We start from the raw sequence: 69749 nt of genomic DNA, 5'->3' as shown, positions 1-69749 counted from the left end.
AGCCTGTTTGAGTCCTTGGCAGGTGGACACGGTGCTGTGAACTCAGCCTCCCTGTGACGTGGGCACTGCTTGGTCTCAGCAGGCCGAAGAGGAACCCGGGCCCAGGCTGCGCCCCACCCGCCTGCACGGGCACAGGGGCCATAAGAGGGGCTCGACCCCGCTCCTGTGCTCACTGGTCACCTGTGCCTTCTCTGGGAGGACGGGGGCCCGATGTGGATGGGCCCTCCCTGGCGGCCCTTCCCTGCCCTCCGTCCCCTCCCTGCAGGGGCCAAGCTGACCATGGCTACCGGCCCCTGAGGGTCCCACCCACAGCACCCACCCGTGCTGGGTGACCATACGTCCCCGCCACAGGCAGGCGCGGGGCCAGGGCCTTGGGACCAGCAGCCCCTTGCAGCTGTGGTGGGAATGTGGAGGGAGACCACAGACTGACCGCCTGTCCGGACACTGTGGGAGATGCTCGCTGCCCTTGTCCCCGGTCGTGGGGCGAGCAGATGGGCAGAGAGCCGGGATGTGGGACAGTTAAGTCTGAAGACAGTTGGGGGGGGGGTGCCTGGGGCCCAGCCCTAAGGTGAAGGTGTGGGGGCGGCCAGGCTGGGGTCCTTCCTGGATGTTTCCCACAGCAGCTGCCTGGGAGGGCTCCCATCCTCGCCACTGAGACTGACTCCCTTCCCAGGGTCCTCATTTGGGCTCCCTGTGTGTCCGTCGCCTCCCCGACAAGAGCCAAGCTAGGTGGACAGGAGGCCTGAACCGGCTCCAGCAGCCCAGCCCCAGCGAGCTGCCTGGCAGGAAACATGGGGACGGCACCCTTGAGCCAGCCTGACCTGAGGCTGCCCGGGGCCGGGAGGTGCTCTGCACAACGTGAAGCCAGCTCTTCCCCAGACCACCGGCAGCCCGAGCCCCCCGGGAACTCGGCCCACCCTGCCCAGGGGCTGCCCCGTCCACACCTGCTGGAGCTGCCAGAATTAGGTGGCGTGTCCTCAGCCTTGAGGGGGAGCAGCTCCTCCAACACTGATAGGAAGTGTCTCCTCTCTGCCTGATCCCAGGGGCTAATTGCTCCCAAGCTGGACCGGGCAGTGACTTTCATCTGCTAAATGCAGCCACAGGGAGCTGTGACTTCCACCCAGGAGACACAGGGACTCTTGTGACACTGAGCCAGGAGGCCATACCTGTCTCCACCCCGCCATTAGGTCACTGCCACAGAAGGGTGGGGAGTGGGGAGGCTGAGTCCGTGTGAATTCGCTTGGGATCTGACATCAACCCAGAGACACATGCTGTTATGCCTGGACAGTGGGGCTCTGGGGACAACCCGGGGAGGAGAGTGCGCGTGTGTGGGAGGGTGCATACACGTGTGTGCACACGGGTCTGCAGTGTGGTCCTGTGCACTCCTGGGCTCTGGTCCATAAAATTGTAGGTAGAGTGGGGGGCCCCAGACTGGGGCAGGGGGAGCCCCTTCTGATCGTCCTGCCAGTGACTGCCACCGGGGCTCCTCCCTGTTGGCTTTGGGGCTGTGCCCTCAGACGCTGACCTCCCAGCCAATGCCCTGGAACCCCCCCCACCCCACATCCCTCCGCCTCCGGGAGGTGACTGCCACCGAAAGTCCCAGGACAGGGAAGGCTCCTGGAAGGGCCGGGGAAGGGCGCAGGAGGGCCCTCTGCCGAGCAAGTTCATTTGCTTGTGTGACGCCGGGCAGCCCTGAGCGCTGAGCTCTGAGGAGGCTAAGGAGGTCCGTGAGGAAGGCCCTATTGATTTTAATTACCCACAAACAGCCCACAGGGACAAAGGACTTTGGCTGTTTATGTAGCTGGCTGTGCTGCGCTATTGTGGAAGGAGAGATCAAATCAGCTGCCCTCATTATTACTATAATAATAAGGCCAAAACGCTGCTCAGGGCTGAGGGCATTTTTTTTAAAGCAATAACCTCACTGCTCCGCCCCCCACCGCCCCTCCTAGGCAGGCTTGAGCAACAAGGAGCAATTACATGCTGTCGATATTAATTCAATTAAATCCAGGTTATTTATTGGGTATTATGGAAAAGGATTCGCTAGTCTTCCAGAGACGGGGCATGACTGAGGGACTGAGCGGGGTACAGAAGCCTCCAGCCGGAAACGGGTGGGGCCGAGGGGGTGGGGCCGGCGTGGGGGCTGCTTAGGCGGCACTTCTCTTGGGTGGGACTAAGATCAAGTCCTGCTGGAAGGTGATTCAGTGTTGGAGTCCTGGGCCTCCCACAGACTGGTGGAGTGGCCTTGGGCAAGTCGTCCAGCCTCTTCGACCTTTGACTTTATAGCTGAAAATTGATTCTGGATGATGATGGTGATGGGGATGATGTTGACAACGGTGGTGGTGATGGCGGTTGGTGAATACAGGCAGCGATGTTCGCGTGATAAGGAGAATTAGACTTCCTTGCTGACTTCACACTGTTGCCATTACGTTAAATCGGATACTGGGTTTTCAACAACTTGGTAGAGCACACAGGTCAAGAGGCTGCTTAGCGATGGGAGCCAAACATTGTCTGGAAGGCCCTGGGTGAGCGTCAGTGCCTGTGGCCGGGGGGCAACGAATGACTGACGTTTGTGGCCAGGCTGCGGTGGGTGGGGGGGGGCAGGCACACGTACTGGTGGCCCTTCCCACTACAGGCTGAGGCTCAAGGTTCTGGAGGAGGGCCCTGCATGGCTGCCAACCCCAAGGAGCCTAGAGGAGTGTCTGCTGAGCACTCACTTGGAGGGAAGGGCTGTGCCTTGAGAGCTTGATGGAGCCACTGGGTGGGGCAGGGTGGGGACCATAGGAGATAGGCTGGTCCCCATTCGAAGGCTTGGTTGGGATTGACATCGGCTGCTGAAGGTTCTGGGTGAATTCTGAGGGTGGCCATGCCAGGAGGCAGGTGTAGATGGGGCCCCGGGGCAGCAGGGTACAGGTGAGGGAGGTGAGAGACCACAGGAGGAATGGGAGCCTTGGGAGGGGAGGTGGAGGGAGGGAGTCGGGAGCCGGGGGCCTGGAGGCGGGGTTTTCACCAACATACTTTGTCTCTCGGGGCGGCCTCAACAAACACCACAAGCCGGTGGGTAAAGGCATTTGGTCTCCCCAAGTCTGGACGTCTGGAGGCCAGGTGTCTGCCCCCAGGCTGGGCAGGGCTGCGCTCCCTCCCGAGGCTGGGGAAAGGGTCTCTCCTGCCTCTTCCAGCTCCCGGGCGATCCTCGCTTTCCCTTCCAGCCTCTGCCTGGGCCTTCCCCTGGCCGCTTCCCTGGCATATGTTGCTTCCCTCCTCTAACCCCCGTGCCGGCCTAGTGCGGGCCGCCCACCTCCAGCCTGAGCTGGCCCGAACTAATTGGGGTGGTGGTGGTGGAGACCCTGCACGCACAAGTGAGCCCACCCGGGCTGGAAGGACCCGCAGACCTGCCGGGAAGCCTGGTGGTCGGATGCTGGTGACCTTTCTGGAGGCCACTGCCCTCGTAGGCACGCCTGCCCGTGGCCTGCACTCTGAGACGGTGTTCTCTGACCTGGCCTTGACCCACAGTCAAGCCAGCAAGAGCGAGGAGCTGGAGGCCTCGGCCAGCCCCCCACCTCCCCCTGCCCCGGGTCCGGCGTGCCGCCTCTGGCTTCCAGGGTGGGCCGCGTGCGGCCTGGCGTCGGACACCGTGTCTAACCGGCCGAGATTGACCTGTTTGGGGCTCACTGCAGCTGAGCGATTTGATCTGAGCCCCAGACGGCGGTCGGGGCAGTAATTGGATGTTATGAGATCGGAGGGCCACTCTCTGAGGAGGGGGAGGAGGAGGGGGCTGCGTCTGGCCGGCGGGGGTGGGGCAGCTACTGTCCGCCGGAGATAAGCCCCTTCCTCGGCCCCCTAATCCCCTGGCCGGGGTCGCGGGCAGAGCCGGAGGCGAGATGGAATGGACGAGGGCTGTCCGGCTGCCTGGGCCGGCTGCCCTGAGGCTGCTATACAATTAGTTTTAAATATCAATTTCATGGCTGCTCAGGGTGGGAGAGAAGCAGGCAGGTGGTGACCACTGCCAAGCACGTTTCTTGCCGGCTTGGACTTTGTAAGAAAGAGGAGGCCGCCACTGATGCGTCCAGCTGAGCAGAGGCCAGCCTGCCTCCTGCGGGCCCTCTAAGATGGGCACCGAGGTCCTGGGGTCCCATCCTGACCACAGGGAGGTCAGCGCCTCCCTCCCACCCTCAGTCCCCACTTGGGACTTCTGTACCTCGTCCGTGCCAGTCCCTCCTGCTCCTTCCTCAGGCTGACCGAGAAGCACCCCCTCCAGAAAGCCCTCAGGAGAGCTCCTTCTCACACCATTGGCCTGGTTTTGTCCAGGGCTCCAGACCAGGGCTTCTGTCTTCAGGAGCCTGGGTCTGTCCGTGTCCCGCCAGTCCCTTGGGCCCTCCAGGTCTCTCCCCCAGGCCCCTGCTGTACTTGAAGCAACTCTAGCCAGCCAGGTGTTGATGAGAAGTAGGGGTGGGGGGAGGTGTCCGGGAGCATTTGCGGAATGGGGCGGGGCACTGGGCGGGGGCCAATGCTGGGTGGGAGAGGTCAGAGGGGACACTGGGAGGGGGGGCAGACGCTGGCCCCAAAACAGAGGAGGGACAGCAAGGCTGGGGTGGCACTGGAGGTCAGACGGTGAGTGATGGGGTTCAGGAGGGGTACCATGAGAAGGGTCTTTGACCCTGACCTTGAGATAAGGGCACAGATAGCCTGGTGGACAGGTAGGAAAGTGGCACCCTTGGTGGGGACAGGGACAGGGTCACCGAAAGCCTGATGAAGTTTCCCAGGAAGCAGCCCGCTGTGCTCCTCCTGCGGGCCTCTGACCCCGCTTGACCCGGCCCCCAGCCCTGGAGGTGGCCGAGGCGTCCTGGGGGCTGCAGACCCGGGTGAGGGCCTGGGCCGGGAGCCTGCCAACCCGCCCAGAGCGCGGTGACGCACCGGGAGGGGGCCGGCCGGATGTCACCGCGGAAGGCCGGCGGGGGCGACCGCTGTCCGCGCGCTCTCACCCGGCGGCGCCGCAGCCCAGGCAATTTATCTCCGTCTCCCCTCTCTTAAAACACTTTTATCAAAATTGGCGGTCACACCGCGCTGAACCGTGGTGGCCTCAATCTTAAACGCCGCGCTGCAGATTTTAATTTGGGGAAGATTAATGCGCTCGCGGCGTCAGAGCCGCCGCACCCGTTATCGGGCCTGACGGGTGTCAGCGGTGCCCGCGCGCGTGTCCCCGTGTCCCCAAGTCCCGCCGGGGGGCCGCCGCACGCCGTGTGCTGCGGGGAGGGGTGGAAGGGGGGGAAGTGCTGGAGGGGGTGGGTCCTACGGGGGGGGAGGGGCCGCTGGCCAGGGGGCGGGGCCTGCGGGGGGGGCGCTGGCTAGAGGGATGGGGCACGGGGTCTCCGCCTCCGAACCCCCCCCCACCCGGGACCCCCTGCGCTGGGAAGCAGGACCCCTCCCCCAGGCCCCTCTTGACCTCCGGATGTCAGGGCTCCCCTGCAGTGCCCGGACCCCCTCCTTTGCCTCAGGACCTCACACCCCCCTCTGAGCCCAGGACTGGCAGGGCCCCTCCTTGAACTCCAGTGGCTGGGAGCTCCCTGACCCCGCGTCCTGGGACACCTCTACTCCACAGAGCCTTAGCTGGCTCCTGGCTTCACCCCTCATCACCCCCAACAAGCCCCCCCTCCCCCCTCCCCCCCCCCCCCCCCCCCCCCCCGCGCCAGTCATACCCCGCCCACCTCTGTTGGCGGTAGCCCCTGGAGGCTCCTCCTCCAGAACCTCTCCAGAGCTGCCTCCCCACACCGTCCAGACAAGACCCCTGCTCTCTGGGCTGTGGCCTGTTGTGACCCCCTCTTTGCCCTTGACCCCATATTCTGTGTTCTGCATAGAAGCCAGAGGCTTGGTGGTCTCCCACCCTCTTCTGCTGAGCGCTGGCGGACTCCCCGCTCCTGGAGCTGGGCCCCTCCCCCCTCCCCTCCCCCTCCCTCCTGCCTCCAGACCCCCTGGTGCCGCCCTGGCACCTGTTCCTGTGACCATCCCCAGGCATCCCAGCTCCTTTCCTCTAAGCCCTTCCTCCTCTCTGGGCAAGGAGGCCTCCCCACCCCTGTTTATACATGGGGCCCTCCCGCACCAGCACCCTCTGCCCCCAGCAGCCACTGATGTGCCCGTGGAGGGGGTCCTTCACTAACCCCCCGCCCCAGACCCAAGGCCCTGTCTGTTTTGGTCCTAGCTACCAGAGCTGTGTCAGCACATAGTAGGTGCTCCGTGAACACTGAATCGAGTTCAGATTGTGCCCCTGGGTCCCCCCGCCCCCACCCAGGAACACCAGCCCTGTGAGACAGAGACTGACCCAGAGATCCCAGACCCCAGGCCAGCCCAGAAGAAGGCCAGCAGGAGGGCTTGGGAGAGAGCAGCTAAAAGGCTCGGGTCGCGGAGGAGGCCCTCGGACCCAAACACTGCGCTGGGGATTCTGGGCCCAGCCTCAAGGGGCTCCCGGGCAGGGCTAGGGTAGAATACCGGTCTGTCAACGGCTGGCTGCTGGGGGGGCCCTGGACTCTGTGCTCCCTGACGTGCTTCCCCAGCTCCGCAGCCCCTCTCACCCTCAGCCTGAATTGACCGGCCCCAGCCATTGCCCAGAGCGAGGCAGGGCCCCTGAGGCCCCCTTTCAGGGCCTGGCCCTTCCTCACCGGCTCAGCGGCGCCCGGGGCACAAGCAGGCAGGACAGGGCCAGTGGCCAGCACAGCACGGGCTCAGCTGGTGAGGCTGAGCCACTCTGTGCGGCGGGTCCCCGAGGCCGAGTGCCCACGTTTGCTGCCACTGCAGGGTCGGCTCCAGCGGGTCTGAGAATACGTGGTTACCTTTTGCCCTTGTTAGGAATTAGTGGCCCCCAAACCCAGGAAGCTGTGGCCTCAGTGACGAGCTGCGGCACTGACATCCGCGGGACCTTTGGCTCACTCGGTGGCGCTGTGAATTCTGGCCGTCAGTGCTGCGGGGGCCCCGGCCCGGCCTGGGAGCCCCATGCCATCGTGCGCGGGAAGCAGCATGGCACAGAGGGCGCTGTGTGTGCCAACGCTTGGTGGCAGGAGGGTTCCGAAGGGGAGGGGCTGGGGAGAGGCCGGACCACAGAGCCGTGGGAGGGGAGGCCAGGGGGGACGGGGACAGTGACGGTGGCAGCAGGGGGACTGCGGGAAGGCTTTTCAGCCATCCAAGGCAGAGCTGGGGGCCAGGCAGGGTGTGTAGGTCACAGGGTTGTTTGGCAAGATGGCTGTGACACTGGCCATGGAGGGTGGGGCTGAGGATGACGGAGGGGTCCAGGAGGACCCCTGGCCTGTGGCCCGAGCACCAGGAGCACGGGAGGTGTTTGTGGGAACGGAAAGGCAGGCGTTCGGGTCTGAGCACGTGGAGAGTAGGGGGCAGGCAGAGGGGGCAGAGCGTCTGAGGAGCAGAAACGGGTCCCCTGGGACCAGGCACGGAGCCTCGGGCCTGTATCCAGCGGGGAGGAGGGGCAGGGTTTCTCACCTGGGTGAGCACACACCGGACCTGTGCTCACCGGCTTGGAGGTCTCCTAACTCTGCCCAAGGGCTCAGGGAGGGCTTCCTGGGGGTCGAGACCCACGAGGGGAAGGCCTGGGAGACGGTGGGTGTCTGGGGCCAGGACGGATGAGGGTAGGAGGGGAGCCGGACAGCAGTGGTGGGGCGCAGGATGTGGGAGACAAGGCAGGGGCTGCTGGGGCCTCAGGGGCCATGCTGACGGTAACAGGAGCTGTTTCGGGGGTCAGGCAGGGTAACCGGTCACATTGATTGTTTAGGATCCCCTAGTGTTGGGGGGGGTGAAGGGTTGAGGGGCCCAGCCAGGCGTGCCCCTGCTGCACAGAGATTCCTACACCTCAGCCCACCCCCGCTTCCTCTGTCCTTTGCTCAATTGCTGTTTCCTGGGGAGCTCTCCTGCCTCCTACCAACCCCCAGCAACCCCCCTTCCTTGTACAATGTTTTACCTCACGTGTATCAGCAGAACATTCTATGTTTTCCAAACTTATTGTTTATTATCTGTCTTGTCTGCTAATCACACCTAAGGTGAAAAATCTGAAGGCTCAAACAGTCTTGCCCAAACTGTCCCTGCCTGTTCTGTGCCCAAGGCTGACCCTTGGCAGACCCTCAGTGCACCTAAGTGGGTAGCGGGTGGATGGATGGATGGATGGGGTGTTGGATGGACGGATGGATGGGGGGTGGTTGGATGGATATGGATGGGGGGTGGATGGAGCGATGGGGGGTGGATGGAGGGATGAATGGGGGAAATGGATGGGTGGTGGGGCAATGGATGGATGGATGGATGGATGGATGGGGTGGATGGATGGATGGATAGATGGTGGATGGATGTGGGTGGGGATGGATGGAATGATGGATGGTGCATGGATGGGTGGATGGGTGGATGTGGGTGGGGATGGACAAATGAATGGATGGATGGGTGGGTGGATGGATGGATGGGAGGTGGTTGGGTGGATATGGATGGGAGGTGGATGGATAGATGGGGGATGGATGAAGGGATGGATGGGGGAAATGGATGGGGGTGGGGCAACGGATAGATGGATGGGGTGTTGGATGGATCGATGGATGGATGGATGGGGGAAATGGATGGGTGGTGGGGCAGTGGATGGAGGGATGGGGTGGATGGATGGGGGGTGGTTGGATGGATATGGATGAGGGGGTGGATGGATGAATGGGGTGCTGGATGGATGGATGGATGGATGGATGGATGAGGTGTTGGATGGATGGATGGATGGATGAGTGGATGGATGGATGGATGGGGAAATGGGTGGTGGGGCAATGGATGGAGGGATGGGGTGTTGGATGGGTGGATGGAGGGATGGGGGGTGGATGGATGGATGGGTGGGTGGATGGAGGGATGGATGGATGGAGGGATGGGGGAAATGGATGGGTGGTGGGGCAATGGGTGGAGGGATGGGGTGTTGGATGGGTGAACAGATGAGTAGATGGAGATGCTTCTACGCTTAGATTCCCTGAGCCCTGAGCAGGTGCCAATGGTCATCCTTCCTTCCCCACCCAATTGGGAGCCAAGTTTTCCTCAATGAACAGGAAGGGCGATGGCAGCTGATCCCTCCCTGGACACGCTACAGCCTGGCCTCAGGGAAGAGGTGACGGTGAGGTGGGACACTCCTGCCTAAGTCGGATTCAGAGCGCTCAACATTGTCACCACTGCCCTGTCCAGAGCTTCGGGGGGGTGGGGGGGAGCGGGGGGCCATGGAACTGAGACCCCGAGCCAGGTCCCCCACCCAGGCCTTAGCCTGCCCCTCTATAGACCAGACCATGACCAGGTCAGTAGGATTCCTGGTCAGAAACCATGGAAACTGACTCCAGCTCACCTTAGCAGCGGGCAGTGTGTGGGCCTGGACGGTCTGGAGCCTGTGGCACTGCTGCCCAGCTGCTCGTGCCTGGGACCCGTGTGGTCCCCGTTTCAAGATGGCACACGGGCCTGGGGTCCTGGATTGGCTGAACCAGGGTGCTGCCGGGATATAGCTGGGGTGGGGTTTCAGGGCCTGTCCCCAAGGCCTTCTGGAGTCACCCTCACCCAGCACGGGCGAAGAGCTTTCCGAGGGACCCTGGGGATTTCTGGGAAGGTGACCACCTGTGCCAGGTCTGAGAGCAATCTGGACCTGACGTCGACGCCTTATTCCAAGGTCTGGAAACTGGCATTCAGAGGGAGGCCCCCTCCCCACTGCCCAGGGCCAACAGGACGTACAGGCTGGGAAAACTGTGTCCAGCATGCACTGTGGGAGTCACTCGTGGACTTCATTTGGTGGAGAAAGCCCATTTGAGTTTCCCAAGATGATTCATGAAATCCCCATGTACAATTCGGGAGCCTAACAACTCATCGGTAATTCATTAAATAATAGACTCACAAGCATCACGAAAGCCCTTGGGGGCTCTGCTCTCCTAGCCGCGCCAGGACCGAGGGGCGGGCAGAGACAGCCCCCCCCCTCCACTGGAGGGCAAGGCCGCCTGGAGAAGAGGGAGTCACCAAGTGTGGCAGGATTGAATTCGGCCTCTTTCCGGGCACAAAATCATTGAGCTTGCAGACAAACTCTAACAGCCTGACAGAAATATGCAGGTGGAGGTACAATTAATTTTAATTACTCGACTCTACACTGTTGGTTGCACAGCCATGAGTAAAATTAAAATGGCAATCACAATTAGAAAGTTGCAACCTGATTGTGCAGCAAATTAGTCACAAATTAAAAGTGCGGGACCATGCTGCCTCTCATCGCTTCACGACATTCCTGCTCCGGGCCTTTGTTCTCCCGGCCGGGCGGGGGACGTACCCGCCGCCTCCTCCAGAAAGTCCTGGGGTACCTGGGGGCAGGAGGGCTGTGCTGGGGAGCCAGGCAGGGAGAGGGACACCCGCTCGGGTTACCCGCCTCGGGGAGCCCGACTTGGCCCCAGGTCCGCAGAAGGGCCTGGCTCCACGAGTCTCGGATTTCCTGCCCGAACTAGGGACACAGCCGTCAGCCCTGTGGAGGGGGACAGGGGGCATTCAGGGATGTCCTCACCATCCTCCCTGGGCTTGGGGATGCCACCCGCAAGTGCACGGGGGCGCCTTCCCTGGGAGAACTCAGACCCGCCAGTGGACTCACCCCCGGCCCAGACCCCACAATCCACTTAGTGCTTGTATCTGGGGTCTCTAGACACCCCCAACTACGTCTTCCGACAGTCCTTTCTCTTCCGGGGCACCGGACTCAGGCACGGGTCTAATATCCACGTCCTGGAGAAGGTATATATCTGTCCACATTCAGCGCCTCTGGAATTTCTCAGCCATGTTTTCTATTTTTCACTGTACAGGTACAGCATGTACTTTGTCAGATTCATCCCTCTGTGTTTTATATTTTTATGGCATTGCATGCCGTTTAAAACTTTTAATTTCCAATTGTTTGTTACTGGTATCCAGAAATACAACGGACCCTGGTAATTTTTTTTAGTGTGTATTTTTGAGAGAGAGAGAGAGAGAGAGAGAGCACAAGCAGGGAAGGGCAGAGAGAGAGGAAGACACAGAATCCCAAGCAGGCTCCAGGCTTTGAGCTGTCAGCACAGAGCCCGACATGGTGCTCGAACCCACGAACCGTGAGATCATGACCTGAGCCAAAATCAAGAGTGGGATGCTTAACTGACTGAACCACCCAGGCGCCCCACAACTGAGTCTTGGAGACTGATCTTCTAGCATGCCCCCTTCCTAAACTTGCTGAAGTATCAGTTCTATTAGCCTTTTTGTGAATTCCGTAAGATTTTCTGTGTAGACACTCATAGTAAGAATAAAGTATTACTTCTTTCTTTCCAATCTGGCTGCTTTTAATTTTTGCTTTACTGAACTGGCTGCAACGCCAGTGCGATGTTGAATATAAGGGTTGGGAACAGATTCCCGGTGACTTTTTCCTAATCTCAAGGGCAAAGCATTCAGCCTTCTACCATTAGTTGTGATGTTTTGCAGAGATTCCTTTGATCAAGTTGAGAAAGTTATTTTCTATTTTACTGAGGGCTTTTATCAGAAACAATTGTTGCATTTTGTCAAATGAGTTTTCTTTATCTATTTAAGTAGTCATAAGATTTTTATTTTCTAGTCTGTTAATATGGTAAGTTCCATTTATTATTATTTAGTTAGTTAGTTAAAAAGTTTTTTTAATGCTTATTTGTTTTTGAGAGGGAGAGGGAAAGAGGGAGGGGCAGAGAGAGGGAGACACAGAATGCGAAGCTGTCAGCATAGAGCCCAGTGAGGAGCTTGTGAGATCATGACCTGAGCCGAGATCAGACACCTAACCGACTGAGCCACCCCGGCGCCCCAGGTTCCACTTTCTATTTTGGAAAGTTAAACCAAACTCGCATTCCTTCGATAAATCACTTGGTCATAATCCTTTTAAAATATTGTTGGATTCTACTTGCTAGATGTGAAGAATTTTCTCATTTATGTTCATAATGGATATTGGTCTGTGGCTGTCTTTTCTTTAATTTCATTGCCGGGTTTTGGTGTCAGGGTGATGTTTGTCTCACAGGATGGGGTGGAAAGCATCCCTTCTCTTCGACTTTCTGGGGGATTCATGTAGACTTGTTTGGGTTCTTTTGGCTTTGAGTTTTCTTTTTGAGGAGGTTTTTAACTACAAATAGAATCTTTAATAGCTATAGGACTATTCTGATTTTCTATTTCTTCTTGAATGGGTTTTGGTAGTTTGTGTCTTTCGAGAAAGTTGTGCATCTTGTATAAGATGTCCAATTCATGAGGGGCCCCCAAGTGGCTCAGTTGGTTAAGCATCCGACTTCAGTTCAGGTCATGATCTCACAGTTTGTGGGTTCGAGCCCCACATCGGGCTCTGTGCTGGCAGCTTACAGCCTGGAGCCTGCTTCAGATTCTGTGTCTCCCTCTGTCTCTCTGCCCCTCCCCTGCTCATGTTCTGTCTCTCTCTGTCTCAGAAATAAATACAAACATTAAAAAAAAGTTTGAAGATATCCAGTTCATGAGCATAAAATGTATGCAGTCCCTTATTGTCCTTCCAGTATCTGTAGAATCTGTAATGATGTCACCTTTCCTGTTATTAGAATGGGTAATTTGTATCTTCTTTCTCTCACTTTTTTTTTCCTGGTTGGTGTGGCTTCTCGATCTTACTGATCTTCTCAAAGAATCAGCTTTTGGTTTCATTGATTTTCTCTATTGTTTGTCTGTTTTCTAGTTCATCAGTTTTCACTCTGATGCTTTTTATTTTTTTTTTCTTTTGTTTACCGCCTGTTTTATTTGTTCTCTTTTCCTAGTCTCTTAAGGTGGAAGTTGAGGCCAAAGGTCTAAGATCTTCGTTTTTCCCCAACGCAGATGCTTCGTGCTGTGATTTCCCTCCCAGGACTGCTCTGCTCTACCCGCATCTCAAATGTTTGCGTATGTCGTGTTTTCATTTTCATCCGATTCAAAATACTATCTCATTCCACTTTGGATTCCTTCTTTGATGCACAGGTTATTTGGAGGTGTGCTTTTAGCTCCAAATACTTAGGGATTTCCCATCTATCTTTCTGTCACTGATTTCTAGTTTAATGTGGTCAGAGAACATACTTTGTACGACTCAAACACTTTCAGATTCAGTGAGACCTGTTTTCTGGCCCAGTATATGCACTTTTTCCATAGTGTTCTTTGTGTACTTGAGAAGAATCTGAAATATGCTGTTCTGGGCAGAGTGTTTTTTTTTTTTAATTTTTTAATGTTTATGTATCTTCGAGAGACCAAGAGAGGCAGAGTGCAGGTTGGGGAGCGCAGAAAGACAGGGAGACACAGAATCTGAAGCAGGCTCCAGGCTCTGAGCTGTCAGCACAGAGCCCGATGCGGGGCTCGAACTCATGGACCATGAGATCATGACCTGAGCTAAAGTTGGACGCTCAACTGACTGAGCCACCCAGGTGCCCTGACAGAATTTTAATTCATGGAGAGTATTATTTACATACTGGGATTGCTCAGTGGTTTGAGCTCAAAGTTCTGGGAGCTCAGGAGATAGACTCATTTCATTTAGGTCAGCTTTTCTCTGAGAGTTTTTCATGCAGGCTCCTAAGAAAGCATTGGGGTGTCAAAGAAGTTTGGGAACGACTCTGATGAAGGTCAACCAGGCAAAGTTGTGGCTAAAATAAGAAGGGCCGGGGTGCCTGGTTGGCTCAGTGGGTTAAACATCCGGCTTTGGCTCAGGTCATGATCTTGCTGTTTGTTGGTTGGAGCCCCGCATTGGGCTCGGTGTGGACAGCTCGGAGCCCGGAGCCTGCTTCGGATTCTGTGTCTCCCTCCCTCTCTGCCCCTCCCCTGCTTGTGCTCTCTCTCTCTCTCTCAAGAATAAATAAACGCTAAAAAATGTTAAAAAAACAAGAAGGGTCAAATGCTGGTATTTGTGGAAGCTGGTGATAGACATAGAGAGCTTCGTCGTCCTGTTTACTAGATGTATCTTTGAAATCTGCCGTTAGGAAATGTTTAGATACTAAAAGGGAAAAAAAGGACTTTCTTGTGCCGGACTTACTGGTAACTGTCCTTGTTTGGATTGCTAACCTCCAGGAGTGTGCGGTGTTTTCTGAACTGACCACGGAACTCCCTTTTCCAGAGCTTTTCCCGGGCCTAGGATTTCTGGGAAACACTTTTTGAAATGTGTTACTTGGAGGTAAGGGTAGTCAGTTGAAAGTATCTCGGAGACTGTATTTGATCCAGCTACTTAAAGCCATACAGAGATTTTTTAAGAAACAATTTTTAAAACATTTTTAAACGTTTATTTATTTAGAAAGAGAGAGAGAGAGAGAGAGAGAAAGACAGCACAAGCAGGGGCAGGGCAGAGAGAGAGGGAGAGAGAGTCCCAAGCAGACTCCACAGCATCAGCACGGAGCTCCCACCAACCGCGAGATCAAGACCTGAGCCAAAACCAGAGTTGGACGCTTAACCAACGGAGCCGCCGGGCGCCCGGGTCTCGATGCTTTCATCCAGTCCGACAACCTCTGCCTTTTGGTGGCACATCTGGGCAGCCGCAGGGACTGTAACGCGAATGTGTCAGGTTTACTTCTGACATCTTTTTGTCCCGTGTCCTCTTTCCCCACCTTTTCTATGTTCTTTGTATTATTCCTTAGGACTATCTCCTCTGTTGGCTTATGCGCTATAATTTTTCTTTTTGTTATTTCAGGGGCTGCCTTTGCTTTATAGCTCGTATCTTTAATTTGTCTCCGCCTACAGGCGGGTGACGCAGTCCCCCGGGGACGACGGGGACGACAGGGGACGAAGGGGGACGAAGGGGGATGGGGTGGGCCCTCCCCCCGCGTCTCCTCTCCGGGTCTTTGCGCTGCTGTCCTCACGCATCTTACTTCTACACGTGTTATAAATGTCAGGACACGAGATGTTTTATTTTTTTTGCTCGAGACGATTACCGTGGTCACCGTTTCCGCTGGCCCTCGTTCTGTTATGTAGGCCCAGGTTTCCGTCTGGCGTCACTTTCCTTCTGCTGGAAGAATGTCCTTCAACAGTTCCTGCCCCGTGGTTCTCCTGCTGATGAATTCTTTCAGCTTTTTTTTTTGTAATGCCTGAAAAAAGTCTTTATTCTTTTTTGCATTTGAGAGGCACTGTCAGGGCGCGAGGACTTCCGGCTGGTGGTCGCATCCCCTCCTTCACAGACTCGCTGCGACTCCGGCTCACACCTTCTCCAGCAGGAAATCTGCGGTCTCCCCGCGGTTGGGTCCTTGGCGCGCACTGTGCCCTCTTCCTCTGGCCGCCTGCAGACTCTCCCTTATCTCGACTTTTAATGAATCGTGCTTGGGGTTTGTTGGGCTTCTCGGACTGCGGCTCTAGAGTTTTCACCAAATTTGGAAAAGGTTCAGTCATTGTCGAAATATTCTTCCGGTCTTCCCCTCCCCGTTGGAGAAATCCAGGGCCGCGCGGTGGCCCGATGCCCGCGCGGTGGCCCGACGCAGCGCGTGGCGCTCGGTGCACTGCTCCCCCGCCCCCCGCCACCCCCGCACCAGGGCCTGGAAGCTTCGAAGGCAGCAAAGCGGGGCGACGCAGGGCTCACCTCATTTGTGCCCTGCGTCTCCAGTGTCCCTGTCTGTCCTCACCCGGTGTCGTCAAGGCTGTGGTGCCGTGCATGCTGTCTAGGTTTCTAGTTGTTTCGGGTGGGAGGTCTTAGTCCGTCTTGGCCATAAGTGGAGCTCCCCCGTTCTTTTTCAGTCTACTCAGTCAGCTTTGTGCCCCCTCGCTGTGCTGGGCTTGCGCTCATTAGGGCCACCAGGGGGCTCCACGTGTTAAAACCGAGTGGACTCTTGCCGCCCTCCCCCATACGCCCCGCCCCCTCACGCGCCCCGCCCCCCGCATGCGCCCCGCCCTCCCTCGTGCGCCCCGCCCTACCTCATACGCCGCGCCCTCCTTCATATGCCCCGCCCTCCCCCATGCGCCCCTCCCCTCCCCTCATACACCCCGCCCTCCCTAATACACCCCACCCTCCCTCATGCGCCCCGCCCTCCCTCGTGCGCCCCACCCTCCCTCATGCGCCCCTCTCCTCCCCTCATATGCCCCGCCCCCATCCTGAGGAGTCTTTCCTCCTGGGCTTCCAGACGATTCCCGCCTGGCCTCCCTCCAGTGTCTCTAGGTGTCTCTTGTCCGTCCCCTCTGCTGCCTCTCCTCCCCTCCGATCCCTAACGGCGGCATGCCTGGGGCTCAGGCTGGACTCCCCCTTCTCTGACACTGTCACGCTGAGTCCCGTGCCCATCTGTCCACGTGACACCCAGGCTCCACCTCCAGACCAGAGCTCACACCCAGCTTGACGTCCGCAAACCTGGCCACTGCTCGGCATGTCCACTTGGGCAGACGCCAGCCTCAACGTGTCCAGCGCCAGCCCGTCCTGCCGCCACCTCAGGTCTGCCCTTCGAGAGCCCCTCAGGGCGTCCCTACAAACACGCAGCATATCCTCTCTTTCACCTCTAAGAACCTTCTCGTACCTTCCTTCCCCTGTGGGCGACTTAAAGCCCTTCTGCGGTCTTCAGACCCTGCGCGTGCTGCTGCCCGTGACTTCTTGGGCCTCACCCCTTCCACCCTCCAGCCTCCTTGCTGTCCTGAGCAGGTCAGGCAGGTCTGGCCTCAGGGCCTTTGCAGTGGCTCTCCCATGTGCTGGGGGTACTGTTCCCTCCCTCACCTCCTTCAAGCCACTGTCACCCCGGCCACCCTGTTGAACATAGCAAGCCCGCCTCCACTCCTCCCCCGGGCCTCTCACCCAGGCTTCCACGCCTACAGCCGCTGTCATCTGTAGCCTCAGACCCGCCGACATGTCATGTTTGCTGACGGTCTCTGTCCCCGGGGCGGGGTCCTCATCTCTTGGCGCCCTGCCGCGTCTTCGGTGCCCAGCCTGGCGTGCAGTGGTCGCTCCGTGAATGTCCACTGGGTACGAAGGGACGAAACGGAGGCAGAGCCGACCGCCTGGGCGCTGGCCTGGGCGACCTCACCTTGGCCGAGTCTGCTCTCGCGCAGTGGGGGACGCCAACCTGAATCGGGCTTGTGATTAAAGTTTCCAACCAGACTCAGTTTTACAGCCAAACGCGTCCAGAAACTTGAGGTGTGCTCCAGAGTCATTAAGGGACCATTTTTTGGAAGCGACCAGAAAAAGCAACTCGCCTCATGTACCCCCCCCCCCCCGCCCCCCGCCAACGCACCGCCTTTCCTTTGCCACGCTGACCTCGGGGCTGCAGCGGCTGGGACTGTGGCCACTCGGGCCCCACATCGTTGCCTCTGAACCTGGGACTTGGCCGTGGACGCTCGGCACCTTCCCGGCCTGGGCACTGGGCAGCCTCCGAGAACGGAAGCTCCTGGGGCGCGGGGGCCCCATGGGAGGCCAGGACCCCTAGTTCCCCTGCTCTCCGTGCGGCCTTGGCCAGAGCTGGCGGTCGGCCGTGGGTCACGCAGTGCCAGCCGCAGTGACAACAGAGACCCCAGGGCTGGGGGGAGGGGGGCTTGGCCGTGGTGCCAGGCGGGATGGCTGTGCCCCGGGGGCCTGGGGTCCTCGGGTCCCAGCATCTGTGGGGCGCTGGCCTCCTCCACGCCCGTGGCTGTGCCGCGGACACACGCTGGGCCACCTCCCCGGCGGAGGGCTGTGCGGCGTCCTCGGAAAGGCTCTGGTGGCACGAGGAGCGTGCTCTATAAAGGCGAAATGAAAGACGGGCGGGGCCCTCTGACCCTTCATCTCCCTTCTGTCGGAGCGCATTTGCAGATACGCACCGAGAAACACGGCGGGAAGTAACCTTCGGGGGCGTCCACACGTCCGCAATGAGCCTCCCCTCCTCCAGAGCGGTCCCCAGGAGCTGAGCGGGGCTGGCCGGCCCACAGGGCATCCCTGGGGGCGTCCCACCCCTGTCCCCGGTCCCAGGGCCACGGCAATCCACTCAGAGGGTCCTGGGAGGCCCTCTCTGAGGGTCCGTGGCGGGGTCCCCCTCCTCTGCCTCCCACCCCCCTGGCATTCTGGGGGTCCCGGACCCCAGGCCGTGGGTGGATGTGGCCTCCATTCTGGCTCAGTGGGCAAGGCGCCAGCCCCGGTCTCCTAACTGAGGAACTGGGCCAGGGGCCCTGTCCTGCTCACCGGCGGGGCGGGGGGGGGGGGAGGGCGGGGGGGGGGTGAGTCACTCCTAACTCCTGGCACCCACAGCTGCCCACGGACATTGGCAAGGGGGCACGTGCACCTGCAGGGGTCGGCGTGTGTTTGCAGGCTGAGGGGTGGAGGGGCTCCCCCGGACAGGAAGGGGCACGGGCTGGTCATGGGTGGGTGGGGGCGTGAGCCCCCCGTCTTTGCAAGCCCCGCATGAGGCTCCCCTCTTCCTGGTCACAGGACCCTGGGATCTGAGCCCTAGGATCTGGCAAGGGCTTCTCCACGGGCCGAGGCCACGGGAGCTCTGACACCCCAGTCCCAGCAGGCGGCTCTGTCAGGAACAGCAGAGCCTGACGAGGCGTTGCCGGCCAGATCCGTGCTGGATCCTGCCCCCTTGTAGGCCTCAGTTTCCTGTGCCCACGAAGTGGGTCCATCGTGCAAAATGAAGGGTGTGGGCACCCCACAAGGCCATATAACCTGGGGCGGTGGGGGGCGGGGGTAGGTCCCTGACCGCTGGGCCACAGCCTCTCTAGGCCACCTCTGTTGTTCCAGAGGGCAGCTGTCCCCAGCCTCCCCCGGACCTGACTGTGGCGGGTTTCCCGAGAAACCCGGTGGCCCCCGCCTGGGCTCAGGGCTGGCTCCTGCGGGGTGGGGGGGTGGGGGGGCATAGCCACCCCACACGCCCGCTCGCGGAGCCCTCCCTCCGCCCCCTAGGAGCCGGGCCCCCGCCCCGGCACACACACACAACTATTTAATTTTGCTCTGGCAAGGAATAATAGAGTCCTGTGTATCTATTACAGATGTGGAGAGATTGGGCCACCACAGGCTGTGCAGCACATTCAGAGCCCTAACAAAGCTGGCGACAATCGACTGGGCCTGCCATTATCCATTCAGCGGGTGTAATAAATGAGCCAGGCGCAGCCTGCCATAGACCACCCGGCCCAGATAACGGCTGAAAGGAGAAAATTAAATTTTGCTTTTGTTGAAACATTATGATTTATGTATTTGTAATATAGGCTGTGGTGGGCAATTGGGAGGAAAAAAGATTGCTGAGTATCCTTCAGGGCTACCGATGGTCCCGCCGGCCACTCGGAGCTGAGCCCGCTCGCTCCCCTCCGCAGGCGGGAATAATAACTAGCCGCGGACGCCCATTAACCTGTTTCTCTGAGCGGGAGGGAGGGAGGGGGCCTCGGGGGCCCTGGGCGGGGGGGGGGCGTGGGGAGGGGTCCTCCTGACCGGGGTGGGCGGGGGTCGGTGGCCCGGACCCCACACCGGACATCCTGATCCGCCGTGCCCTATCTGGACCTATAAAAATAATTAACTTCTCCTGCCGGCCCTGGGGAGACAGACGCGTGAGCACATCCCTGTAATTTATAATCTTGCAGTTCTGTCCCTTAATGCAGCAATCAGAACGGGCTTATCATGTTGTAGAAGGTAATGAACTTACCTACTCCCGGCACACGGGTTCCCGAGCTGGGGTCTGGACACGGTGGCTCCCGGCAGACGGCCCTCGGCCGTGGTGGGGGATCGGGCTGGGGGCTCCCGGTGGCCCTCCCCTGGGCGCACAGGGTCAGTCCCGGTGCGGCCGCTGGAAGGCTGCGTCCCAGGCGGCGTGGAGGGCGTGGGGGCATACTGCCAGCCGACGTGCGGAGGGCTCTGCCCAAAGCCTTCCCACCCAGATCCGCCGCCGGCCCAGAGGACACCCGCCCCACCGCCAAAGATGACCGGGCTCGGAGACGGCATCACCCACCCCTACCTGCTGTTCCGGAGCCCGCGACGGACCCAGGAGCTCGCACCCGTGATTCACCTTACTGCCCTGAACTGGGGCAACCCCCAAGGGCGGGAAACCGATGCCCATTGAGGCCGAGCGACCTGTGGCCACCAGCAGTGGGCCGCCCCGGGGCAAAGGCCTCCCTCAACCCCTGAGGGCTCACGGGCACAGCCTCTCCTCTACACCTGGAGGGACTCAGCCTCCACACGCCAGGCACGGGGAGGTTCAAGCATGTTACCGTGGGAGGGTGTCAGCCTCCCTCCTGCCATCATCCCAGGGACAGCGCCCATCCAGAACCCAGCGTGGCCCAGACCGAACTTCCCTTGCCTTCCCTGCAGGCACTCAGCCCCCAGCAACCTGAATGTGAGCGGGCCCGTGTCGCCTCGGCCCTCCCTGAGCCGCTCACAGCCCTGGCCCTCCTGCAGGAAGGCCTCTTAAGTCACCGAGAAGGGCAGAATAAGCTGCTCCTTGTGGACACCCTTCGAGCTGCTGGATCAAACCTTGCCTGAAGCAGGTATCCTTGGCCCACTTGGCTGTTGGGGCCAGAGCTCTCCTTGCTGCTTTGTGAGTCGGGGTCCCTGTCACTTGCACCATGACAGCCCTGGCAGTGCCCTCTGTCCCTCTCTGGCGAGGGCCCACTGTGCTGGCTCTCAGGCCTGAGGGGCGGGAGGACAGTGTCCTAAGGTGCCCCCTACGACGAGGCGTAAGGTCAGATGAAGTCACAGTCTAGGGTCCCTGTTGAGTCGAGATCTGAACTCACTTCTACTTTTTATTCTCTCTACCCCGTTCTCCAACCTCCGCCGTCCTGGGTCACAGGTGTCAGGTCCTGTCACAGGGCCCCTGGAGCCAACCCATGAGCACACCCCTGTCCACTCCCCTTATCAGGCCCCTGCCTATCAGGGGCCGGGGGAGGCCCCTCGGGCAGTGGTGGAGGTCGCGGCCAGGCGGGCTTTGCTTGGGGCTGATTTATTTGTTGCTGTGACGTCCTGTGGGGGCCAAGTGCGTGCGTGGCGCCCCGCAGGGCTGGGCCCCTTTCTTTACTGCACGTGCCGAGGGCGTCACCCAGGCGGTAATGTTATTAAGGATTAATTTTGTGCTTCCTCTGAGTGGCTGCGCCGACCTTCCTTATGGTGGCCATGCTCCTGGAGGGCTGAGTCTCCCCTCCGGGGGCCCCAGGATCCAGCGCACCCCAGCCCTCCTGTCCCCGTAGGCTCCCGTCTTGGGCCTCGAAGGGCGTCCTGGTGGAGCCTGGGAGGTGGGACTCCTACCCTGGGGCCTGTGGAGCAGACCCCCCCCGCCCAGGGCGCCACTGGTGCCCCTCCTGGACTCTGCCCGCAGCTGGCCACCACCCTGCCCTGGACGGGACCCGGAGTGACAGAATCTCCTCCGGAGACAGAGGCCAGGCTTGTGTCCAGACGACACGGGGGGACCCCCACCCAAATCCCAGAAAGGCTGGGGGCTCTGCTGGAGGAGGAAGCCATATGATGGCACAGGGTACACGGAACGGCCCTCCCCACTTCTCCAGAGCCGACTCTCACCCGCCTGCCAGGAGGCTGCTTCTTCCAGGAAGACCTCCCTGACCCCCAGCCCTCAGGCTGCCTCCTGGCTGCTCTCTCACTTTGCCCCCAGGACGAGTCCTTGCTCTTTTCTCTTGCTGGGCCGCAGAGAAGGGGGTGGGGTCTTCTCCCTCAGGGGCTGTGATGGAGGGAGGCAAGGGGGTCCCCGCAGGGACAGACCCTCGGTGAGGGGCGGCTGGAGCAGGGGTACCGCACTTCAGCGTCCCCTGGTGGAGACCCTCCCCGTGACCTCACCGCCCGCTGCCTGGGATGTGCTGGCCGGGTCCAGGGAAGGGATGAGGCGCGGGGGATGCCTGAAGACCCCGCTGGGGGCAGCACCCAGCAGGGAGCGGAGGGGAGTCCCGGGCAGGGCGAGGGTCCTCATCCCCTCCGTCGCTTCCCGCTGCTTACCTCCAGTGTGGGTGGAGTGCGCTGGGGGCCTGGGAGACCGGGGCCCCGGGACAAGAGACCGCCAGGGGATGGTGCCCCCTGGCCAATGGCAGCGACGCCCGTGGGGAGTGGGGCATCCCTGGACGCAGCTCAGGGGTCCTGCCGTCCCTGGGCGCAGGATCTTTCCAGCCCCCACCCCGTGCTCAGCCTCGCAGCGCCCCGAGGGGGTGGCCGCGGGATCCAGGGACTGCCCCCCACACCCGCCCAGGCCTCTTCTGCTCATGGGCTGCACAGGCGTCTGGACAGCCGCCCGGCTCTTCCTCAGCCCTCAGGCTGCACGCCCGCCTGCCAGGACCTGCCTGGGCCCACACTCCCAGGGAGACCCCGCCCTCACAGCCTGGCACACGGTATCCCCCGGGGGCCGCCGCCCACCCAGGCCAGGCTGTCGGGAGGACGCAGGGCTGGGGTCCCGCTGATGGCCCCCCACGTCCAGGTGCCTGCGGCCCATCCCGTGGAAATCCGGGCGGGTCCACAGCAGATCCAGGACTGGGGTCGGGGAAGGACGTGGCGCCCAGTGGGTGTCCCTCCCCAGGACGGGGGCGGAGGGGGAGACCGTCCTCTGACTCTCAATGCGGCGGCCTCTGGACCCCCAGGTCCGGGTTTGCCCCGTCCCACCCCGTGGGCGCTCGCCATCCGGAAGGGGGTCCGGCGTCCAGCCGTTGCCAGGAGAGGGATGCCAGGGCCCACGCGGCCAGAGTTGAGTGGGGGCCACCGGGAGGGCCTGGTGACTTGAGCGGACAGCCTGAGAGGTGCCGACTCACCCTTCGGCTGTGTCCACGTCTGTAAAACAGGTGCCGTCCCGCCGTGCAGACCCCCCTGCAGACGGAGGAGGTGGCGGTAGAAGGGGGGGTGCTCGGACAGGTCCAAGCGTGAGCCCTGGCCTGGCGGCCCTTCTCCCCGCGGGGCCGGAGGTGCCGGTGGCCCCCGTGGGCCGGCTGCCCCCCTCACCCTGACCTCCTCTCGGAGGGCACGCACGCGACATGGTCCTAGCCGGGCAGGGTGGCACAGGTGGCCACGTCAGCTCTGGGTGGGGCTGGGTCCTGGGGGCCGGGCCCTTGGAGGCACCTGCTGGGGAGCAGGGCACTGTGGGGGGGGAGCTCCCCGGGGGGGTCTGTCTAGCAGAGGCCCGGGAGAGTGACCCATCTCAGAGGGGGTCCTAGCTGCTGGCTTGTGGCGGGAACGGGGGCGCACTCACGTGTGCGTGTTGACGGCACCGAAGCCTGTGGGTCTTTTCCCCACATGCTTCTTGTCCACCCTCCCTCCAGCCCTCAGAGGTGGGGTGGGTTTTCCAGAAGGTGTGTTTGCTGAGTTTGGCGGAGGCCCCCGGGGGAAAGGTGGCTCGGCCCCTCCTTCCCCTGATCCCGGTCCCCTCGGGGGCAGACCTCGGCCAGGTCTTCTCGAGTGCTGTCCACAGATGCGCCTGGGTGGGAAGGCCTGGCCGCTGGGGAAGGCTGGGTCTGGGAGCCCAGGTGGCACCCTCAGCAGCCCCCTGCCCGGAGTCGGGGTGGCCCGAGGTCTGCCGCGTGCTTGCCCAACTTCCTGGTGCACAGAGCCCAGGAGGCCGCAGGAATCTGTGTCAGAGACAGTCCAGTCCCGTGGGATTCTGCCACGTGGCCACTGTGACACCCTGTGTGAGTGTCGGGGGGACAGGTGGCCCGGAGCCCTGAGGTCCTGCCCTGAGCGGGGCCCGGCTCACGGGCATTCCCGGGGTGCCCGGGACCCAGAGCGGAGGGCTCCTATCCCGGCCCACTGGGAGGCTCCGTGGGTGAGGACGGCAGGGCTACTGGGGACTGGGGTGACTCCTGCTGTGCCGGCCTCAGGCTCAGGGGAGGTGACTCCTATTCTGCCCCTCTGGCAGCCTTCCCCGCCCTTCCAGCCAAGGTGAGGTCACTGCTGCCAGCGGGCACCAGGTGGGAGCTCCAGGGTCGCCAGGGCCGGTACCCAACCAAGGAGCACTTGGCACGTGGGCGCAGAAGGAAGGGAGGGAGGAGGGAAGGAGGGAGAGACAGAGGAAGGGAGGGAGGAAGAGAGGGAGTGAGAGAGGAAGGGAAGGGAGGGAGGGAAGGAGGGAGGAAGGGAAAGAGGGAAGGAGGGGAGGGAGGGAGGGAAGGGTGGGAGCGGAGGGAGGGAGGGAGGAGGGGAGGGAGCGAGGGAGGGAAGAGTGGCCCAGTCTTTAGGAGGGAGGTGGGTGCCGGCCACCAGCAGGTTGTGGGCAAACACGGTTACGTTGGGGTCGGCATCCCAGTCCCGAGCGCCTTCTGGGGTGACTAGCTTTGTCTTCTGCCGTCCCCGGAGCTGAGGGTGGCTCTGGGCCCCGAGTGGAAGCCCCGAGGGGTCAGTGATGTGATGCGGCTGAGGGCCAGCTGGGAGGCTCATCCCCACCCTGCGGTGTCTCCCGGGTGGGAAGAATGAGGGGGCCCTACGGGCTGGCAGGGAGAGCGGTCAGAGCAGGGGGAGTGGGGGGGCCGTGGGCCAGGGTCCCCCCCGGGCTGCAGAAGGTCAGGGGCCACAGGCTAGCCTCAGCCGTGCCTTCCGCGCGAGCCCTAGCTCTCTTTCTGCGGCTGCCCCCCAGGCCGTCGGGGGCCCCACCCCAACTGTGCAGCGAGGGGAGAGTGAGGGAGGAGTGAATGGGCCCTGGCCTCCAGGGACGGAGGGCTGGCTGCGTGGCCCCCCCAGAACCCTCTCTGGAACCCCGACCTCCAGGTGCCTGTGCTGCGTCTGTTGGAGGCGCGGCCTGGTGATTTTGAGGTCCTGTCCCGTCTGCCGGGAGAAGAGATGCATGGATAACGAGGCTGATAAGACGGAGGTGCTGAGTGTTCCTGAGAAGGAGCGGGCATGATGGAAGTTTTCGGGTTTTAGGTGTCTGTGGGCAGGGGTGGGGTGAGCGTGCGTCGGGGAGCCTGACAGGGCCGGCTCAGGGGGGCCGACAACAGACAAATGTCATTCTGAAGAGCATGAAATTTATATGGAGCGCATTCGCTCCTCTCCATCACCGGGGACTTCTGTGTTTCAAGGTCACTGTGCGAGAAGAGGCTTCTGGAGAGAGGCTGGGGCCGCGTGGGCGGTGGTCCCGCGGCTCCAGGGTCTCAGTGCCGCGGCTGGGTCCGGGCACAGGCGGCTGTGCGATGCCGCCCCGCTGAGCAAGGCAGAAAGCGCCCCAGCTGCGGCACACCGCTGCTCCCCCGGCCTGTGTGCGCAGACCCTGGGGGCTGAGAGTGACGGCCTGTCCGCCGGCCAGGGGAGCCTTCCGAGGGCAGGGGCAGGTGCGGGGGTGCCATCGCCACCTGCCTCTGGCTCCGGCCTGAGCACCCACCCCAAGGACCGCATTGCGGCTTCCAGGCGGAGCCCCCTCACCCACAGCCACCCCCCAAGGTGCACACACCTGGTCACCAGCTCAGTGCTGAAGAATCGTGTGCGTCTGGCCCTGCTCTCCCGCCAAACGTCCCTTGTGACAGAGCCACGGCCGAAGACCTGGCCCGACCTGCAGCGAGCCCGTCTCTCCTCTGAGGGCGGCTGAGTTCCGGTGACTGCTGTTGGCGTGTGCTGTGGAGGGGCTCCGGGGACCCCAGCCCCTGCCCGCCCCTGCCTGCGCCCCACAGTGGGCAGTCTGCAGTCATGTCAAGGACTCGAACAGTTGTCATGCTCCCTTCTTTTTTTTGTAGATTGCAGGACACGTGGGATTTGGGGTCAAGCCTGGGCTGAAAGGGCAGAAAGCACCAGAAGGTCAGTGAGTGGGAGGAAGGAAGGGTGCAAGTCTCCAGCTCAGGGCCTGCCTGTGACACCACTTTTGAGCTGAGGGGTCCAGGGGGAGCAGAAGGACGGGCGAGGAGCAAGGTCTCAGGCCTGTAGCAACCACAGAGGGACAGAGTGCTGCCCCACCCCACAGTGGCTATGGGCGTCACCCCTCCATGCCCACTCGCTTGTGCCCTCTATCCACCCTGGACCTCAGTCCTCTTTGAAGGCAGGAACGGTATCCCGTCCCCCAGACAGTTCCCCGGAATGGAGGCGGGATGAGGCATGTAAGATGGAAGGAAGAGAGGATGGGTGGGTGGATGGACAGATGGGTGGACAGATGGGTGGATGGTGGATGCCTGGATGGCTGGATGGGGGATGGGTGGATGAGGGATGGGGGGATGGCTGGCTGGCTGGGGGATGGGTGAATGGATGGCTGGGTGGGGGGTGTCTGGCTGGGGGATGGGTGGATGGGGGATGGGTAGATGGCTGGCTGGCTGGGGGATGGGTGGATGGCTGGATGGGGGATGGGTGGATGGATGAGGGATGGGTGGATGGGTGGGTGGATGGACAGATGGGTGGACAGATGGGTGGATGGTGGATGGTGGATGGCTGGATGGGGGATGGGTGGATGAGGGATGGGGGATGGCTGGCTGGATGGGGGATGGGTGAATGGATGGCTGGGTGGGGGGTGTCTGGATGGGGGATGGGTGGATAAGGGATGGGTAGATGGCTGGCTGGCTGGGGGATGGGTGGATGGGTGGATGGGGGATGGGTGGATGAAGGATGGGTGGATGGGTGGGTGGATGGACAGATGGGTGGACAGATGGGTGGATGGTGGATGGTGGATGGCTGGATGGGGAATGGGTGGATGAGGGATGGGGGGATGGCTGGCTGGATGGGGGATGGGTGAATGGATGGCTGGGTGGGGGGTGTCTGGATGGGGGATGGGTGGATAAGGGATGGGTAGATGGCTGGCTGGCTGGGGGATGGGTGGATGGGGGATGGGTGGATGGCTGGCTGGGGGATGGGTGGATGGGGGATGGGTAGATGGCTGGCTGGCTGGGAGATGGGTGGATGGCTGGCTGGCTGGGGGATGGGTGGATGGGGGATGGGTAGATGGCTGGCTGGCTGGGGGATGGGTGGATGGCTGGCTGGCTGGGGGATGGGTGGATGGGGGATGGGGAATGGGGGGATGAATGAGGGATGGGGGGATGAGGGAAGGGGGGATGGATGGGGGATGGGAGATGGGTGGATGAGGGATGGATGGGTGGGTGGATGGATGGATGGGGGGATGGGGGATGGGGGATGGATGAGGGATGGGGGGGATGAGGGAAGGGGGGATGGATGGGGGATGGGAGATGGGTGGATGAGGGATGGGTAGCCCCTGGATGAATGTGTAGATGTACTTAAGCAGCAGAACATAGCTGCACACAAACTCACGACCACACTGACCACTCTGAATTTACGACCATAGCCTCGAGGGGTACTTACTTAGCACTGGCTGGAAAACTACCTCGTGTCTTTTTCTTGCGCACAAAGTCTTGCTTTCAGGGACACTTTCTCCCATTCTCTTCTCTCCTTAAACTGCCAGTGCCCCTTACTCCTCAGTCTCCGCTGCTGTCCTCACTTCGTTCCCTGAGAGAGTAGGAACATCGAAAACAGAACTTCCCCATCTTGTCACCACCATTCCTCAGCCACTCGCGTCCCTGCTTCCACCCGGACATAAGGTGCCCGACCTGTGTTCCTGGGGCAGGTCGGCGTCAGCGCCTGGGCACCAGGCTCCCACACAGATGGGTCAACTGACTGATGGAAAAGATAGATGCGGGCAGGGGTTGACGAACCGATGGACGGTCGGTGGGTGGAGGGGCGGACAGATGGGTGCATGAATGGATGGGTGGGTGGAGGAGGGTGGGTGGATGTAGGTGTGAGCTCATGGTGGGAGGGAGGACGACGAGCGGGTGGGGAGGTACCCGGGAGCCGAGACAGGCCCCTGTCTGCAACCGACGGGGTTGTCCCTCCTCCCCCAGCCTAGAATTTGGGCCCCCCCCCACCGCTGGCCGGGCTCCTGACCACGCCTGTCCCGCAGCGAGGACCAGGCGGAGGCCCCCGAGGGGGTGCAGGTCACTGGCTGTGAGTTTCATCACGGCTGAGTGCCCGCTGGAGGAGAGGGGTGTGCATGTGCCCATCTGTGCGCTGCCCTGAGGGCTGGGGGCAGCCCCAGGACCCCCTGTGCCGGCTTCGCAAGCATGTTCCCACGGTGGCCACCGTCTGAAGTTTTTCTGCCCGCCCCGTGCACACCTTCTCCTGCCATGGGTGGAGGTGACCCTGCTACCTGGAGCGGGGATCAGCGCCCCCATAGTGATTCCCCCCCCCCCCCGCTGTCTCTCCCCTGCCCCCCTCTGGGTTTCTCTGGGGAAGTTTCAGAGGGTCCAGGACGATCTGGGAGGGGGGGAAGAACCGACTGGTATGGAGCCCCTAGTGTGCGCAAGTCTCTGGGTCACAGGAGGGGGTGCCCACCCCACCCCACCCCACCCTGGGCGGAGGGAGAGTCAGCCCCACTGCCCTGCTGCCCCCAGACATCCTGCCACTGCGGCGGGAGGATCCCGAGGGCTGTGTGTCACCTGGGAGGGCGGAGACAGCCTGTCAAGGGTGACTGCAGGGCGGCTGGCAATTACGGGATTTCCGAACGCCTCGTTCCAGGCCAGACGTGGCGGCCGAGGGCGCGGGAGGCGCTGCTGACATTTCCGAGTCTGCGGCAGTAATTGAGGTCCTGGCCCTCGAACTGTGGGCGTGTCCTGCCCACTGCGTGCCAGGGGCTCCAGAGAGACCCTCCGTGTCTGGGGGGCCCCGGTTCTGCCCTCACCTAAGACTGATTAGGGAACTGAGGCCCAGCGGAGTGGGGTGGGTGCCGGGGGCCTCCCTCCTCTGAGCCGTAAGAGGCTCACCCACCTGGCTGCACGCTGAGGCTGCGGGGAGGCGTGGCCTGTGTACCCTGGGCGACCCCGTGACCCGCGTGGCAGCCCCTGCGGCCTCCCCGGCTGGAACGGGTCGGCGGCCTCGGTGTGCAGCCTTGGGCCCCCGGACAGCCCCACTCGCCACCCCCCACTCCCCGAAGCTCGGTTTCTTCATCTGTGATGGGGCCACAGGTGGCAGGCCCTGGTTGTTACAGAGAGTGAGACGCACCCCTGAGTGGCAGGGGGGCGGGGGGGCGCCCTCTGGCTCCTGGGGCCGCACACACGCCTTCCGGACCTGGCCCTCTCCATTCGCAGGACGTGGTCCTCCTGGCCTCTGTCTGCTGGACCTTCTTTCTCTGCCTCTGTCGGGCTGGCCTCCCCCGTCCCCCTCGTGTGGGCGTCTCCCAGGCTCAGCTCTCAGCTCCCCTCCCTCACCTGTGCCTTCTTCCCCATCGCAGGCTCAGCTGCTACCCCCCACCCAACGCCCCCCCCCCCCCCCTCAGCCCCTCGCAGCCCTCTGTTCTGTTCGGCACACTGCTCCCTGCCTCAGGGACTGTCCCTGCCTGGGGACTGGAGCCGTGGCCCACCCTAGAAGCCAGAGTCTTCAGCCTCTGATTTGCCCCCAAAGGCTCAGCAAAGTAAGCGTGAGGGAGTGCGCGCCCAGGGGTGTGTGCGTGTGTGCGTGTGTGCATGTGTGTGAACGCAGGCCAGCACATGTGTGTGCATATGCACCTGTGAGCTCACGTGTGCACACGCATGACTGGGGACATGTGTAGGTGTGTGCACGTGTCGGTGTGCACTGGGACGCACACTCGTGTGATAAGTGTGTGATAAGTGTGCACGCACGTGTGCGTCTGTGTGTGCGTGTGCCAGGGCGCTCCAGATGTGTTTCTGAGTGCACGTGTGTGAGCGTGCTCCCCACCGTCGTCACTTCGCGAGAAGGATGGGTGAGGGCGTTGAGCCCCAGGTCCTGTGGGTGTGGCTTCTCCTGTCTCCCGCCGCCTGGCGGTCACTGGCCCCACGGGGCTTCACCCCGCTTTTGCACAGCTGAGCGGTGCCGACCGCAGCAGGGGCCCTGGTCCCAGGGACCCCATCCCAGTCCCCCCTGCCAGTCTGGGCCACGCCCCCACCCCAGGCTTCCTCTGGTGGCCCCCACCTCAGGAGGGCTTGGTGGGGGTGCTGGAGGAGGCCCTTTGAGTTGCCACCTGTGCTGTGCTTGCCCCAGGACAGGACCTTGGGACCCAGGGTAGGTCAGAGGGCCCTAGAGTCTGTGCCCAGCTCCCCGCCTCCTCGGTGGCTGCTCAGCCTCCTCGAGCTTGCCTCTGTGCAATGGGGGCGGTGGGAGGGATGGGGGGGGTCACAGGCAGCCCCAGCCCAGCACCCAGTGAGCAGGCGCTGTGGCTCCAGAGGCGTCCCTGCCCCCCGGGGAGCCACGGGGGCTGGGGGCGCGGCGGGCGGGCCGGGGCGCCGCGGTGCGCGGTGAAGGCTATTTAAATGCTCCATTGGAGAGGGATTAAAGTTTACGCAAGGTCACCGAGGATGTGATAATTATAATCACAGGTTTTTGGCTCCACAATGACAGCCATTTGTTATTTCCGCTCGGGCGGCTCCCGCGGCCCCGAGCTGGTGACAGGCGTGGACTGATTTAGTGGCCCGAGCCGGTGCCCCTCCCTCCCGCTGCAGTCCCCGCAGCCCCCACTGCTAGGGGCTGCCTGGAGCTCCACCCGCAGGGGCCTCGCTCGTAATGGGGCAGGAGGGGAGTGGACAGAGGAGGCCGGGAGGCAGGAGGCGGTGGCAGAGGGGAAGGGGGCTGGGGGCCCAGCTCCGGGCGGGGGAGCGGGGGTGGCGGCAGGGGGAGCCTGTTGACGCACAGGCGGCGGGCTCTGGCCTGAGCCCCGTCCTGGGGCCTCTGCCTCTCCCTCTGCTGGGGATGGTGTACCGGCCGTGCTGATGCCCTGCGGGCCACGTTCACAGCATCGTTTCTTTACCCGCTGCGTTAATAAGTCAGCGGCAGCGGAGGGTCTGGACAGGGAGTGTCTGTGCCCTCCACGCTGTGTCTCCAGCTGGAACTTATGCTGGGATATTGGTGTTTCCCTGGAAGGGGGTCCATGTCCGCACCCCTAACCCGGAGGGCCCCTTCCCGGGCTGGCTGGCCCTCCTGCCCCAGGGCTCCTGCCAGTGACCACCACTGCCGACGTGTCTCACAGGGAGTGCCGGGCGGCCAGCATAGCTTCCTTGGGCTGAGATCGGCCCGGGGGCGGGCCTGCCGGGTGGGCCGAGGCGCGAGCACCTTCCTGGTGGGACACCTGTGGCCACGGGCCGCCACGAGCCATGGTCTCCTCTCCGTTGGGGACGAGCGTGGGTCTACCTGTGCGGCAGCCTGCCCCCAAGTCCCACCCCCCACCTACCTCCTGCCTGTTGCTGCCCCGTGATTGATGCAGCGTTTTTTGTTTGTTTTTGCAATCAGAGGTGAGAGCACTTTAATATATATTAAATGGTGATAAATAGGGGGTCCAGGCGGCCAGCCTGACACGGCATTTGTCTTGGAGGGAGCGGAGATTGATAACTCGCAGGTGGCATAAAAAATCAAGCCAAAGCCCGCTTGGGGAGCCCGTGTCCCAGGAACATTTCTTTCTGGGGGTGCCCCAGGGGACCCAGCCGCTCTGCCAAAGACCCACCGTGGCCACGGAGCCCTTGGTTCTGGCCCTGGGCCTGAGGTGGCCAGACCCACGGCTCTTGGCTCCCCTCTGCCCCCCACCCCCCACAGCAGCAGAGGGACACCTGACCCCAGCCAGGTGCAGAGGGGCAGGGAGCAGGGCTGGGGACTGTTTCCTGCCGGGGGCCTTGCCTCCCCAGCCCCCTTCCCCCCCACCAACCCCCAGCCTGCCTGCCTGCTCTCCCCACCCTTCTGGCCCCCTAGGTCTTTAGCCCCGCCCTCATCTGATAAGGCTGGCCAATCCTCTGGCAGGGCTGAGCCCCGCCTTTGGCTTGGCCCAATCAGGGGCCAGTTCTAGAGCAGGGCCTGTCCCTCCCCACCCCTGGAGCTGACCTGGAGTCTCTGTCCCTTACTTTTACAGACTTGGTCCTCCCCCGCCTCTACCCCTCCGCGCCCCTGCCCTTCTCACCACCCCTCGCCTCCCTGTCCTTTGTCCTCCCTGGCACCTTCCTTCCCTGAACTCTGCCCTCCTTGGCCCCTGCCCTCCCTGATCTCTGCTCTCCTAGGGGCGGTCATGCACAGGAGTGGCTGGAAGGGGCCCGGGCCATGGGCTGAGGATTTGATGAGGAACTTCCCTGAGCTTGGCCTCGCATGGGGTGGTGCTTGTGGCCCTCCTGGCCCTCCTGCGCTGTGCCCTCCCCCAGTCCTCTCTCTAGAGGGGCTGCACCATCCGGCTAGGTGGGAGAAAGGGGGTTCCAGGCCTTCCAGGGCCCTGGGAGAGCAGCCAGGCTCCAGAAGTGACCCTGACTGGCCCAAGTTAAAGGCGGCCCACGGCCCTGACCAGGAGATTGGTTGGTGCGCGCACATGACCTCCGCCCCATCACATGTGGTGGGAGGCCTGGAGGGTCAGATCAGGTCCCACCAAGTCTGGGGCGAGTTTCGAGAGGTGGTACCGGGTCCCAAGGTTTACTTCCAGCAGGCCACCAGGGAGGACACTGCGGGGACAGGGCACCCCACGGTTCATGGACAGACACTGCGGGGACAGGGCACCCCACGGTTCATGTTTTAGGCAATCCCTCCTTGCCTTCCCTGTCTCCAGCCAGGGCCCCCTGTAGGGCTCTTGCTACTGGTTGGACCACCAACTACCCCGGCTCAGCCGCGGCAGGACACGGCCAGGCATCCACGTGGCCGTGGTCTGTCGGGCCGTAGCCGCCCTCCACCGGCTCACGCCCGTACGGAGGATGAGAGCACACGCTGGTGGTCAGCATGACAGGACTGCTCCTGCCTCCCGGGGAGGTCATGGACGTGTGCCAGCGCCCTCCTGGGTGGTGCCCATCCCCACATCCCAGTGAAATTGGCGGAGCGGCTCCCTCTGCACCCAGTTCATCAAATAAAGTGAGTTTTGTTGAAACCGCCTGCAGAGCTTGTAAAGATAGCCAGGGCCTCCCCACAGGACGGGTGACGGTCCTCATCCTCGGGGGCAGGACTGGCTTCTGGGGATGGGGCAGCTCCCTGGTCAAAGACCCCCCGGGTCCCCCTCCAGAAGCAGAGGCCCCGGCGACTCTGTCCGCTGGGAGGCCTGGCCCCGATGGCCGCCCCTCTACCCGGCACACCCTCAGCCTCAGCGGTGGGGGAGGGGAGGAGGGGGTGGCATCGCCTCCAGAAAATGACCGTCCCGAGTGGGACAGGACGGGGCTGAGCACCGTGGCAAGGACGGGCTTCTGATCCTGCGGCGGGTTGGGTCCTGACCAGTGCGCCCCTCCCCCACCCCCGGGCACGGCCCTCAGCCACGGGGGCCGCGTGTGACAGGCCACATGTAGTGGAACAGCATCTCTGTGGGCTCACGGGGTGAGGGGTGGGGGTACCGGGGGCCTGTGGGGGCCTGTGGGGGTCAGGCAGGGCCCCACGGAGCAGGGGCCAGGCTACCTCTGTCCCGGACACCGGGCTCTCGGTGCCCGGGGCACAAACACAGCTGAGCAGAGACCTTGGGGTATCGCAGAGCAGACCAGCCACGGGACCAGAGGTCATTCCCAGGTGGCCGATGACAGACGGCAGAATTTGGGGGGCCCGCGCTTGAGAAGAATAAGAATTTCAAGATGATAGCCGCAGAGTGTGAGAGCAAGTGTGGGACCCGCCTGGTGGAGGCTTGTGGAGGCCAGGAGGCCGGGACAGGGAGGGAAGGAGGCTGCCTGGGAGCAGCGGCGGGTGGTGGGGAAGGGGGCTACAGGGGAGTGGGGGCAGGGGTGGGAAGGGGGCTGCAGGGGAGCGGCCGCAGGGGCGGGTGGGCCACAGGCTGTTCCTGTCCCTCTTCCTCTGAGGCCTGGCTTTTCCTGTGACATTGTTGGTCCTTTTCTTTTCAAGGGTATTAGCCTCAGTCTCTCAGATGTGGTGCAGACACCCCTACCCCGCACCCTACTTGTCTATTTTGAGGGGGCAGTTTTGCCCTTTAGAAATACTTGATTTTATGTGGTCAGATTTACGACTCCTCCATGGCTTCTGTGTTGCTTCAAAGTTTTCTCTCCTCTGAGGCTGTTTTAAGAACACAGGAGGCTCATCTGTAGTTTAATTTGGTCTTGAGAGGGGGGCTTACTGGCAGCTCACCCCTTTCATGGGCTCGCCCCGTCTTTTGCCTCTTACCCTGCATGGTCACCTGTGACGTGAAAATGTTGGGGTTTGGAGCAAACGGTCAAGGAAGAATTCTTGAGACGTCTTCGGCGCAAACAGGTGGTTTTCCTAAAGCCCGGGGACAGGACCCGTGGGCAGAAAGAGCTGCACTGGGGTTGTGACAGGCGACTGATTGTATACCTTCAGGTGGGGAGGGGGTTAGGGACAGCCTAAGCGTCTGAGGAATTTTGGGAGCAAGGTTTCCAGGACCTTGAGGAGGCTAGCTGCTGTTAAGGTGACTTACTGTTGTCTAGTAAGATAGTCACGAGACCCTTCAGCTGTCCGTCAGGGGGCCATATGCTTGGGGGATGACTGCTACCATATATTTGGGGGTTAGAGATAAAGGAAGTTTCCAGAGGAATTTTTTAAAATGTTTTATTTTATTTTTGAGAGAGCGACACAGAGCACAAGTGGGGGAGGGGCAGAGAGCAAGAGAGAGGGAGAGCGAGAGCGAGAGAGAGGGAGAGGGAGAGGGAGACACAGAATCCAAGGCAGGCTCCAGGCTCTGAGCTGTCAGCACAGGGCCCGACGCGGGGCTCGAACTCACAAACCGTGAGATCGTGACCTGAGCTGAAGTCGGACGCTTAACCGACTGAGCCCCCCAGGCGCCCCTCCAGAGGAATTTTTACATGTTAATGTACACTCACAAGATCCTGGGGGGTTGGGACAATGTCAAGCTAAGGTTGCCTTTGGCCCGGAGCTGAGTGTCATCATGGAGGCCCGTGAGGTCCCGGAGGAAGGTCACTCTGTGTCTCACGGACTGGTCGGTGGGCTCTAAGCTGTAGGGAGATTTGCTTTTTTCTTTTGCCTTTGTTTCCCACATCAGCCTGCAGCTATGCCCGGCCCCACAGGCCCGGAGCCGGGTCTCAGGACCTGCCCTGGCTCCGTGGCTCCACCCGTTGAGGAGCTGGCGCCCGCTGGCCGTGTCTCTGCAGCTTCCTCCTCGGCCGGCCTGGCCTGCTACTCCTCTCCCGGCAGCTGTGGACCCGGTTCTAACAACCCTGATGGGCTGTTTCTAGTGGGAGATGTCAGCGATAGACTCTGTCCCTGCACTTTTCAGTCTTTCTGTCCTGGGACGGCCCTTTCCGGGCTCGCATCGGTCAGCGGGACTTGGACACTTGGTCTGCGCAGGACGGGGACGGCCTCCCCACCCGCCGGGGGCTCCTCGGTCCAGGCGTGTTCTCTCTGCTTCCGGCCCCTCGCTGGACAGCGTCACTGCTGGAGGTGGTTCCGGCTGATTCTCCCCGGGATACGAGCCACATCACCTGTAAGAACACGGTCATTTCTCCTCTGGGTTTCGACACTGACGCGTGTCTCAGTCACTCAGGCCACCATGACAAAGTGCCACCGACCAGACGGCTCAAACAACAGAATTTATTTCCTTGTGGCCCTGGAGGCTGCAAGTCCGAGATCAGGCCGCCGAGTCGGTTTCTCCCGCGGCCTCTCTCCCGGCCCTACAGACGACTCTGTGAGGTTGGGGGTGAGGCCGCGCCCCGCCCCCCCCTGGGCAGGGGCAGGAGTGTGGCTGGGAGGGCGGAGGGCTGCTCAGGAGCCCGGGGGACCTTGCGGAGGCGACTGCACTACCCTCCCGGCTGGCCAGGCCGCAGCTCTGGCTCTTCCCAGCTCCCAGCTGCGCCCCTGTGACCAGGCCGGCAGGGGTGGGACTTGGGGCCCGAGTCTCAGTCTCGCAGGAGCTGCGGGCCCTGGCCAGGGCCTGGTGAAATGCACTATATAAATGTAAATTTCCCTCCGAGTCGCGCTCACTCATTCAACAAGCTATCAGCGCGGGGCTGTCAGCCCAATTTTTCACACTTTGTGTCCCTGTTCTCTGTCTGGGGCAATCCTGCTTCCCTGGGCCGTGGCGGGTTGGCAGCTGGAAAAGTTCAGCTTTGAGTGCGCAGACAGGGCCACCCCACAGGCCCGCCGTGGCCTTGGGGCCAGGCCTGGGGATGGGGGCGTGGGGAGCGGCTTTGGGGAGAAGATGGCTCCTCCCCTCCCGTTTTCCTGGTGGGTGGGCTCTGGGCAGGGGGGGTGGAGGAGGGGACGAAAGGGCGGTTCTCTAGTTAGGGAAACCCGGTCTGGGTCACCGGAAGAGCCAAGCGGCGGTCGGAGATCTTGGGGGGAAGCAGGTTTCTTGGGCACCCATGGGCTCAGAGGAGACCCTTCTTCAGAGACCTGAGCCCCGAGTGCAGGTGGGAAGGGTAATTTATAGCGTCATCCTCCGCGTTCGTGGCGGCTTTGGCGCGAGGCCAACCGGGCAGGAAGAAGCCGGAAGAGGAGTCTCCCAGCTGGGAACTGGAGCTTGTTTTCGTCCCGTCGCCATCTTATGGTGCAGAACTTTACTTATTTTCCCAACAGTAGTAACTTGGTGCCTGAGGCAAGCAGGGTGGGAACAAGAATCTGGAAGGGGAGTCGTCAGGCAGGGACTGAAATCCCCTCATCAGCCCTGTTGGCCATCACAGAACAGATTGTTCCCCAACACTCTCACTCCCTGCTTCCCACCCTCCCAGGCCTAGGTGCCCCCCTCAGGTGGCACCTGGGCCTCAAGGTCTCCCTGTGGCCCCACTCGGTGGGGGGAGCAGGTCCCGGGAGCGCCGTGGGCACCAGCAGGACGTGACCCTCTAGGCTGCTCCCTTGCCCCCACTGGTCACGAACAGGGAGGGCAGCACATGGGGCCCACTTCAGGGGCGGGAAAACTGGGGCTCCGGAGGGAGGCCTCACATGGGGCACGTAGCAGAGGCTCAAAGCCAGCCCAGGACTAGGTCCCTGTCCCCTGGGGAGGAGGGGGTGGACAGGCGGAGCGCTGGCGTCAGGAATCTGGGGGTGAACAGTGGGAGGGGTGTGACCGTGCTCAGGGCCGGGGCCACCTGCTCAGCTCCCCTCGGCCCTGCTGCCTGCTCTCTGCGGCCCGAAGACGCGTCCTGCAGCTTTCACGGCTTCCTGCTGGTCCTCCCCTGGCCTTTACTGCCCACACTTGCTGGGAGCCTTTGATCTTGGCCCTTGCACACCCCCGGATCTGTGGCCCGGAGGGAGCCCTGCTGCCCTGCCAGGGGCAGGAAGAGGGGCTCAAGGCCTTCCAGGGGAAGGTTCGGGACAGACGGCCACCTGCCGGCCCCACTCAGGGGACACAAGCGTATGACCAGGAAGACAGGACAGCCCCACGGAAGGGTTCAGGGCAGAACGGCTTTTATCCAAATGTCACTGACGTGCAATAAACTCCACATGGTGCAACTACCTAATCTGATGGGTCTTGGCAGGTATATATGCCGACGAAAATGTCCCCCTGACCTGGGGGACGAGCATCCCCACCCCCAAGGTTGCCTCTGCCCCTCACACCCCCCATGCCCCTCCTCACACCCCACCCCATCCCAGCAACTATGGATCTTTTTGTCATTACCGATTCATTTCTCCGTCTAGAATGTCATACAAATGTACCTCTTTCCTCTGGCTCCTTTCGCTCAGCACCGTTCACCCACAGTGTTGTGTGTGACTTTTCAGCGTGTCCGTCCTCACTGCTGAGGGGTGCCAGCGCATCTAGTCGCCTGTGGATGGACGCGGGCCGGGCTCCCGCCTGGGCGGGTTCAGAGAAAGCTGCCGAGAACGTCCGCGTGCGGCTCTTCACAAGACGCCCGCTTGTGTCTCTCTGGGCAACGGCCTCGTGGTGCCGCGGCTCGTGGCTGCTGGCGCATCTTTAACTTTCTAAGACGTGGCTGAGTTTCTGCCCCGCGGTGGCTTTGGGTTCCTGCCAGCAGGGCGGGCTCCTCCCGGAGCTCCCACGGTGTCTGCGTCCGTGTCTGGCCCAGCCTGGCGGTGGCTGTTTGCCGCTCATGTGCGTTTCCGGAAGGAACACGGGGAGCCCCCTCTCCTGTGCTCATTTCCACCCTCGAATCCTCTTTGGTACAAAAAAAAAAAAAAAATGTTTGCTCAAATCTTTTGCTCGTTTTTAATTGGGTTGTTTGTCTTCTTGCATTAAGTTGCAAGAGATCTTTTTTTCCCTGTTTTAAAAAATTGAGATATAATTCATGTGACACAAAATTCACTGTTTTAAAGTGTACAATCCTGTGATGTTTTGTGTGTAATCACAAGGTTGTACGGCCATCAGCGCTACGTAGCTCCAGAATTTTCATCACCCCAAAAGGAAACCTGTCCCTGCCGGGGTCACGCCCTCCCCAGCCTGGCCCCGGCCCATCGTTCTGCTTCCCTGTGGGTCAGTTGCTCCAACATCCGTGCCCTGGGTGGGCTTCTATGCCTGCCACCCCTCCCCCCCCGGGTGTGTAAGTGGCCCTGAGGGGTCCAGGACTCAGGGGTGCCGGCTGGGATGTGGCCTTGTTCCCATCTCCGGCCTCTCTGCTGGGTTCCGGGCCCGGAGCAAACATGGCTGGGGGTGGCCACAGGCAAACGGGACAGAGTGGGGAGGGGAAGGGGGGGATGTGGATGGAGGGGCAGGGGAGGGAGGAGGAGGAGGAGGGCGAGGAGAGATTGTTGAGGGCACTGGGGAGGGGAGGGGCGAGGCTGGGGGAGGACAGAGGGAGGGGGTGAGGGGGGCGGGGCGGGGGTGGTTTGCAAGTTTTTAGGGCGCCGCTGCTCCAAGCCAGCTCAGAGGGGTGCAGTCCTCCGTCCCAGAGCAGAGTCCCCTGACTTCCCCCTGGACAGGCCTAGAGGGGGCTCAGGGGCTTCTCTGTAGGGCACGGACCCCCCCCTCCACCGGCCGCATTCCCACCGGGCACCTGCCAAAGCAGGGGTCTGCCTGCCCCGGGGCCTGATTTATGGGGTGTCTTGCCCCTGGTTGTTTGCTCTCCAAAGGCTGCAGAAATCTAATTGCTCTTTGAAGGGGAAAAAAATGCCCTAAATAAAGCAGTTAATTGCAAGCAAGCAGCTCTTCTAATGGGCAGTGTTATCGGCCTTGAGGCGACCACAAGCGTGGAATCCTGAGTGGAGCCACCGCCCAGGCGGGAGGCCCGGGACGCGCCGAGGGGTCAGCGGCAGCGGGCGGACCTCGCCGGGCGCCCCTCTGGCCAGCGGTTAATTGGAATAACAAAGTCAATACGGCTGCTGTGGGACACAATCTTCATTTGATCTCTCTCCTGGGCGGATTAATTAAGTGTTATCAATTAATGGCCTGGTTAGAGGGGACACCGTGTGAATCACTTTCACAGGACGTATCAGGCCCACGGGCCAGAAATACCCTGATGCCACACTTATTTCTGTGAGAAAGCAGGGGTCTGAGGGCGGTGCAGGTGCACTGGGCAGAGGGGAGCCACCAAGCTGGGACCAGGGGCTGGGCCTTAGTGACGTGGGACGATGACAGGGACCGCAGCACCTCGTCACCGGCCCCTTCATGCCACCCAAGGGGCTCTCCACGGGGATGAAATCCAGCTGGGTCTGCCGTTAGCCCCAGACCTCAAGCCTGGCCCGTGGAGCCCAGGGGTGGGTTGGCAGCCTGGGAGTCCAGCCCCTGACAAGGACATGCTCCTCCCTCCAAACTGTAGGTGCCACTCTTAGAGCAGAGGGCATGAGGGCCACCGCACAGGAGCAGGGGTGTGGCTGAAGAGGGCCCTGACCACCCTGGGCTGTTCGGATCCTCTGGGGAGCCGGCTGTAGGCTTCGCGGCGCCGTGCAGGGAGGAGCCCCCTTGCCGAGGGCCTGGACGGTCCCACCTCCTCCAGGGCCCCTGCCCCCCACCCCGCCCCCCACCTGCCTCTTCTCCCGTGGAGGCAGCGTCACCTTTTGTGTCACCGGACGCTGAGCATCACGTTAAACCTGGGATGCTGTGTCAGTGGTCTGCTGTGGGAGCCTCTGCTGACTCGGGGCCCTGGCTCCCAGGCCAGGAGGCTAAAGCATGGGTGAAGAGTAGGGGCTGCGTGGGCACCGTCTCAGGGAAGCAGTGCCCGGGACTCAGGGATCGGCCTGGGGGGAAGCCCTCCCCTGACCGACCCCACCTTTCCCACCTCTCTCTGCCATTCCCTTCCCCCTTGGGCCAAAGAACGCTTTAGGGAAGATGGGCTAGTGGACCGCGATCCCGAACCTTGGAGAGGGATCCAACGTGCGTTTGGAGTCAGGTAGATGTGGCCTCCAGCCCAGTCTTTGCCGTCGATCAGGTAGGTAGCGCTGAGCTGTGGCGCCAGCTCTCTGAGTCCCAGCGTCCTTAACTCCGGGCGTCGTTCTGATTATGAGAACAGACGCGAAAAGTGCGACGGACCAGAAAGAGATGACGGTGGTGCTGGCGGTGGTGCCCGTGGTGCTTGTGACGGAGCAGAGCAAACGTTAATGCCTCACAGTTTCTGGGAGCCAGGACTCTGCCAGGGTCTTAGCTGGGTGGTTCCCGCTCAGGGTTTCTCAGGAGCCTGCCAAGTGGCAGCCAGGATCGTGGGCCTCTCAAAGCTTGGTTAGAAGTGGATTTGTTGGGGCTCCTGGGTGGCTCAGTCGGTTAAGCGTCCGACTTCGGCTCAGGTCACGATCTCGCGGTCCGTGAGTTCGAGCCCCGCGTCGGGCTCTGTGCTGATGCTGGCTCGGAGCCTGGAGCCTGCTTCCGATTCTGTGTCTCCCTCTCTCTCTGCCCCTCCCCCGTTCATGCTCTGTCTCTCTCTGTCTCAAAAATAAATAAATGTTAAAAAAAAAAAAAAGTGGATTTGTTTCCAAGATCACACCAGGCTTTTGGCAGGCCTCCCATCCTTGTGGACTGTTGGTATGACCAGGCAGGTGGCTTCCCCAGGACAAATAGTGAGAGAGACGGGGTGAGAAGACAAAGGAGGCAGAGGGCGAGCGGCCAAGACAGAAGCCAGCGTCGCCTTTGCTGCGCAGCCTCGGAAGCGGCGTCCCACCCTTTCTGCCACACCGCCTGGCCAGCCCCTCGGGGGCTGGGAGGCCCGGGAGGGAGCTGGTGGCCTCTCAGAGGCTGCCCACCACGGTGATGGTGGGGGCTGGGAAGAAGAGGCCGAGGGTATCTGCCGGCTTGGGGCCCCTCCGACCAGGAGGAGGGCATGTGGTGAGACCAGAGAGTGTCCGCGGACCCGCATCCCGCGCCTTCCTCGCAGAGAACATTTCCTGCCAGGCCCCTGGGTTCTTACGATTTGCCTGTTACCGCACTGGCCAGACTTCCTCTGGGATGTTCTGTGAGCTGTGGACAATGACCCCTTCTCCTTATATTCTGCAACACGCCAGAGTCAGGGTGTCCCGGCTGGAGGTCCCGTCTGGCCCCTGGAGGAGAGCAGCAGTGGGGGCCCTGAGAGGCCACAGGGCCAGCTTGTGGGTGCCCGTCCCAGCCCAGGCCTCCTGACCTGGGGGTGCGGTCTATGCGGTCCCCGTTTCCCTGGGCAGTGGCGGAGAGGAGGGACTGGGGGGGCCCCGGCCCCCCAATCAGCCTGCGCCTGGCTGCTGGCTGGGACCAGCCCCCAGGGATAAATCCTCCCAGGCAGCTTCCTGCTGCAGCCAGGTATCTGAGGAATGAACACGGTGTCCCATCATTTCCGAGGCGCTTGCCCGATGGGACAGTTTGTAATAAAATTGCTTCTAAAAACATATTTGCAAGTTGCCACCACATTTTTTAAGCAGAACAATCTCTCACGGTGGCTCTTCGTCTCCGTGATTAAGTAGCCCACTCTCGTACATGTATTTTGTTATGTGCTTTTTAACCAGGCTGAGAAAGCGCCTTCTCTGCGAGGGCCTCCCTTAAAAAACGCTGTTTTGATGTGTGATTTACGGGGTTATCTGATGAATCCCTCCCTGGAGCGGGTGACAGGCTCGCGAGAAGGTGAGGGATGGGGTGGCCTCCCTGGGCTGCTCTCCCTGCCAGGGAGCCGACGGGCTGGGGCAGAGGGCGCGGCCGTCTGGGGTGACTTTGTGTCACCCCAAGCCCTGTGGGGTGGGGAGGCCGGGTGGGACACAGGGCGTGTAGGGGTCCAATCCACTGTTCCTGGTGCCCACATTGGCCTTCTCCCCTGTCCCCAGCCCCAGGCCATGCCACTCAGGGAATGTGGGCCTCAGCTGGGTGGGGGAGGAGGCCGGCATCTCCCACCAAGGGGGGCACCGCGAGGCCACAGACGGTGGTGATGGCCCTGGAGCAGGGCCAGAAGCTGATCGCTCCCCACGCATCAGGGAACCACCCCGAGCTGCGACCGGCACAGCCATGGGGGGGCGGGGGAGCCTCACTGGTGGCGAAGCACCATGGCCGTGCACAAGGCTGTCCTGGGCATCTGGGTGGAGGTGTCCCCCCCAAGAGGCTCACACCTTGGTGGCCCAGTGGAGTGACGCCCTCAGTGGGCAACTGGGGTCCTCTAGATACAAGGTCACTGCCCCCAGAGCTCCAGCCAGGTCTCCAGGGACATGAACTGGCTGTAATTGAGTCACTGATTTTTCCCTCTAGGGCAAGTGGCCTTGAGGCAGCTTGTTTCCCTGCAGTAGCTTCGTGATTGGCCCCCAGGCCCTCTCTCCCTGCTCCTGTGAGACAAAGCCCACTCCTCAAAACCAGCCGGCAGGCCCTGGCCAGTTGTTAGGGCTGATTCCAGAAATCATGATCTCATGGCCCTGTTCATGGGGGGCGGGGGGGGGGGGCGCGGAGTCTGAGATCCATCCAGGGCACACACCTGTCCCAGCCTGCAGCGGGGGCGGCCGGGGTGGGCACCCCAGGTGACAGCAGCCAGGAGGCCACGCAGAGCTTCGTGAAGGCTGAACTGACGGACGTCAGAGGCTGTGGATGCTGAGCTGGCCGGTCCCGCCGACCCTGAGCGCCGGGGGCTGGCGGGCTGCGAGGCCCGCATTCCTGGGCGGTGCCCTTCGGTTCGTCTGTGTCCAGAAAACCGTCCCTGCGGCCGCAGGGGAGATGGCTCTGCCCTGCTCTTGCTGCCCCTTCTGCCTCCTCCCTGCACCCCAGGCCATCCTGCCAAGCCCCGCCCGTGTGTGACATCCATGCATGCGTCCACATGCGTCCCCATGGTGCAGGCGCCCCCCGGTGCCGGCACACATCGGGAGCCGCCGGGACAGCCAGAGGGGAGGCCAGGCCAATGTCCGCCGGTGGCTGACGGCACGAACAAAACACGGCGGCGTGTACCGCGAGTCTTCCACTCACTTCCATGGGCGTGAGATTCTGACGCCTGAGACAACACAGGTAAGCCGGAGGACATTCTGTTGAGGGGAAGAAGCCACACCCAGAGGGACAAATGCCATACGGTGTGTCCAGAAGAGGCAAGTCCGTGGAAACAGACGGTGGGGGGGGTGGTGGCCGGAGCCTGGGGAGGGGACACTGGGGCCGCCAGCCGGAGGGCGCGACCGTGGTGATGGCTGCACGTCTGAAGGAACAGAAGCGACACTGAATTGTGCAATTTAAATGGTGTCTGAGTTATAGCTCAATAAAGCTGTTTAAATGGAAAAGAATGAAATTTGGGGCCACAAGGAGCATTTGGGCAACAGCGTGGTGGGCCCTCGACTCGGAGCTGGGCCAGCCCCTCCCCCTCCCCCGACTCCACCTGGGGCCTGGGCTCCAGCCCCCACATGCTGGCCAGGGTCCGGCCCTTGGGCACCTCTTCGTCTGGGGTCACCACGAAGGCTCGAGGGGCCCGGGCCCGGGCTGGGGGGGCCACAGCCTCCTCCACAGAGCGCGGGGTCCGCAGGGCACGTGGTAAGCAGGCAGCCCAGGGCGTCCACGCACCTGTGAGGGCACCACGGAGGCAGAGACCTGGGTCTGCAGGGACCACAGCAGGGCGGGCTGGCAGGGGTCATCCCTGGCCCGGCTCCAGGCTCCGGTCCCAGGGGTCATGAGCCTCCTGCGTGGACCCCTCGTTCCCCTGCTCAGCCCATGGGCCAGTAGGGCGACCAGAGCACGGGGCCAGCTTTGGTTTGGGCCTGGGGGTGGGGGTGTGGTGGAGGTTGGAGTGGGGTGGGGTAGGGTGGGGGGTCAGGGGCCTGGGGTGGGGGGCTGCCAGCCAAGAAGCATGGCCTCAGGGGAGGACAACCACCCTTGGAGCCCCCTCCCCGCCCCCGGCCTGCTGGGAGGTGGCCCAGCCCTCTCCCACCCGCCTGACGCGGACCCAAGGGGCAGCCAGGTGCCCTCGGGCCCAGGTCTGGCTGGAAGACAGCCTGGGGCGGCCCCTGAAGACGAGGGAGGGGAAGCCTGTGCAGAACCTTTCCTGAACCCAAGATGTGAACAGAGCTCCTGCACGCAGAAGTGATGGGCCCCCTACCCCCAGCCCAGCGGACCCCTCCCCTGATGCCCTTCTCCCCGGGGTAGAAGTGGTTAGAGATATATTAATTATATTTCTTCCCCTAATGGGCTGCTTACTTTATGATGTGGGGACACAAAAGTAAATTTTAAAATCAATTATACAATTACATATGTAGTAATAACAGAGTACACAGCTAATCTCCACTGGGTCAGGACTGCAACCTTCCAATAATGCAGGTTTCATTAGCGGAAAGGCTGTTATTGCCAAGAATTACAGAAATAATGGGAGTGGGTGTATTCAGCGAGAAGTAACAAATGAGGCTGCCCAGGAGATAAGACGCAGAAGCCGCTGCTCGCGGAGAGGACGCTGGACGCTCGCGAGGCTCGCTGGATGCCGAGAACATCTGCGGGTCACCCGCACCTGCCTGGGGAGCAAGAATTAATTTTAGACGCTTTCTGGGGCCTGGCAGGTGGGGGCTTCTGCCCAGGGAGCTGTGGCCATGCCTGCGGGGGCGGGGGGGGGTAGCGGGAGGAGGGTCCCTGGTCTCCTCCATCTGGTGCTGGTAGGTCCCCGAGACTGTGAGCCCCCACCGACGTGTTCCTGCCCCCACGGCCCCTCTCTCCGCGCTGGCTGACAGCTGCAAGCCTCACACCCTGGGCATCTGGAAGCCTCCCCGATCCCCAGGGGCCACTTCTCACCGCTGCTGGGAACACGACCTTGCTCACCTCTGCCCTGGTTTCTGTTGGACAGAAAAGCCGATTCCCAGGGTGCTAGGAATGTGCAGAATAAGAATGAGATGGCTCTGAGCGATGGTCGGAGGCCTCCTCTCTGGTCCCCGTGCCCTGCCCTGGGCTGCCTGCTCGCACCCGCAGGCCCCAGAGGTCACTTTGTGGGTGGGGTGGGGGTGGGGGTTGCCAAGAGGTGATCCGTGTTAGAGCAGGGAGCAGAGGCCAGGATGGCCGAAGGGGACAGCAGCAGGGGTGCCTCCGCGCCAGCTCCAGGGGGACCCCGGCCCAGGACTGCTGGTTCCCAGAAAGACACCCCCGTTTTGCCTGCAGGAGCAGAGCTTGACCGTGTCATCGGTGCAGAGAGGAAGTGAAGCCCAAGGTCACAGCCCCCAGGGGCCACTGGGCTGGACACCAGGGTCAGTGTCAGGTCCCATGTGTCACCAGGGTCGGGGTCACAGGCAGGCTTCAAGGGTGACAGGGGCGGTGGGGGTGTCACCATTTTGTGTGTCCCACCGACATAGGCTGTCAGTGTCGGATTCCGTGTCCCGGTCTGTGGTCAGTCTTGGGTGAGACTATGTCAGGCCTGGATGCAGCCTGGATCCCTCTAGGGCCCAGGGAGTGACGAGACTCTTGGTTCTTTCCTTCTGTGCTTCTGGATTGGGGCCTTCTAGAAAGTTCTGCCCTACCCACATTCAACTTTAAGACAGAGCTGAGAGGTGGGGGCTAGTGGTCACTGGAGGGGCCTGTGGGGGCTGGACAGCGGGGTGATGTTTCTGGGGAAGGGGGTGCCAAGAAGGTGCCTAGGGCCCCCTGCCTCCTGACCCTGCATGTTGCGGCCGGGAGGACAAGACCTGGCAGCCAAGACCCCCGTGCCTGGGTCCCATTTGGTGAGGCTGTTGCGGGTCTGTGGGATGCTGGGAAAATCTGAATTTCATTCAATTCACGAGGCCTCTTTCCTTCCCCACGAGTGGGGGTCCCGTGGGAGCCGCGGCAGGGCTGGGGTGAGCTCTAGACGCTCATAACTCTTCCTTCCGGGTGATCTCTAGGCTGCTGAGGGCCGTGGCCCAGGCCAGCGTGGCGGTGGTGCGGCCCGGTGGCCGGAGGCGGCCAGGACAGCATCGCCCAACTGCACTGAATCCCTGAGTGGTCGCGGCCGTGGATTACCGCGCATGCAAATGAGCTGTGCTGCGCCACGGGCCGGCCCTCTCTTTCTGTGCCTGCAAATAGACTCCGATAAGGGGATCTTTGTAATTACACGGAGCTACACTGGTCAATTCTGACTTTTAAATACCGCAGGGCCCTAGAAAGGAGAAGAAAGCACCGAGCACATGTTCTCCCGGGCAATAGCGGCGTCTTCCTTTTGAATTCCGCCGGCTCGCCCGGAGCCCGGCCGGCCGCGTGGCTGCCCGCCTCCTTTGTGAGCGCTATCGCTCCATCACGGCGCGAGATCATTTCCAAATTAAATTTTATGGTCCATTACTTACCGCTCCGACACTGGTCTAATGGAATCTTAAATGGAACTGACTTGATCTGTGTGGGGCTGGCCGCTCAGTTAAGATGTTATTTGGTTCTAATTATCAGATAATGAACTCGGGAAATTTAATTTTTAATATTTGTATGTCAAAAGTCCATTGTGCTTTGCCTGGAGACTTTAAATTAAAAGTTAACATGGGTCCAACACCAGTCCCAGAATGTCCTTCCGAGGGCAGGGGCCCCGCCAAAGCCCCTACTGTGTGCCCTGTTTGCAGATGGAAGTGACCCCACAGCCTCCCCGGGCAGGAGGCCGTGGTGTGGACAGCATGGTGCTCGTGCGGCCAGGTGAGGTCGGCCAGGGCTCGGAGCTCCGGGAGGCTGCCCGCCCCGGGGCCCCCCGACGGCCAAGCGCTCGGTGCTGGGATCGCCCGCACCTGCACGTGCCCCCACCCCGGCCCACAGCCACCGCTCTGGAGCCCACGGATCCGGAGAGACAGTGGGGCCCCGCATCTGCGGCGACACCTCCACCCTCAGTGGTTCCTGGGGCCCCCAGGGACAGCCCCCAGCCCCTGTCCTGTGCTCCTGGACGGCCCTGGGTTGACAGACAAGGAGACACACGCAGGGAGGCCGTGAGCTCTGCATTCCGTCCTGAGGCGCCGCAGGAGTCCCTCCGCTCAGGCAGCAAGCACCAGCGTGCCGTCCTCGGTCAGCCGTGGTGCCTGGTCTGTGGGCAGCCCCCCCAGGCCAGCTCCCGGTGGAGGCGCTGATGCGTCCCTGGGTCCCCCTGTCCTTCCTCACATCCCCGAAAGGGACACTCAGGGGGCTCTGGACAAGGTGTCCCAGCCCCTTACCAGAGTCTCTGGGCCTGGGTGTCTCCAGAGCCGGCCACCCTGTGCAGGCTTGGACCCCAGGCCGGAAGCCCCCCAGCTGGTCCGCCCCAGGGCCCACTTGTGTTTCCCGGGAGGAGCCTAAGTCTGGGGTGCGATTCCAGCATCAGCCAGACAGCTCGGAGTGAGGTGAGACGAGAGGGGGAGGGGCTCAGGAGGTCCCCAGGAGACCACCAGGAGGGCTCTCTGGAGGAGGGAGTGGCAGCAGCAGAACAGAGGGTCGTGCAATTTGGCAAGGGGCAGCGTTGCAGCTGGGCGCGGGGCACGGGATCGGGGGACAGAATGAAGGGGGGAAGCCGGCTGTCAGGAGGCTGTAGGCCAGCCTGGTGGCCCCGGCCCCAGTGTCTGCTGCTCAGACCAGAGGCTGGCGCTGCTGGAGGCGCCTGTGCTCTGGTCACAAGGTCACCGGAGCTGCAGGCCAGGCGTGGCTGGCGGCCCAGTGATGGACGGCCAGCCACCCTCCCTGTCGGACCCCGTGTGGGTCACCCGCCCTGGTCTGCAGTGAAAAATGATGGCCGGGCACCCCGTTCATCACCAGGTTGTCCTGCCCAAGGGGTTGGGCTGTGAGTCTCTCAGCTACACCCCCAGGGGGCGGGGGGGGGCATCAGCCGTTTCAGGCTCGCCCACAGGGGGCAGGGACACTGCCTTCTGTCCGTGGTCCCCAACGCTGGGAAGCAGGCTTCCACAGACACCTGCACACGCCAGCCACTGGAGATGGAGAAGTTGGGGGGCCCTCAGGGTGCGTCCTTTAGGGTCTGAAGTTTAGGCTGAGGCTGCCTTTTCCCTGTCAAGTGGCACCTGACCCAGCACCCGAGACCCGGTGCCTCGGAAGCCAGAGAAGCCGCACCACGGGCAGGCCCAGGAGGCAGCCGGTCCCCGGTCCCCCCCGGTGCCGCTGGGTGGCTGGCAGGCTGTGGCCAGAGTCACCGGAGGCCCCTTCACTCAATGCCAGGGTTTCGCACCAGGCGGGGCCCCTGAGCGTGGCCTGCACTTGCTCCCGGCGTGGAGGCGGGTCCCCTGGGCCGCGCTCGGAGGGCTGGGTCAACCTTTATGACCCAGGCTAGGACGTCACTAGCCCCCCTGCCGGGTTCTTCAGGGGCTGGTGTCACACCGCCTTCGACAGGGAAGGTCGAAGACCGCGGGCTGGTGGTGTCAGCCGCCCGTGGCGGGGTCCCACGCAGACGCTCCTCACTCGGCATGGGGGTGGGCTTCCTGCCAGCGCCCCCGCACCCCACGGCTCCTCCCCCTCGAGCTGAGCCCTGCCCCCCACGGCCCGCTTCTCCCTCTTCGGGGGCCTCCGGGAACAGCTCGGCCGCATCCCTGCAGCCGACACCTGCAGCTGCTTCTCAAAGGGGCTCGGGGCCCCTGCGTGTCCCTGGACACGCCCCCCAGCCTTCCTGCCGCAGAGCGGCTCTGTCGCCACAGCGGTCTGGCTGCCCCCACCCGCCCCACGCCCTTGGGACCTGGAAGTCTGATGCCCTCACTTCCGACCCTGCTTTCGCGGTTATGTTTCAACACAGCGCTCTCTGCTCATTGAGGTCAAGAGCAAAGGAGTAACTTCCACCCCTTCGAGTGAGAGGCAGCCACGCTGGTAGGTGACGGGCAGGCCCTGGGCTGACCCACGGGCCTCTGCGGCAGGGTCGTACTCTGCACCACGAGACGGCGTGTTCCCGGGCCGGGGCTCTGTCCCAGGCTCCGACCGTGGCCCGGACCTGCCCTTCTCGCGTGGGAGGGGGCGGGCGCCTCGTTCGTCCAGAGCCGGCTCCGGTCTCCACCGCCTGCCGCGTGGCCCGCGCCGGCCACTTACCCTGCTCACACACTTGTGGCTCCTCCCTGCACCCCCGGTGGTGACATTTTCTCCCAGTCGGCAGGGAGAGCAGCACCCGAAGGCCTCCTGCCTTCCATCTGGAATCTCCGTGAGACCCACCTGCTCCCTGCCACACCCGCCGCAGAATGCTGCCAGCCCTGAGGCCCGAGGCCAGCTCTGCCCCGGCCACACCGGGGCCGAGGAGACCCCTCCCTCAGCCCAATAAGACCAGGGCCCCTTCCGTCTTGTAGTTACCCTTTTCGGTGTTAGTAACTCTTCACGTGAAACTTCCCTGTTTGACCCCGTGTGGTGTCTGTCTCTTGGCTGGACCCTCTTCATGTTTGTTTCCATATTTCTTTATTGTGGTAAAACAGACAAACCATAAAACTCAGCATCTTAACCATCTTCATGGGGACAGTTCATTGATACCGAGTACTTCACACTGTTGTGAATCACCACCGTCCATCCCTAGAATCTGAAATTCTGTCCCTGTGACTCTGACGACTCTGGAGACTTCCTATGTGTAGAATGACACGGTGTTTTCTTTCTGCAGCTGGCTTATCTCACTGAGCATCGTGTCCTCAAGATTCATCCATACGGTGGCAGGTGGCAGGATCTCCTTCCTTTTAAGGCTGAATTACATTCCGTTGTGTGCATGGACCACATTTTCTTTCTCATTCATCCATTGGTGGACACTGGGGTTCTTTCACGCTTTAGCTATTGCGAATAATGTTGCTATGAACTTGGGGTGCAAACATCTCTTCAATCCCTTGTGTCCACTACTTTGGGTATGTACCCAGATGTGGAATTGCTGTGTGGTATGGTGATTCTCTGTTTAATTTTGTGAGGAAACTCCACACTGTTTTCTGCAGTGGCTGCACCATTTTACATTCCCACCAACAGTGCACAGGCTCCCAGTTTCCCCACATCCTCACCAACATGTGTTATTTATTTATTTATTTATTTGAGAGTAGCCCATCCTACTGACTGGTGATATCTCATTGTGGTTTTGATTTGCATTTCTCTAATGCTTAGTGAGGTAAACATCTTTTCATGGCTTATTGGCCATTTGTAAATAACCCTTGAAGAACTGCCTGTTCAAGTCCTTTGCCCAATTTTAATTGGATTGTTTATTTTTTTGTTGTGGAGTTTTAGGAGGTCTTTATATATTCTGGATATTAGTCCCTTAGCAGATAAGTGACTTGCAAATCTTCACTCCCACTCTGTGGGCTGCCTTTCTACTTTGTGGTTCGTGTCCTTTGATGCACAGAAGTTTTTGATTTTGATTAAGTCCAATTTATCTATTTTTTTCTTACATGTGCTTTTGGTGTCGTATCAAAGAAATCATTGTTAAATCCAAAGTCACAAAGTTTTCCCCCTATCTTTCCCTCTAACAGTTTTAGAGTTGAGCTCTTACTTTAGGTTTTTCATCCATTTTGAGCTAGTTTTTGTATGTGGTGTGAGGTAGGGGTCCGATGTCATTCTTCCGCATGGGGTTGTGCAGTTTTCCTGGCACCATCTGTTAACACAGTCCTTTCCTCTACCCTATGGAACAGTCATGGTTCCTTTGCTGAAAGTCATTTGGCCACTCAGGGCACCTGGGTGGCTCAGTTGATTAAGCATCTGAATCTCAATTTCGGTTCAGGACATGATTTCCCAGTTGTGACATTGAGCCCCACTTCAGGCTCTGCACTGGGTGTGGAGCCTGCTTGGGATTCTCTCTCTCCTTCTGTTCCTCATCAGCTCAAGCTCTCTCTCTCTCTCTCTCTCTCATAAATAAATAAATAAATAAATAAATATAATTTAATCACATTAATGAGGGCTTATATCTGGGCTCTATTCTATTCTATTCATCTTTATGTCTGTCTTTATGCCAGTACCACACTGTTTTCATTAGTGTAGCTTTGTAGTAAGTTTTGAATTCAGGGACCACGAGTCCTGCTTTGTTCTTCCTTCTCAAGATGGTTTTGACTATTGAGATTCCATAAAATTTTAGGATGGATTTTTCTATTTCTACAAAACAACTTGAGATTTTGACAGACATTTCATTTAATCTGTAGATTGCTTTGGGTAGTACTGTCACCTTAACGATATTACATCTTCCAATCCATGAACATGGGATGCCTTTGTTAGTTTCTTTCAGCAATGTCTTGTCATTTCTAATATATAAATCTTTCACTTCCTTGGTTAAGTTTATTCCTAAGTATTTTATTCATTTTGATGCTGGCATAAATGAAATTGTTTTCTTCATTTCTTTTTTAGGTCCTTCTTTGTTGGTGTATAAAAAGCTTCATTATTTTCAACACTCTTTAAAATTTAACCATAGTACACATTCAGAAAAATGCATAGAACATGAATGTACCACCTAATTGTCACAGAACGAAATTCATGTATCTATCTCCAGGTCAAGAAATATCACCATCCCACCTGGTGCCACCTCCCAGGCTCTTCTGTTCTCTCCAGCGGTAACCATTATTCCGATTTCTCACTCCACAAATTCATCTTCCTATTTGGAACTTTGCATAGAGGAATCACACAGTGAGTATCTTTTTTGTGTCTGGCTGCTTTAATCGACATTGTGTTCAGGGAGCTCATTCATGGTGCTGTGTGTAGTGCTGAGAGGGTCATCTCATCTGTAGACTATTTCATGGTGTGGATATACAGCGAGTACTTTTTCCATCCATTCTACTGTTGGTGGCCATCTGGGTACTTCCTCGTTTGGTGCTGTTCCAGATGGCACTGCTAATAACATTCTTGGACATATCTTTTGGTGAACATATGTGTGTGTTTCTGTTTGTGGGTGCAACTGGGGGTGGAATTGCTAGGAGTGTCATATGTCTGGCTTTTGTGGATATTGCCAAATTATTTTCCAGCCACCCGCCGTGTGTGGGCGTCCTGGCTTCCCCGAAGTGGCGGGTGGGGCTCGCAGGAGCTCCTCGCCCATGTCTCCCTCAGCTCCACACACGGTAACATCGGGAGCGGCACCTTGCAGTCAGCCACGTGGGAGTGATTTACACCCCTGAAATTGGCCGGCCGGCTCTGTAAGCCAGGGCTCCCTCCACTCTGGACAGGGGCTTCTAGAACATTTGCCAACATGGCTCTGCTCCACCCTGGTGTTTCCTGTCTTTTTCCGTGCAGCCACCGCCTGGGCGTGTAGTGTCTACGCAGCTGCCATCTCTTGAGGCTTTAGGGTGCCCGTCCTGCTCACAAATGACACTGAGCACTTCTTGTGTGTTTCTGGGCCATTAGTGTCCAGTAGTGAAGGGCCTATTCAAGCTTTCTTGTAAGCTTGTAGCAATTTTTTGTGTGTTTCGACCATACAAGCCCTTTGATGATGACATGTGTGCAAATATCTTCTCCTACAATCTGAGTTGTGTTTTTGATGAATAAAAGTTTTGAAATTCTAAAACTTCTTTATAGTTAGTACATTATGTTGTACTACTAAGAGATAGTTTCCCACCCTGAGACCATGAAGATATTTTTTGCATGGGGTCAATTTTAGCTTTTTCCACATAAATATCAGTTTACTCAGTGCCCAGTACCTATTGAAAATATCATTAAAATTGTGACTAGTTCTGGGGCACCTGGGCGGCTCAGTCAGTGTAGTGTCTGACTTCAGCTTAGGTCATGATCTCGCGGTTCGTGGGTTCGAGCCCTGCGTCAGGCTCTGTGCTGACGGTTCAGAGCCTGGAGCCTGCTTTGGATTCTGTGTCTCCCTCTCTGCCCCTCCCCTGCTCGTGATCTTTCTCTCTCTCTCAAGAATAAATGCATAAATAAACATTTAAAAAATATGACTAGATTTTTAAATTTTAATTTCATTTTATTTATTTATTTATTTATTTTTTTGAAATTTTTTTTCAACGTTTATTTATTTTTGGGACAGAGAGAGAGCATGAACGGGGGAGGGGCAGAGAGAGAGAGGGAGACACAGAATCGGAAACAGGCTCCAGGCTCTGAGCCATCAGCCCAGAGCCCGACGCGGGGCTCGAACTCACGGACCGCGAGATCGTGACCTGGCTGAAGTCGGACGCTTAACCGACTGCGCCACCCAGGCGCCCCTCATTTTATTTTAGAGAGAGCACGCATGCAAGGGTGAGGGGCAGAGGGAGAGAGAGAATCTCACGCAGGCTCCACACTCAGCATAGAGTCCAATGTGGGGCTCGATGCCACGACCATCGGATCAGGACCTGAGCTAAAATCAAGAGTCAGATGCCCAACCAACTGAGCCACTCAGGCGCCCCCAAAATACGACTAGTTTTAAGTATTTTATTATTGTTAATTTCACCTGGGAGGCAAATTTGCTTCCTCTCTCCCATATATATACAGTATAGGTGAGATTTCTGAAAGGGCGGGCCTACGCCGGCCAACTCCATCTTGTTCTGTGTCCTTCACCTAGACCACGCCTCCTCCCCTTGAGTAACCTCCCTCTCACCCATTCAAAATTCCTGATCAAAACATGCCCGGCGACCTGCGTAACAGGACTCTGACCCTTCCCCAGCCAATCGGCCGAGGCCACGCCCCTTCCCCAGCCAATCGGCTGCCCCTAGACCCCTATAAAACCTTTGTGCTTTTGAAACTCGCTCTCTCTCCCCGGTATCTCACCGCTGCGTCGGTGCAGGTAGGGGATTGAGCTCGAGCTAGCTCGAATAAAGGCTCTTTGCTTTTGCATCGGACTCGGCTCCCTGGTGGTCTTTGGGGGTCACGAATTCTGGGCGTAACAATTTCAAGCATACATATCTACACGGTGTGTATGAGATTTCCTGTATACATATATGGTGTATGTGAGATTTCGTATATGCATATACACAGTGTACGTGAAACTTCGTGCATATATGTGAGATATCAGATATGCATATATACATGGTGTATGTGGGATTTCGTATATACATACATATTCCCCCGAGTAATTTGAGAGTAAGTTGCAGACACGTCCTCTGAATACTTCAGTGGTACTTCTTCAAAACAAGGACATTCTCTTATATAGCTACAATATAACCATGAAAGTCAGAAAATTAGCATAATAAAATATCACCTAACCTACAGACATTCAGATCGACCCATAATGTTCTTTATACACACGTGCAGGTGCACACACAGATTTCTAGATTGTCCACTGCGGGGCCCAGAGTCCACCCCGCCCCAGACCAACAGGCACCCACAGCGCTCAGACCCTGGGCTCCTGCTTGAGCGCTGGACACGTGGTCTCCGGGGCTCGGCAGGGAGGTTATAGAAGACTAAGAGAAGCCACAAACGGGTAACGTGGAGAGTGAGAACGATTTCGTTTTGCAAAACATCGTGATTGGCAATAAAAAGTTAGGGACCCTTGCTCTGCGGGGTCCCTGGTCCTCAGGCACACGTGTCTCACACCCACGCTCTGTGTCACCACTGCCGTCAGGTAGGGCAGTGGTCCTGACCCCTCACGCCACCGGCCATCCCTTTTCCTCCCTCGAGAAGCCCACGTCCTGCCTTTGCCCTTTTAAAAAAATGCTTATTTATTTATTTTTGAGAGAGACCGAGACAGAGAGCACGAGTGGGGAGGGGCAGAGAGTGAGGAAGAGGGAATCCCAGGCTCCAGACCGCCAGCACAGAGCCCGACGCGGGGCTCGAACTCACGAACCGGGAGATCGTGACCTGAACAGAAATGGAGAGTCAGACGCTCAACCGACAGAGGCCCCCGGGCGCCCCTGCCTTTGTCCATTTCATGTCGGGTTGTTTGTCTCTGCAGAGGTGTGGGGTGTCAGCTCTCCCGGCAGGTCCTGATGAAGAGGTCTGTCTCGCCGTGGCTGTGTTCACGCTCTCCTCGGTGGTTCCTGCTTCTGGGGTCTTCTTGGAGAAATCCACTTACTCCTCTGGGCCACGGAGATCATCTCCCATTTTCTCCTTGACTCATCTGGAAATGACTTTTGTGTCCTTCTCCCTGGCCTTAAAATCAACAGATCCAGCTACCGTGTGTCGGGGTCACTCCTGGGAGCGTCGAGGTGCCCTACGTGCCCCGGGCAGGAGGAAGGCTCCAGCTGTTCCCACAAAGGGCGTGGGCCGAGGTGAGAAGGTGAGGAGCCAGTTTCTCTGGGAGGAGCGGGGCAGGGAAGGGGTGGGGGTCACCGGGCTGCTTCTGGGCCAGGATCCAAGTCACGTTGTCTTCCAGGAGCCCCTCCCAGCACAGAGGGGACCCGGGAGACCCCGGCCCCAGGCCGTGTCAGTGCGCAGGAGACCCCGCCAGCCTGTGTCCAGGTGTGGACAACAGGAAGCACACACTAGCTGCGCGTAACCCTCCTCGGGGGGGCACAGGGCTGGGGGCGAGCTGGGGGCACTTGCTGTCTGTCCCACCTGCCCCCCAACGGGTGGTCTTGCTACTTCATACCGCTCCCTGGACCGGAGGAGAGGACCGGCCCCGGACACCAGCAGCAGCAGCAGCAGGTCGGGGGGGAGGGGGCACGACCGCGGCAGCTGAGCAACGGGCAGGGCGGGGCTCTGGGGGAGAAGCGGGGGGCTGAGGAGAAAGCCACGGCTGGAGGAGCAGGAGCCAAGGCCCTAGGCGGGGCGGGGTGGGGGGCCGCCCAGCCCGATGGGCTTCGTGATGGAGGCCACCCCTGCTGCCCCGAGCAGCCCCGCTCACTACACCCTCTCCACTGTGGGGTCCCACCACTCAGGTCCAGCCTTTGTCTCAGCTACGGTTCTGGTTCTGGCCAGGCCCTCGCCGGCTGCCTGGGGGAACCACCCGGTGTCCCTTGTGGACTCCCCTCCTCTGCTTGCCCCCACTCTGGCTCTGAAGTCCTCACCGTCCCCTGGTCGCGTGCCCTCCGGAGGGACCAGGTTCTCCTGCACTGCACGGAGATGCTCTCGTGAGCCCCACCCACACCCACAGGTGAGGACCCAGAACAAGGGGGCAGGGGGCGGGGCTCTGGCCCCTCACCCCCCCCCCCCGGGGGCAGCGGCCCTGTGCTCCATCATGGCCCCACCCCCAGGCCACGGCTGGCCCCAAAGAGGGCCACAGGTGGGGTGCCCCGTCAGGAATGTCTGCGCATCTAAGCAAAGGCACCTTACAGCTGCTCGTCCCAGAAGGTTTCCTGCCTCAGGGCAGGCTGGTTTCGTGTGAGGGGTCGTGGTGCAGGGCTCTCCCTGGTGGGGAGGGGGCAGGAGGAGGAGGAGAAGGGAGGAGGAGGAGGAGGAGGAGGAGGAGGAGGAAGAGGTAGGAGGAAGCAGGAGGAGGGATGAGGAAGGAGGAGGGGGAGAAAGGAAAAGGAGGAAGGAAAAGGAGAGGAGGGAGGAGGAGGAGCAGGGAGGAGGAACGAGGAGGAGGGAGGAGGAGAGAGGAGGAGGGATGAGGAGAGAAGAGGGGGAGGAGGAAGGAGGAGGAGGGAGGAGGGAGAAGGAGGAGGAGGGAGGAGGAGAGGAAGGGGAAGAGGGGAAGGGAGGAGGATGGAGGTGGAGGGAGGAGGGAGAAGGAGGAGGAGGGAGGAGGGAGAAGGAGGAGGAGGGAGGAGGAGAGGAAGAGGAGGAGAGGAGGGGGAGGAGGAGCAGGGAGGAGGAACGAGGAGGAGGGAGGAGGGAGAAGGAGGAGGAGGGAGGAGGAGAGGAGGGGGAGGAGGGGAGGGGGAGGAGGGGAAGGGAGGAGGATGGAGGTGGAGGGAGGAGGGAGAAGGAGGAGGAGGGAGGAGGAGAGGAAGAGGAGGAGAGGAGGGGGAGGAGGGGGATGATGGAAGAAGGAGGGGAGGAGGGAGGCTCCCGCCTGGCCCGGAGGCACCAACAGGACCCGGCGAGTGTTCTCACGGGAGCCCCACACCTCCGGCCCCCAGACACAAGGGCGCTGGGGCCCGTGGTGTCCACCAGGGCCAGGAGGGCAGCGGGGGGATCGGGCGAACGTGATGGGGGCCGGCTCCGCGTGCGGGTGCCCCAAATTACCCCCCAGCCGCTCTCCCAATTAGCGGGCGCGGCCGCCACCATCGTCTTAAATCACACGGCCGCGGTGGCCGGCCCCCTGGCCAGCATAAATCACATGCTTCCTGCCACCACGTCCGGGTGGTGGCTCTTCCGTGAGGACCGGTGTTACTGTCCCCTAAATTCCGAGGCTGCCGACTGATGCCACCTGCCCTGCGCGTGCCGAACCCACCACCTGCTCGCAGGGAAGCATAAACTTTGAATGCGCGCGTCCTGCTGATGTTAACTGGGCTAATTTATTGCTCACGAGCGGAGGAGCGGGTTTGCCGTGAGCTCTCCAGCCACCCGGGAGCCCGCGGCCGGGCCCTCGTGCCTCTGATCGCCGCTCGATAAGGCCCGCGTCAGCCACAGGCGCACGCAGCCACTCGCCGCCAGCCCCCCAGAGGCACAGGGGAAAAGAGCCCCGCGGAGCACCCCTGTGGGGGATTTATTTCTGAATTAAACACTCCCGGCCCCAACGGAGGCCTATTCATTTCCACAATCAGCTTTCTCCCCAGTTGTAAACAGACTCTTTCTAAAACTTGTGCATGATTTTAATTACAGATAAGTTTCTCTTTAAAGGACGGGCATTCATGCCTGGGTTGCTAAGCTGAATTCGATACATCTCTATGTTCCGGGTGTCCGGCTGATGTACAGGCCGAGAGCCATACACCTGGCGGGCTGGGTTCCGGATGCTTCTTGGCCCGGAGGCGCTTGGGGCCCACCAGCCCCTGCTGCCCTGTGGTCACCCAGTACAGCAAGCCCCATGGTGCTGATGCACCCAGAGCCTCCAGAAGGTGCCCCACACTCCTTGGCGGTCAGGGGCGGGGGAGCGGCTGGGCCCCTGCTCCCAGCGGAGGAGGAGGCTTCGGGCCTCGCAGACCGCCCAGCCCAGGGCACGGACCAGTGCAGGTGGCGAGGCTTTCAGGGCCAGCGCTGGAGCCCACTCTGGGCCCCCTCCTCCGAGAAGTCTGCCAGACCCAGACTTTCTCAGCGCCTCCTGTAGGTCCCCACTGCTTACGGCTGAGCCTCTCCCCTCGATCTCGTCCCTGCACCTGTCGCATCACGGCCCTCCGGGTGGGGCTTCTGCTCAACAGCAGAGGGGTGCTGAGGGTCCCGCCACCCCCCGCCCCGCACGGAGCCCCAGGCAAGGCACAGAGCCGGGTGCAGGGATGAATCGTCCCCAGTGTCGGTGAGCACGGACGATGGCGTAGAGGGCCCTGGGCTGCCAGAGGCCTCTCAGAACCTCCACTGGGGAGCGATGGCCTCGAGGGACAGGCGGCATGTCTGCGAGGTGCATCCCGTGTGAACCCAGACACTTGTGTCAGCTGCGTGGGCACCTGGGGTTTTGGGGAGGCAGGACAGGAAGGCTTCCCCGGCTCCAGGGCACGAGGCTGTGTGAGTGTGTGTGCGGGGGGCACACGTGTCCACAAGTGCACGTGCAGGGACGCGCATGTCACATGTGGGGGCACAGGCAGGGTGCACATTCACGTGTGTTCGGGTGTGGGACATGCTCACGGGGGCTCCTTGCGCGCACGTGCGAGTGCGGACGTGTGCGAGTGTGTGTGTGGAGCCGGACCCCGCCCACGGTGACTTGGCCGTGAGCTCCCCGGTTTGAAGGAGAGCCTCCTGGTTCTGGGCGAAGATAACAGCACGCGGGAGCCAAGCGGTGGCCGGTCCCTCGGCCTCCCCTTCAGCGGCTTCGGCGGAACCCACCGCGGTCCGGTCGGGCAGGGTTTCAGCAGTGAATGAAACCTCCGGGCCAGTGCTTCCCCCACAGAAACGTTACGTCCCACTGTGATTACCTGTTCTACAGCGCGCCCCGGGCCTGGGGTCAGTGTGCCAAGAGAGCCGAGAGCCAGCTGCGGTCTGGCCGCGCCGGCTGAGCGGGGGGGGGGGGGGGGGGGGGGGGGGGGGGCCCCGCCCAGGCCCAAGCCTCCACGCACCCTGCCCGCTCACGCCTGCGGTGCTTGCCCTTGAACTTTGGGGACCGTGCCGTGGAGCCCCGGTGGCCTCTCCCGCCCCCGGGGTCGCTCACGTGCACCTCACAGAGGGGCGCTTGGGGTCCCGCCAAGGCCACTCACGGAGGACCGGCGCAGCCCGGGGCCCGGCACCCACCTCCCACATCCGCTCGGGGCAGGCGGGCTGGGCGCACCGGTCGGGAGCCAGCTGGTGGCGGGCGCGGGGCCCGCGATCTCCTGGGGGCTCTCCTGGCAAACCCACCAGCGGGGGCAGCGAAGAGCCAGCCCGGCTTTTGCCGCCAACGGTATGAAATGACGGGTCTCTCCCATTTCCGTGGGCGGGGACGCCGGGGGACGGTCTCTCCCTCACAGAACGAAGCGTCCTCTCGCCACGCGGGCCGGCCGGCCTGCTCCCTGGCGTTCGCCCGAAGTAACTGAAACCTTGCGTCCACACGCACGCACCTTGCCCACAGTGTCTGTAGCAGCTGTGTCCGTAGTTGCCCAAACTAAGAAGCAACCAAGATGTCCGTAGTAGGCGATGATGATAAACTGTGATCCACCCAGACAGCGGAATCTTACTCATGCTAAAGAGAAGCCAGCTATGAGGCCATGAAAAGACCCGGGGTGGGGGTGGGGGTGCGGATCTTAAATGCACGTTACTGAGGGAAAGAAGCCAATCTGTCTCCAGCTGTGGGACATTCTGGAGAAGGCGGAACCACAGGGGCTACGGCGGGAGGGGAGGGGGGAGGAGGGTGACCAGCTGGAGCCCGGGGCATTTTTAGGGCAGCGAAGCAGCTCCGTGTGGCGCCAGGGTGGTGGGCGCCTGCCATCATGCGCTCGTCCAGACCCACGGGACGTGCACCACCAAGGGTGAGCCTGCCGTGGACTCGGGGCGATGACGACGCATCAGCTCCAGCAGGTGCACCGGCTGGTGGGGGTGTGGATCGCGGGGGAGGCTGTGGGGGGGCAGGGGGCGTGGGGCATCCCCGTGCCTCCCTCAGGTTTGCTGTGAGCCTAGATCTGCTCTAAGAAAATTAAGTTGATTAATGTAAAGGTGCAAACGATTGGTACCAAATGGTGATGTTCTTCCATTTTGGAGGCGTGGCCTCGTGGCTGGGAGACGGGCCTCTCTCTAGCGCCCCCCCAGAAGCCCCCGGCCACAAGTGGTCTTGACGCCATCGCGGCTGGCGGAATCTTGGGGCCCCGGTGCCTTTGAGCGTGAAATCAGTCAGCGGCGTCGGGTGTGGTGCCCATGGGGTCCGGAGCAGGAAGCTGGTCCTTGGCCCAGCAGAGGGCCGATGTCCAGTGCAGAGAAAGCAGACAGGGGTGCAGCCAGCCCTGCGGGGGTCCTCGCGCCCCCCAACAGCACGTGACCTCAGACCTACTGCACGGGCACACGTGTGCGCACGCTGCACGCACCCTGGCTGTGTTTGTCTACCTGCTTGTGCACGGGCTCCCACAGGTGGGCCCACACCTGCCCTGCACCCACAAAGGCACCCCAGCAGCAGGTGGGCACATACAGGCAGCGAGCTCCTGCATGTGCACGGGGGGGGGGGGGGGGGCACACACCTAAAAAGCCCACGGACGGCTACATCCGGGCGCACCACCCCCCTCCTTCCTTCCCTGAGTCTCTGCCTCTGGGGGTGCGGCCCCAGGGCAGCCCCACGGTGTGTATCCGGGCCCAGAGGCCAGGCCAGAGGCGCCCGGGGGGGGCTGCTGCTGCCACGGTCAGGGGGAGAGGGTCTGGCCCCAGCCACCCAGCCTCCTGACGTGTTGATCCTACACCCCGCCCAGGCTTCTGACACCGGCCTTCCTCGGCGCCCTAGGGGTCGGCAGAGCTCATGAGGCCCAGACCAGGAAGGACCCAACCCTGCACACGCGGGCAGACCCAGGCCCAGAGGCATGCTGAGTGGCCTGTCACACAGGGGGCGAGGGTGCTGGCCTCCCCTGCCACGCTTAGCTCTAACACGCAGCCAAAGGCCCCCGGGCTGTGGGAGGGCAGGGTCTGACCTGATGTAAGGCGCGGAGCCAAGGCCCGCGGGACCAGGGTCCGTCCTCCGCCCTGTGCCCCCGTGCACTTGGGCTGGCGGAGAGGGGCCGCCCCCCTCCTCAGAGGCAGTGAAGGGGCAGGAGTTGGGCCTGCAATTGGGATGTGTGGGTCGGGCGGCCCCGAGAAGTCTGGGGCGGGAGCCTGCAGAGCAGAGGGGAGAGGCCTGGAGGAGGGAGGCCTTACTCTGCCACGTGCTGTTGGGGAGTGGGGGGGTGGCCGTTGGAGGTCAGAGGGGCCACGGAGACCCGCCCACTGGGCTGGGCCTCAGAAAGCCCGTCAGAGTGCGGTGTGTGCTTCCCAAGGAGGTGGCCAGACCGGCCTCAGGTAGCAGGGGAGGGGGCTCCTGGGGGGTAAAGAGGGACGTAGGGGTGGGGCCGCCTGCCTGCGTCGCAGGAAACTCCTTGAAGCTGCCCGGTGGTTCCTGCACAGGGTCAGGGTCCCTCTTGCCCCTCTGAGCTGTGTGGGTGCCGGGGCGGCTGGGGGAGGCGCACCGGCGCCCAGAACGTGCCCTAGCCTGCAGAGCCGGGGGCCCGGGGACCCAGGCCCGCCCAGCACCCCTGGGGGCGGCGCTGGGCCTGGACCCCGGAGCGCAGGGCGCCGGGTGGGCTGGCCGGCCTGGGCCCCCCCACCCCCACCCCCGCCCTTGCCCGCGGTCCCCACCCCTCGGCGCCCGTCTTCAGTGATTTGGAAGTGTAGAAATGGGATTATCCAGGAACAGATGTGCACAAAAGGGGTGAAATGGAAAGCGTTACCGTGGCCGCCTGCCTTTGATTACCTCTGACTGCCTCGGTGTCCGCGGCCCCCCCAGCGGGGACAGCCAAACCCAGCGCCAGCCCTGCAGCCGGCCTCATTGAAATTGAATTGATACTTTGTGAACTTCATTTGTGAATAATGTGATCTGACAGGGACAAATGTGACGGGGAATTGTTTTCAAACCTACTCCAAATGAAACTTATTATGGGGTAAATACAGACGCCTTTGTCTGGGCCCCTCCCCCGCGCGCCTGAATATGCATCGGCCCCGAGGTAATTGAATTGATGATGGGGAGGGCGGGGCCCTCCGGCCGCAGGTCGGGGCTGCGGTGGCGGGACCCTCGGGCGGCCGGCCGGGTGCCCGCTGGCGGGCCCGCGGCCGCCGGGCCTCAGATGTCTTACATATTAATTCCCTTCGCGGAGTGTTGCCCCGCGCGCGCTCAAACCCAGTTAGCCGGATTGATGAGGCCAGCAAGAGGATCCGACGCGCGCTGATTCCGCCTTTTCAGCTTCGATTAGCTCAGCGCGGGTTACTCCCGTCAGAGCTCCATCACGGGCGCGGACCCCGGGGAGGGCCGAGCGGCCGCGGGGCCCAGGAAGGCTTCAGTGCGGGCCATTACCTCACAGGCGTCCCCACAGAGCGCGCTGGGCGGGCGGCCCGTAGCCGCTCACTCGTCACCCATCTGCGCGGCCCCCACCCTGGTTCTCGAGACCTGGGTGCGGCCTCTTGACCTGCTGCTGGGGTACCGCCCCGCGCACCCCCCCCCCCCACGCTGCGGGGACAGCTCATCTGTGCTCAGTCTCCTGCTCCCTCGATTAACCGTTGTGGCCGCGCCCACGGGGACCGCGCTCAACCTGCGCTTTTCAGAGGAGGAAACTGAGCCCCTGGTGAGCAGAGTCGCAGCCCCCTCCCGGCCACCGTCACGGCACATCCTTCATGGGACAGAGTCACGCTCCTGAGCCCCAAGACCCAGAGTGAGGGGAGGGCACTGTCCCTGGAATGACTGATGAGGAGGAGGGGTGCACGTGGGCTCGGGGACAGATCCTTGATGCCAGCAAGGCGAAGCCGCTGCCAGGACCCCACCCTGGGCCTCATGGAGCCTGTGGGGCTCCCCCGGGGTCCTGGCAGCCCCGGCCACCCCGTGTCCACCGCCCCCAAGGCCAGGAGGAGGGCCACACAGCCTGATTGACTTGGGGCCCTTCCTATGGCTTTTCACGAAGCCAGTAGCCCTGGCACCCATCTGTGTCCACCAAAACACCGAGGGCACACCCCCAGGACACTGGGGGCCTCTGGGTTTGCCCTGTGGGGGCCACAGTCTCCTGACTCTGAGCAGCTGTGCTCACGCCTGCCAGGCCTGGGTCCAGGGCCACTCAGGCCCTGACCGTGTCTCCCGTGGTGTGTGACAGCCCGTCAGCCGGACCGGGGACCTTCCCCTGAGAGGCCCTGACCACTTCAGCTCCAGGAGAAGATACAGTTAAAGCCTGGCCAACCCTGAGCCCAAGGGGGTCCAGACCTCCAAAAGGCACCCCGAGCCACGTGGGGCAGTCCAGACCTGCTAGGCCTCTGGCCTCCGCCCGGGGCCTCCCCCTGCATCAGAGAGCAGAGCAGGTCCCCCAATAGCCCATCTTCGGCCCAGCCTCCCTGCAAACCCCTGGGAACCCAACTGGGGCTCAGCCACCTCCCGGTGACGCTCCCTCCCCGTCACCCCATCTGCTCGGTCCCATCCACTCCAGTCCGAGGCATTTATTTTACTTATTTATTGTTAATTCCAGTGAAATTCACGTAACCTACACGAACCATTTCAAGCTGTGCCTCCCGGCAGCCTCCAGCGCCTTCCCGAGGCCGCCCCGCCCGCCCCAAGCCGCGGCCGCCACGGCCCATATCCAGGCTAGCTGTCCTGGAGCCCGGCGCAGGCGGACCGCACGCCCCGCAGCCTTTGTGGCGGGCCTCTCTCGCCGGACAGCCACCCCCCGGGTCTGTCCACACCGCAGCCATGGCGTGCTTCGCCCCTCTCACGGCTCCACACGCGCCTCTCGTGAGTGCGTGGACCGCACGTTTTATGCCTTGGTCAGCTGGCCAGCATGGTGGTGGTCTGGGGGCCCGTGTTTCCAGGTGACCGACTGCTCTGCTCCCCTCAAAGCCCTGGTGAGACCCCCTAGGCCACGTCTAGGAACCCTAGAGACCTGGGTCTCCACCTTGTCAGCGTCTTCCCTCCAGATGCCCCATCCTGGGACAGCAATGTGCTGGCCTCCTTTCCAGGACCAGACCCCTTCCCTGCTGAGCCACTTGGACATCATCACTTTGCTGACCGTGGTTGGGATGAGGGGACAGGCTTTGGTCACATAAACTCCCCCACGTCTCATGGGAAATGGTGCCCAGGGCAAGCAGTGATCCTGGAGCGCAGACCTGGCTGGTCACCCCCCACACCCGATCACCCTGCCCGGCCATCCTCCAGCCTCACTGGCCGCCAGGCCTGCACTGGCCCCGGAGCGTGCCAGCCACCACCCGGGGACCCCGGATGAACTTGCGAGTCTGGCAGAACCCAGGTGTGACAAGCAGGAATCTGTGTTTACGGCCCCCCTCATCCACTCCCGCGAGAATGGCCCGGAGCAGTCAGCGTGGGGAACACGGCCGACCCGCCGTGGGCTGACAAAGCGTCCCAAGGTGCTGCTCAGGTGCAGATCTCCCTCGGGCCGGCCCCGCAGTCCTCGAACGTGACTACTTTTTGTCTGGAAAGTGGGTGGTGAGGGTGGGGGCCTGGGCGGGGCACACCTGCCTCGAGGCGGGCTCCCCGGGGGCTGACGCCCCTGCAGGCCTGGGGCTCCCGGATGGCCTTGCACGCAAGGCTATTGGCTAACAGGGATCCTGCCCCAGGTCGGCTGGTGAGACCCTCGGCTCGAGGAGGGGGCTGCTTTGCCACCAGGCGGCCAGGCTCTGGGACCGCTCCCTGCGGCCAATCTACACGCTCATCGGTCAGTGCTCTGTCTGACAGTTTTACCTCCTGTTCCATAAATGTCTTCCGCGCAGACCCTGAAAAGGGAGTCGTGGGCGGGGCGGTGCACGGCGTGTGGGGAACAGGGATTTACGGAGGGCGCAGAGGGGCCCTGACCGCACGCAGCAGGCAGCAGGACTCAGCCCTCCACGACCAAGGTCGAGCCCGCAGTTTGGATAAAGTTGTCTCCAGGACCGGACGCGCCCTGCCCCGGGGCTGCGGTCCCTGTGGGACCCTCGTGGGGGGGCCTGGGGGGGTTGCCTGGCACACCGGCGGGGAACCAGTGCACCATGGCCTGTTTATTCGGACGTATTCCCTGAGGCAGCAGCATCGGCAGCGGGGACATTACAGAGGTCCCTCAGCCCTGCTCCCCGGCCTGATCATCCGTGACTTTCTGGTTCATAACACAGAATCGTGCCTTTCATCAAGAGGCGCGTATTCTCTAGATGATTCAAAAATTCACAGAGCAAATTCCACACCAAGTGCGCCTCCCCAACGCCTTTCCTTTAACCCCAGACGTGGTTTCCTGCAAATCCTCAGCGTCATGGAAAACGGCTGTGGGGGCAGGTGGCTCTGGGTGCCTCCTGGTGCTGAGCCGGCCCCCTCACAGTCCCTGTGTGACTTGGGACAGTAGCTTAGCCTCCGTGAGACTCAGCTTCCCCATCACAGCAGGTTACTGTAATACTCACAGCGGCTGATGTTTCAGGACCTCTCTCTGCTCCAGGCTCCACCAAGACACTGCGGAGACACGGCTCACCCACGCGGCCCCGGGGTTGCATCACTGCCCATCTTTCAGGGAAGGCTCTAGGCCACCTGGCCAGGCGAACACCAAGTCAGTGCTGCTGGGCGTGAACACCTGGTCACCCGCGTCAGCAATCCGGGTGTTGGGGAGCTGGGAGGGGGCTGGGGGCTGGGGGCCTTGGACAGTAGCCTCCCCTCTGGGACACAGGCCCGCGGGTGGCTAGGATGATCCGATCGATGTTTGTACACCTGCCTGAACGCCCCCCCGTCCTGGAGCCGCACCCACCTGGGCCAACAGGCAGAGAATCCAAACCTGACCTGGGCCCAGGTGAAGGCCTGGTGCCCGGGGCTGCGGGGGGTGGTGGCCACGGCGCGCCCCGGGTGCTGGCATTCACGTCCTCGAGTGGACACGCAGAGAAGGGCGGGCTTCGAGAGCTGCTCTCGAAGGTGTTTCTGGTTTTCCATTTATAAAGCAGAGCGAGGTGATCAATCAGAAAAGTGTTTATAGGCGCTCACGGCCAGCAATAACAGGTTCGAGTGGCCAGGGTGGCTCTGTGACTTTTTCATCTTCCACGCTAACTTAAACACGAGAAGAAACGGCTTTCCAGGCCGGGCTGGCCGCGCGGCCGCGGAGATGAAGTGCGTTCGTCATAATTCACAGGCTTCTCCTTCTCTCTTCCCGCTGCTCCGGAATCACGCTCCGCCATTAAAATGCATTGTGGCCGCCTGGCCGGTGGGGCCTCTACTCGCTCCCGGGGCCAGCAGGGATGGGCGCACAGACACAGGGGCTCTGGGCCGCCACCCCCGCCCTGCCCCTGCTGGACACGCCGGGCACTGCAGGAGCCTGGCTCCTGACAAGGGGGCGGGGCTTGCCCTAGAGCCACCGTTCCCTCCTTCACGGCAGGCCTGCCACCAGCCCCTGGCGGTAGTCACACCAGGTGGTTCTGTGGGCCCTTCTGCTCTCGGGACGCTGCCTGGGGGTGTGCTGCCCCCAGCTCGAGAGAGCACAGGACCCAAAATCAAGATCAGGTGAGGCCTGGGGCATCGGGGGGGGGGGGGCTGCAGGCAGGAGCCTGAGAGGCAGGAGTGGAGGAGAGGCCTTGGGTCTTCCTGAGGGTTCCCACTACAGGAGCCAAACTCCCAGCAGCTGGCAGGGGGCAGAGCCAGGACTCCGCACCCTCACGGGCCTCACCAGGCCTCCCACTGGCGACTGACCCTGCTGGTGAGGCCTATGGCTGCAGAAAACCTGAGGGGCACACCCAGGCCTGAGGGGGGGGCAGGGCCCCCAACCTCATCCCTGTGGCCCCCGGATGCGAGTTGCCGGGGAAGGCCACCCTCCCTAGAGAGGCACAAGGCCAGGGGCGGGCCCATGCAGGACCCCAGCCTCAGCAGTAGGTGAGCTGGACAGGGAGGCCCCGGGAAGCTGGAGGGCGGTGGGCAGCCTGGTGGGGAGGGCTCAAGGGGGAGGAAGAGGCAGCGGTGGGGGGGGAGGGTTGCCAGGGGAGAGGGAGGCCTGTGTGGCCCGTGGGACACCCACTGCCACCTATGCCTCGCCAGCGGTGGCCCTGAGCCAACTGCCTCGGCCTCGAGCTCTGCTGGCCCCTGGCGAGGTCGCTCTGCCCATGTGACCTCCACATCCGTCTCCTCCAGGACTGGGGACACCTCGAGCAGAGTCCCAGGGTTTACCCAGGAGACATGTGCTCCATGAAGGAATGAACGGAACTCACTGCTGAAGCAGGTGGTTCGACGGATTGAGAATCCAGACCCTCCCCAGTGTCCTGCCAGGTCCCCCTGCCCCTCCGCCCCGGCAGGGCACCTCCCCCTGGGCGTCTCTGGTCCTGCGGCCTTTTGCCGGGGCGGGAAGGCAAGGTCTGCGGGTTATGCCCGATCTGGGGACACTGAAGCACTTTTTCCCCAGCCTGACACCCCAGCCTTCATCGGGTGCGAGGCTGATACCCACCCGGGCTCCGGAAGCTGCCGCTGGCCCCCCGCCGGGGGGGTCTGGGAGATGCCCCGACCCCAGCCTCAGGCCTCTGGGAGCAGGGTCCCGGCACCCCCACTTCCGTCCCTGCTCAGCAACACCCTGAGCTCTCGGCAGAGCGGCCGGCTCAGAGAACTCTCTGGAAGCTCCAGCGAGCCGAGGAAATAATTGCGGGCAGCAGCGCCAGCGTGTGCTAAGGAGCAGGGCGGGCGGGGGCCTCGCGAGGACCGAGGGCCGCTTTGTTTTTTCCTTTCCTTATCACCATTAGCCATTTCACGGGATAGAGATACAGGGTAGCCCGGTTCCAGAGCGCCGTTAAACTGTCGTCTGTGCAGCTGTGCGTGAAGAGGCATCAGATAACAGTCAGGGCGCGGCCAAGCGTGAGCCTCGCCGCGAGTCACAGGGAGAGGCCCGCCCGCCCGCCAGCCTCCCCCGGGGGAAGGACGCTCCCCAGGCCCCGCGGGACTGCCGCCAGAGCACGGGCACGGGGCCGGGACAATCCGGGCCTCGGAGAACAGGGGCGAGTCCAGGCCCGCAGGCAGGGTGGGGCGTCTGCGGAGGCCGAGGGTCCCGGCAGGGCAGGTGGGGATCTGCTCCCTTTCGGCCAGTGCGGCCCCTGGAGCCCCGAGGGGAGGCCCCGGGGCTGGAAGCTCAGAGCGCCCTGCCCCAGCTGGACTTGAGACCACCAATCCAGTGGGGAGCAGAAGTGCCGCGTAGGCCTCCGTGCTGATGGGGAAACTGAGGCTGGAATAAGGCACCAGAGGGGAGGCAGGCCTAGGCCCCCGCCTGCTCCAGCCCACGGGGTCTGGGAACCCAGAAAGGGAATGGGGGGGGGGTTCTGGGAGCTCTGAGAGTGCACAAAGGCGTCCCCAAGGGGCATGGCCCGGCGGAGCTTCTGGAAACTCCAAGGCCAGGTGGGAGTTTCTCTAGGCCCCCAGGGGCCCCACCTGGCCCCCAGGTGCTTAAGCCCCAGGTTAGTAGGGGTGGGTGAGGGTCGGGAGGGGATGCGTGAGGGTCACTCGTGGGCGGAGCAGGACAAAGGCATCCGGTGGGAAGGCAGATCCTGTGGGAGGATGCGGTGCGAACACGGCCAGCTCAAGCGTGTGGCCTCCAGGCTGGGCTGGGTTGCTGGGCCAGGAGGTGGCCAGGGGTGAGAACAGGGTGGAGGATGTGGCCTCCTCAGAACAGAGGGTTCCCCACTCACCCAGCAGACACCCCAAGACGGAGGGTTCCCCATTCACCCAGCAGACACCCCAGCATCCATCTGTAGCCCCCACCTGTGGCTGCCAGCCGAGGGGTTCAGGTCTGGGGCAGGAGGGGTGGACAGCAGGTGCAGAAGGGTCTTTCCCGGCACCGGGACCTGCATACAGGCTCACTACACCCCCCTCCCCCTCCGCCCCAGGCTGTGAGCAGCGCTGGTGGCTGGAGGACAGAAACAGCCTGGTCTGCCAGTTGCAGAGGGCAGGGTGGCTGCCTGCCTGCTCGCCCATCCTCTCTCCTCCCTGAAGGTGGTGGGAGGCCAGGGGATGGGCAGAGAGCGGGCCATCAGGGCCACTCCTAGAGGGACGAGGAGCACTGCCACTTCGAGGAGGTTCAGGTGAGGCCGGTGCCCCCCCCCCCGCACCCCCCCACCCCCTCACCCCGTGCAGAGCCCGGGAAGGGCGTGGAGGGAGCACAGAGCCCGGGAAGGGTGCAGGGGAAGCACAGAGCCCGGGAAGGGTGCGGGCGGGGAGCACAGAGCCCACAGCACCCGAGGAGGGGTGAGTATTCAGCCGGTGCCCCTCACTGGCTCCGTCTGGGGCTCCGAGTGTCCCAGCCAAGCTGCCGGGCTCCTTGGCGGGCCGTCCAGGCCTTCGAGGGCGCGACTTTCGGGAGCCCGGCAGGAGCCTTTTCCGCAGGGCTGCGTTAAATAGGCATCAAAGGCGCGCGATCGAAAGATGTTCTACAGAATATTGATATTTCACTGCTCCCACCTGGGGCTGCGCAGTGGGGCGCCGGCTCAGGAATACAATATTTGCAGGGTCTTTTTCATAAAGGTCTTTATGGGTTTGGAAATTTAAACACCACAGAGCCTGAGTTGAATTGGAAAGCAAAAGTCTCTAAGCTTGTACATCTTAGAGGGAAAAAAATCCAATTAAGTGGGGTTTTAGCTGTTTCAATAAAATCGGACTCTCCCTTCTCAAGATAAGAGCTCTCCAGCGCACAGAACCCTTTATGAGCCACAAGCCCCCACTTCTGCACGCGTGATCCTCGCTCGGGACACAATACCCACAACAGGAAATCAATGTAGAGTCGAATCGATTTGAAAATATAAAATAAACTAATATATGAGTGGAAAATTCACTTCCTATGGATTAAAAGCCACACAAATGGCAGAAAAATCTAGCTGTCTTTAGCAGCAGGAAGTGGTTCAGGGTAGGGGCTGGGG

The sequence above is a fragment of the Prionailurus bengalensis genome, chromosome B1, assembly GCF_016509475.1.
Source record: "Prionailurus bengalensis isolate Pbe53 chromosome B1, Fcat_Pben_1.1_paternal_pri, whole genome shotgun sequence".
Taxonomy (NCBI): Eukaryota; Metazoa; Chordata; class Mammalia; order Carnivora; family Felidae; genus Prionailurus; species Prionailurus bengalensis.
Note: the sequence above shows the minus strand (reverse complement) of the source record.